The 72,089-nt window shown below is 32.2% G+C and overlaps 1 protein-coding gene across 1 annotated transcript; it reads left to right on the forward strand.

The window, feature by feature from the left end:
- Positions 1–30,419: 30,419 nt before the first annotated feature.
- Positions 30,420–35,427, forward strand: LOC139862688 (uncharacterized). The gene is made up of 2 exons (XM_071851312.1): positions 30,420–30,626; positions 34,198–35,427. The coding sequence occupies exons 1-2, from the start codon at positions 30,521–30,523 to the stop codon at positions 35,076–35,078; spliced, it is 987 nt and encodes a 328-aa protein (XP_071707413.1). The 5' UTR covers positions 30,420–30,520; the 3' UTR covers positions 35,079–35,427.
- The last annotated feature ends 36,662 nt before the right edge of the window (positions 35,428–72,089 follow it).

The following is a 72,089-nucleotide window of genomic DNA, read 5'->3' on the forward strand; positions in this document are numbered from 1 at the left end:
ATGTGTATATATTATTTGGAACAACCATAGACACTCTATATGGAGTAATGTAGGAGTTAGCTATACAGGGTTGAGGTTGATTCCAAAAATATATATACTTTCAGTTGTGATCTAGCCTGAGACGTGTATACACTGGGTCGTGGATTGATTCAAGATAATATATATCAATTTTTTTCTGTACATCTAACGTTGGACAACTAGTTGTAGGTTACTAACGAGGACAGCTGACTTAATAAACTTAAAACATCAAAATGTATTAAAAGTGTTGTAAATATATTTTGAATATACTTTGATATATATGTACATATTTGTTATAGGTTCGTGAATCGACCAGTGGCCAAGTCTTACTTCCCGACGAAGTAAAAATCTGTGAAAGTGAGTTATAGTCCCACTTTTAAAATCTAATATTTTTGGGATGAGAATACATGCAGGTTTTATAAATGATTTACAAAATAGACACAAGTACGTGAAACTACATTCTATGGTTGAATTATCGAAATCGAATATGCCCCTTTTTATTAAGTCTGGTAATCTAAGAATTAGGGAATAGACACCCTAATTGACGCGAATTTTAAAGATAGATCTATTGGGCCTAACAAACCTCATCCAAAGTACCGGATGCTTTAGTACTTCGAAATTTATATCATATCCGAAGGGTGTCCCGGAATGATGGGGATATTCTTATATATGCATCTTGTTAATGTTGGTTACCAGGTGTTTAATCTATATGAATGATTTTTATCTCTATGTATGGGATGTATATTGAAATATGAAATCTTGTGGTCTATTTTTACGATTTGATATATATATAGGTTAAACCTATAACTCACCAACATTTTTGTTGACGTTTAAAGCATGTTTATTCTCAGGTGAATATTAAGAGCTTCCGCTGTTGCATACTAAAATAAGGACAAGATTTGGAGTCCATATTTGTATGATATTATGTAAAAACTGCATTCAAGAAACATATGTCGATGTAATATATTTCTATTGTAAACCATTATGTAATGGTCGTGTGTAAACAGTATATTTTAGATTATCATTATTTGATAATCTACGTAATGCTTTTGAAACCTTTATTGATAAAATAAAGGTTATGGTTGTTTTAAAAATGAATGCAGTCTTTGAAAAACGTCTCATATAGAGGTCAAAACCTCGCAACGAAATCAATTAATATGGAATGTTTATAATCAATATGAACGGGACATTTCAGGTGCCCTCCAATGACGGGTTAATCACGGGCCGATAATAGTGCTCTAAAAGGTTGTATAGTAGGTTTTTATGACAAGGAAAACAGTAATTGTGATGAAAAATTAGAAGATGGTAGTGAGAGAATGAATGTAGTTCATTTATTCTGACCAGATTAAGTAGATCAATATGTTTGTAAAAATAAAGAGAAGTTTCTTAGTCGGAATCCATAGTTCCACAGGTCATTAAACTAAATGACTTTAATATTTACATTCACTTAATACCTAAACCATATCATTAAACTGTTTCGATTAAACAAACTCGTGATTCCACGGGCCATTTCACCAGTATCTTCCTAAACAAGATTTTTTTATTTATTTGAACAGAACACAAAAATCTCATTTGTAAAATAGACGTCAATAATAATGTTGGGCAAGATACGCAACAATCAAATTATAAGGGAAATTAGTCAACAGGCGCCACGCAACAGGCACTACACAAAAGGCATCACACATGGTGCGTGTTAGTCCGTGCCGCAACACGTACCACACAATAGGCACCTCGCAACAGGCACCACACACGGTGTGCGTTAGTCCGCGTGTAGTGCGTATTGCACCAGATAAGATCATGTTTTTAGGATAAGATTTTTTAACATTTTTCAGATTTTTTAGAATAACATTTTATCTCTTTAAATAAAGTGCTCTCTAATCAGTTAGTTTCACAATTCAAACAAGCAAGTTACTATATAAAACATGTCATTCAATAAAAGGCAAATCATAAGGGCTGAATGTTGTCATTTTGTTGATAATAGCAACCAAGATGTTGTTCATGTGTTCCAAAATTTTTTATTCTTCTACATAGTCGTGTGGCAAATCACTTACCACGTAAACATAGGGGAAGTTGTTTAAACAATTTCTAACTACGTTTTGAAATGGACTGTCTTGCATCTCGTCTTGTTTGTGTTGGTCAGATTCGTAAAAATGTCAAGAATATATATGACATTATCCACAGCTACATAATATATCGTGAACATTCAACGGACGATTTTACTAATTATGTGCTTGCAATAAAGACCATAATGATGTTTTGGATTATCAATGGTATACGGAGTATAATTTAACGTTGGATACATCATTGCTAGAAGATGCAAGAGACAGTGTACTCCAAGAAGGATCCATTACCTTAGAGGATGTTGCTTACAAACATATGACTTTATATTAACTTTACCAATAATGGGCCATCTTATAAAGTGAGTTTCATACGCACATTTTAAGCATCTAGAGAAGTTTTTAGTATGTGTATTATTTGTATTTTAGAAGTATGTTGCAACAAATGATTAAAATGTATTTGATGTCGTTATGAAAATTTGTTTAACGTCAATTGCAAATATATTGCTAATTTATATCCTCAAAAATACATAATAAAGAGAGTTAAAATGTTTAGATAACATAATTAGAATAAATACAAATACTATTACTAGTATAATTTACATCTCTAAATACAACTACTCAGCCGGCTTAGTTGGCTTCTCCACTGATAACTCCCCTACACAGAGATGAGCCACACACATTTTTGTGCAACGGCAGCAGAATCTCTAACATGATTGTAATTAATTGTCAGTTCTTCCCCTTAAAAAAGTGATTAAGTGTAAGTTGTAGAAAAGGCTGAACTTTCCAGTAATATGAAGTTGTTTGACCTACAATATAAGTGTTCAACGGTAACCCAATAAAAGATGTGTGTTTCTTTTTTTATATCACGCAGTGCAAAAAAGTCCAATGTAAACTTCTCCATTAACCATCAAGTGTATAGGAAGAACAAATATTTGTGAAAATTTCTATAATTCAACATATCACTATCGCAACGTACTTGCTAGTATGCCATCTTTTCAGTGCTGCTAATTTGGCTCACGGCTATGATTTATAAAATGGCTCAAATTTTCTTTTGCACAATTCGGCTAAGTAGCCACATACGTGTCAGAAGCGAAACCCTCTTCATGACGATCAGCATTTTATTCTAACGGAAATATATCAAAATATTAATAGAAATATATTAAAATAAGTTTACAAAAAGTCACGTAAATCTGGTCCATCTCAGCAACTAGTATGTCAATAAGTCGATCATTCACGTGACCTGCCACGTCAGAGCAATCAACATGTCTCCATAGTCGCAATGTGCGTCAGACATAGGTGGTGGTGGCAACGATAGGTGTGGTGGTGATGATGATTGGTTCGGTGGTGGTGATGATAGTTGCGATGGTGATGATCGGTGTGGTGGTGATGATCAACGTGGTGGTGATGGGGGTGGTGGTGATGGGGGTGGCGGTTTTCGTGACTGACTAACAACCGTCAAATCATCGTCATAAAATTTAGATGAAGCCACCCACCAGTCATTCGCTACCTCAGTAGGCTCCAATGTCCTAGGAGTAGGGGTGGTCAGTATTTGGTTTGAAACCGTGGAACCCGAAAACTAAACCGAAACCAAACCGGAAAAAAACCAAACCGAATTTGAAAAACGGTTTTCGGATCGAGTCAAACCGAAACCGAATTTGAATTCGGTTTTCGGTTCGGTTTTCGGTTTTGAAAATTCTGATTTCGGTTTAACCGAAAACCAAATTCAAAACCGAATTCAAAATTTTTAAATATTTAATTTGTATATTTATGTTTTAATGTCATTATAATTTGGGATCCAATCAATAAAATATGTTCTCAAACATATGACGATTTGGTAGCTCACATTATAATTATGTTACTCAAATTATTATGTTCTTCTTCTTAATAACAGAAGCAGTAAACGTCATAATGCAGCTGTAAATATTAATAAATCATCGAATTCTTTATAATTTAATAGTACGTCATTGTTTTAGAATATAAATAACCAAGACATCAGCAACGCCACAAAATAAACTAACATCGCTCTCAGTTTTTTCATAATATTCGGTTTTAACCGAAAATCGAACCGAATCCGAATTCGAATTCGGTTTTCGGTTCGGTTCGGTTTTAATTTTGAATTCGGTTTTCGGTTCGGTTTTCGGTTTTTCCCAAAAAAATTCAAAACCGAATACACCGAACCGAATAAACCGAACAAACCGAAAGCCGAACCGATGAACACCCCTACCTAGGAGGTCTGTCAGCCCTCTCAACAAGCTCTCGATTCATCAAATCAACAAAAGTTAAAACCTAAAAACAGACGAAAATAACTAACAAAGTACTCACCAAGTCGAGGAGCTTCACACACCACTCAAATATCAGGGCCTTCTTCAGCCTAGGGGTGTTCAATATTTGGTTTTAAACCATTTAAACCGAATACCGAATCGAAATCAATTCGAAGAAATTGAACCAACTTTTTATATGGTTTTCGAATCGAGCGAAACCGAAACCGAATTTGAATTTGATTTTTTCAGTTCGGTTTGTGGTTTGAAAATTTTGAATTTGGTCTAACCAAAACCCGAATTCATTTTATGCAATGATAAAAAATTTATTAAGTTATTAATATTATTGTATAAATGAATGGATTTGAGTAAATATCTTAATTTTTCAAGTTAAATTATTTTTTAAACCCTAATCATTTTAAGTCAACTTTCCTTTTCCGGTCGATACATGTGTTTATGTAGAATCAATAAAATTTATATACAACTTTTTTACAACATTTTTATTGAATAAATATACACTATTATGATACAGATAATTTTAGTTTCTCTCTTAATTATTGATTTTTATTTATTTTCTTAATATAATTTGTAATCGTATTATGATATTGTATCATAATATTCAATAAGCTTATTACGGAGTATATTTTATAAATTTGTATATATGTTCAATTATGTTATTAGTTTGAGATGATACTTTACAAAGTTAATACTTTAATATTTGTTCATCTCATGCAAAAAAAGTAAAAAAAAAAATCGGTTTGGAAGTTGAATTTGGTTTTAACCGAAACAAAACCGAATTCAAATTGGATTTTCTGTTCGGTTTTGATATTTGAATTCGGTTCCGGTTTTGATTTCTATAGTTTCAAAAGCCTATCCTAAGTAAACTGCCCTCGGAATCCCTAGCTAGACCTTCTTGGCATGAGCTCGTAATTGCCTTGTGAAAATCCAAATACGCAATTTTCAAGATGGTAATTAATTAATATAAAATGTGATGATTAAAATTAAATAAACTTACTATTAATATAAAACAAGTCATTTATATCTTAACCCCCAAATGAAGCCGGTCAATGTGTATGTAATCCTCGGTACGAGCACCCATATGCTCTTACTATGTTGTCTTTTGTTGCGCTTAAAAGAGTCATGTATGTAGTGACCCGAACTTTTCCATGTTTATATATATATTAAATGAAATTGTTATTTACATGATTAAGTGTTTCCAACATGTTAAGCAATCAAACTTGTTAAGACTTGATTAATTGAAATAGGTTTCATATAGACAATTGACCACCCAAGTTGACCGGTGATTCACGAACGTTAAAACTTGTAAAAACTATACGATGACATATATATGGTTATATATATAGTTAACATGATTTTATTATAAGTATGTATCTCATTAGGTATTTTAACAATGAGTTATATACATAAAAAATGAGACTATTAATTTAAGAAACTCGAAAACGATATATATAACGATTATCGTTATAACAACGTCTTACTAGGTACATATGAATCATATTAAGATATTGATACACTTGGTTAATTATGTTAAATGATAAGTAAATATATTATTAAGTGTATTAACAATGAAATACATATGTAAAAATAAGACTACTAACTTAATGATTTCGAAACGAGACATATATGTAACGATTATCGTTGTAACGACATTTAACTGTATATATATCATACTAAGATATATTATATATCATAATATATCATGATAATATAACAATTAACATCTCATTTGTTATAATAAATAATGGGTTAACAACATTCAACAAGATCGTTAACCTAAAGGTTTCAAAACAACATTTACATTTAACGACTAACGATGACTTAACGACTCAGTTAAAATGTATATACATGTAGTGTTTTAATATGTATTTATACACTTTTGAAAGACTTCAATACACTTATCAAAATACTTCTACTTAACAAAAATGCTTACAATTACATCCTCGTTCAGTTTCATCAACAATTCTACTCGTATGCACCCGTATTCGTACTCGTACAATACACAGCTTTTAGATGTATGTACTATTGGTATATACACTCCAATGATCAGCTCTTAGCAGCCCATGTGAGTCACCCAACACATGTGGGAACCATCATTTGGCAACTAGCATGACATATCTCATAAAATTACAAAAATATGAGTAATCATTCATGACTTATTTACATGAAAATAAAATTACATATCCTTTATATCTAATCCATACATCAACGACCAAAAACACCTACAAACACTTTCATTCTTCAATTTTCTTCATCTAATTGATCTCTCTCAAGTTCTATCTTCAAGTTCTAAGTGTTCTTCATAAATTCTACAAGTTCTAGTTACATAAAATCAAGAATACTTTCAAGTTTGCTAGCTCACTTCCAATCTTGTAAGGTGATCATCCAACCTCAATAAATCTTTGTTTCTTACAGTAGGTTATCATTCTAATACAAGGTAATAATCATATTCAAACTTTGGTTCAATTTCTATAACTATAACAATCTTATTTCAAGTGATGATCTTACTTGAACTTGTTTTCGTGTCATGATTCTGCTTCAAGAACTTCGAGCCATCCAAGGATCCGTTGAAGCTAGATCCATTTTTCTCTTTTCCAGTAGGTTTATCCAAGGAACTTAAGGTAGTAATGATGTTCATAACATCATTCGATTCATACATATAAAGCTATCTTATTTGAAGGTTTAAACTTGTAATCACTAGAACATAGTTTAGTTAATTCTAAACTTGTTCGCAAACAAAAGTTAATCCTTCTAACTTGACTTTTAAAATCAACTAAACACATGTTCTATATCTATATGATATGCTAACTTAATGATTTAAAACCTGGAAACACGAAAAACACCGTAAAACCGGATTTACGCCGTCGTAGTAACACCGCGGGCTGTTTTGGGTTAGTTAATTAAAAACTATGATAAACTTTGATTTAAAAGTTGTTATTCTGAGAAAATGATTTTTATTATGAACATGAAACTATATCCAAAAATTATGGTTAAACTCAAAGTGGAAGTATGTTTTCTAAAATGGTCATCTAGACGTCGTTCTTTCGACTGAAATGACTACCTTTACAAAAACGACTTGTAACTTATTTTTCCGACTATAAACCTATACTTTTTCTGTTTAGATTCATAAAATAGAGTTCAATATGAAACCATAGCAATTTGATTCACTCAAAACGGATTTAAAATGAAGAAGTTATGGGTAAAACAAGATTGGATAATTTTTCTCATTTTAGCTACGTGAAAATTGGTAACAAATCTATTCCAACCATAACTTAATCAACTTGTATTGTATATTATGTAATCTTGAGATACCATAGACACGTATACAATGTTTCGACCTATCATGTCGACACATCTATATATATTTCGGAACAACCATAGACACTCTATATGTGAATGTTGGAGTTAGCTATACAGGGTTGAGGTTGATTCCAAAATATATATAGTTTGAGTTGTGATCAATACTGAGATAAGTATACACTGGGTCGTGGATTGATTCAAGATAATATTTATCGATTTATTTCTGTACATCTAACTGTGGACAACTAGTTGTAGGTTACTAACGAGGACAGCTGACTTAATAAACTTAAAACATCAAAATATATTAAAACTGTTGTAAATATATTTTGAACATACTTTGATATATATGTATATATTGTTATAGGTTTGTGAATCAACCAGTGGCCAAGTCTTACTTCCCGACGAAGTAAAAATTTGTGAAAGTGAGTTATAGTCCCACTTTTAAAATCTAATATTTTTGGGATGAGAATACATGCAGGTTTTATAAATGATTTACAAAATAGACACAAGTACGTGAAACTACATTCTATGGTTGAATTATCGAAATCGAATATGCCCCTTTTTATTAAGTCTGGTAATCTAAGAATTAGGGAACAGACACCCTAATTGACGCGAATCCTAAAGATAGATCTATTGGGCCTAACAAACCCCATCCAAAGTACCGGATGCTTTAGTACTTCGAAATTTATATCATATCCGAAGGGTGTCCCGGAATGGTGGGGATATTCTTATATATGCATCTTGTTAATGTCGGTTACCAGGTGTTCACCATATGAATGATTTTTATCTCTATGTATGGGATGTGTATTGAAATATGAAATCTTGTGGTCTATTATTATGATTTGATATATATAGGTTAAACCTATAACTCACCAACATTTTTGTTGACGTTTTAAGCATGTTTATTCTCATGTGATTATTAAGAGCTTCCGCTGTCGCATACTTAAATAAGGACGAGATTTGGAGTTCATGCTTGTATGATATTGTGTAAAAACTGCATTCAAGAAACTTATTTTGTTGTAACATATTTGTATTGTAAACCATTATGTAATGGTCGTGTGTAAACAGGATATTTTAGATTATCATTATTTGATAATCTACGTAAAGCTTTTTAAACCTTTATTGATGAAATAAAGGTTATGGTTTGTTTTAAAATGAATGCAGTCTTTGAAAAACGTCTCATATAGAGGTCAAAACCTCGCAACGAAATCAATTAATATGGAACGTTTTTAATCAATAAGAACGGGACATTTCAGTTGGTATCCGAGCGTTGGTCTTAGAGAACCAGAATTTTGCATTAGTGTGTCTTATCGAGTTTGTTAGGATTCATTAGTGAGTCTGGACTTCGACCGTGTTTACTTGAAAAATGATTGCTTAACAAATTTTGTTGAAAACTATATATTTTTAACATGTGAATATTATGTGATATATTAATCTCTTAACGCATTTGATATTATGTGATAGATGTCTACCTCTAGAACAAGTCCCATTGACTCACCTAATAATAATGAAGAGTCAAATGTAATTTGGAATGATTCGTGGACTGATTCACAAGTTCCCGAAGAGGAACCGGAAGAAGAGTCGGAACCGGAAGAAGAATCGGAACCGGAAGAAGAAGAATCGGAACCGGATGAAGAAATAGAACCGGTGGGGGAAATAATAAAACGGTTAAGTAAAAGAAAATCCTCAACCAACCGACCAAGGTTAATTATGGTCAATGGTGTTTCCGCCAAGGAAGCAAAATATTGGGAGGATTACCAATTCTCCGATGAATCGGATTCCGACGAGAATTCCGATGATGTTATAGAAATTACCCCAACTGAATTTAAAAAGGCAAAAAAAATAATAAGGGAAAGGGCATAAAAATAGAGAAATCTAATTCCAACCCCGATGAACTTTATATGTATCGTCAACCCCCGAAGTCCTTGAGTTGTAACAATGACCCGGGAACCTCTAAACCACCAGGTTTTTCTAAACCAATGTGGATCACGACGGCTCGTATTAGGGGAACATCATATATCCCAAGAAACTTGGCAAAACGAACCAAAACCGAAGAAGAAGAAACAAGCGAGTCGGAATAAGATAGTTGTATTCGTGTGGTGTAATATATGTAATATAGTGTGCTTATGCTTTATGATATATGTAAAAATTGCTTGTATTAATAAGTATTTTTTTTATGAATCTAACTCTTGTCTATTTTACAGTATAAAAACACAAAATGGATAGACAACCCAATATTTTAAGAGACCTACCCGGAGACATGATTGATGAAATCTTGTCTAGAGTCGGTCAGAATTCTTCGGCACAACTATTTAAGGCGAGATCAGTTTGTAAGACATTCGAAGAACGTTCCAAGAATGCCTTGGTTTATAAAAGGCTTTCGTTCGAAAGATGGGGGATATCACATTGGGAAATCCATAAGTTACGATGTGTTTACTTTGACGCATATATTGCGGGGAACCCAAATGCTATTTTACGCAATGGGTTAACAAATTATTTTGACTCAATATATCCGAATATTGGACTTCGTGATTTAGAAAAAGCGGCTAACATGCAACATAAAGAAGCATGTTATGCTTACGGATTAGTAATGTTCGCTTCTCACCAAAGTGAGAACAAGAACATCGGGCTACAATTATTAAACAAAACGTTCCCACAAGTTACGGAGTCGGTAATTGGGGTAAGAAATGAGGTTTTTAGATTGTTAAGGGACTGTTGGACATTACGTAACCCTCGTCCCTTTGACGACGTTACAACACGCTGTCTTATCAACGGCCATAACTGTTATGTTCCACAAGACCAAGGATGGGAAGTAATCCTAGTAAAACCAGAATGCATGACTTGTTTCTGGACGTATGAATTACGTGTCTTTATTGCCTTTGCTGAACGACTTGTGTACTAGCTAGAATTATCTTCACAACCATCTTGTATCAAATTTATTGTGTGCTATATTTCATGCTATATGTAAAATAATCGGTATTGTAAGTTTGTAAAATATTGTGTAAAAGTTTGAACGCGAAATATTATTATAATCAGTTTTTCATATAGAATTGTAGTAGTTGAATTGTATATTAGCTACTAAGTATGAACTTAACGGGTAGGTACTACCCGAATTTAAACTTATAAAACGCTAATATGAAGAAAAAGCTTTTATAAATGAGTTCATATTATGCTACGAAATACTATTAACTACTCTTAATATTCTGTATGATTAACTTGTTCCATTTGACTATTTTGAAGGAAATGGCACCGACTACTCGACACACCGTGAATATGAATGAAGAGGAATTCCATACTTTTCTAGCTTCAAACATAGCCGCAGTACAGGCTGCGCTACATACCAACAATAACCTTAGATCTAGCAGTACAGGAAATCGTGTAGGATGCACCTATAAAGAATTCACTGCCTGCAAACCTTTGAAATTTGATGGAACCGAAGGACCGATCGGATTGAAACGGTGGACCGAGAAGGTCGAATCGGTGTTTGCCATAAGTAAGTGTACTGAAGAGGACAAAGTGAAGTACGCTACGCATACCTTCACAGGTTCTGCGTTAACATGGTGGAATACCTATCTAGAGCAAGTGGGACAAGACGATGCGTACGCACTACCGTGGTCAGCATTCAAGCACTTGATGAACGAGAAGTACCGTCCCAGAACCGAGGTCAATAAGCTCAAGACAGAACTTAGAGGGTTACGAACCCAAGGATTTGATATTACCACGTACGAAAGACGATTCACAGAATTGTGCCTATTGTGTCCGGGAGCATTCGAAGATGAGGAAGAGAAGATAGACGCATTTGTGAAAGGATTACCGGAAAGAATCCAAGAAGATATAAGTTCACACGAGCCCGCCTCCATACAACAGGCATGTAGAATGGCTCACAAACTAGTGAACCAGATTGAGGAAAGAATTAAAGAACAGACGGCTGAAGAGGCCAATGTGAAGCAAGTCAAAAGAAAGTGGGAGGAAAACGGTGATAAGAATCACCAATACAACAACAACAACAATTACAATAATAATCGCAACAATTATCCCAACAATCGCAACATTAATCGCAACTACAACAAACGGCCCAACAACAACAACAACAGCAACTACAACAATCATCCCAACAACAATAACAACCGCAACAACAACAACAATCAGAAGCAGCTATGCCAAAGGTGTGAAAAGTATCACTCGGGCTTCTGCACCAAATTTTGCAACAAGTGTAAAAGAAATGGTCATAGCGCGGCAAAGTGTGAGGTCTACGGACCAGGGGTTAACAGAACGAAAGGAACAAATGGTGTCAGAACGAGTAATGGCGGAGCAATTAGTGTCGGAGCAAGTTATGCCAATGTAGTTTGTTATAAATGTGGAAAATCGGGCCACATTATTAGAAATTGCCCGAACCAGGAGAACACGAATGGACAAGGCCACGGAAGAGTTTCCAATATTAATGCGGCAGAGGCACAGGAAGACCCGGAGCTTGTTACGGGTACGTTTCTTATTGACAATAAATCTGCTTACGTTTTATTTGATTCGGGTGCGGATAGAAGCTATATGAGTAGAGATTTTTGTGCTAAATTAAGTTGTCCATTGATGCCTTTGGACAGTAAATTTTTACTCAAATTAGCAAATGGTAAATTAATTTCAGCAGATAATATATGTCGGAATCGAGAAATTAAACTGGTTAGCGAAACATTTAAGATTGATTTGATACCAGTAGAGTTAGGGAGTTTTGATGTGATAATCGGTATGGACTGGTTGAAAGAAGTGAAAGCAGAGATCGTTTGTTACAAAAATGCAATTCGCATTATACGAGAAAAAGGAAAACCCTTAATGGTGTACGGAGAAAAGGGCAACACGAAGCTACATCTTATTAGTAATTTGAAGGCACAAAAACTAATAAGAAAAGGTTGCTATGCTGTTCTAGCACACGTCGAGAAAGTACAAACTGAAGAAAAGAGCATCAATGATGTTCCCATTGCAAAAGAATTTCCCGATGTATTTCCGAAAGAATTACCGGGATTACCCCCACATCGATCCGTTGAATTTCAAATAGATCTTGTACCAGGAGCTGCACCAATAGCTCGTGCTCCTTACAGACTCGGACCTAGCGAGATGAAAGAACTGCAAAGCCAATTACAAGAACTTTTAGAGCGTGGTTTCATTCGACCAAGCACATCACCGTGGGGAGCTCCTGTTTTGTTTGTCAAGAAGAAAGATGGTACATTCAGGTTGTGTATCGACTACCGAGAGTTGAACAAACTTACCATCAAGAACCGCTACCCACTACCGAGAATCGACGACTTATTTGATCAACTACAAGGCTCGTCTGTTTATTCAAAGATTGACTTACGTTCCGGGTATCATCAAATGCGGGTGAAAGAAGATGATATTCCAAAGACTGCTTTCAGAACACGTTACGGTCATTACAAGTTTATGGTCATGCCGTTTGGTTTAACTAATGCACCAGCTGTGTTCATGGACCTTATGAACCGAGTGTGTGGACCATACCTTGACAAGTTTGTCATTGTTTTCATTGATGACATACTTATTTACTCAAAGAATGACCAAGAACACGGTGAACATTTGAGAAAGGTGTTAGAAGTATTGAGGAAGGAAGAATTGTACGCTAAGTTTTCAAAGTGTGCATTTTGGTTGGAAGAAGTTCAATTCCTCGGTCACATAGTGAACAAAGAAGGTATTAAGGTGGATCCGGCAAAGATAGAAACTGTTGAAAAGTGGGAAACCCCGAAAACTCCGAAACACATACGCCAGTTTTCAGGACTAGCTGGTTACTACAGAAGGTTCATCCAAGACTTTTCCAGAATAGCAAAACCCTTGACTGCATTAACGCATAAAGGGAAGAAATTTGAATGGAATGATGAACAAGAGAAAGCGTTTCAGTTATTGAAGAAAAAGCTAACTACGGTACCTATATTGTCATTGCCTGAAGAGAATGATGATTTTGTGATTTATTGTGACGCATCAAAGCAAGGTCTCGGTTGTGTATTAATTCAACAAACTAAGGTGATTGCTTATGCGTCTAGACAATTGAAGATTCACGAACAAAATTATACGACACATGATTTGGAATTAGGCGCGGTTGTTTTTGCATTAAAGACTTGGAGGCACTACTTATATGGGGTCAAAAGTATTATATATACCGACCATAAAAGTCTTCAACACATATTTAATCAGAAACAACTGAATATAAGGCAGCGTAGGTGGATTGAATTATTGAATGATTACGACTTTGAGATTCGTTACCACCCGGGGAAGGCAAATGTGGTAGCCGATTCCTTGAGCAGGAAGGACAGAGAACCCATTCGAGTAAAATCTATGAATATAATGATTCATAATAACCTTACTACTCAAATAAAGGAGGCGCAACAAGGAGTTTTAAAAGAGGGAAATTTAAAGGATGAAATACCCAAAGGATCGGAGAAGCATCTTAATATTCAAGAAGACGGAACCCGGTATAGGGCTGAAAGGATTTGGGTACCAAAATTTGGAGATATGAGAGAAATGGTACTTAGAGAAGCTCATAAAACCAGATACTCAATACATCCTGGAACGGGGAAGATGTACAAGGATCTCAAGAAACATTTTTGGTGGCCGGGTATGAAAGCCGATGTTGCTAAATATGTAGGAGAATGTTTGACGTGTTCTAAGGTCAAAGCTGAGCATCAGAAACCATCAGGTCTACTTCAAAAACACGAAATCCCGGAATGGAAATGGGAAAACATTACCATGGATTTCATCACTAAATTGCCAAGGACTGCTAGTGGTTTTGATACTATTTGGGTAATAGTTGATCGTCTCACCAAATCAGCACACTTCCTGCCAATAAGAGAAGATGACAAGATGGAGAAGTTAGCACGACTGTATTTGAAGGAAGTCGTCTCCAGACATGGAATACCAATCTCTATTATCTCTGATAGGGATGGCAGATTTATTTCAAGATTCTGGCAGACATTACAGCAAGCATTAGGAACTCTTCTAGACATGAGTACTGCCTATCATTAACAAACTGATGGGCAGAGTGAAAGGACGATACAAACGCTTGAAGACATGCTACGAGCATGTGTTATTGATTTCGGAAACAGTTGGGATCGACATCTACCGTTAGCAGAATTTTCCTACAACAACAGCTACCATTCAAGCATTGAGATGGCGTCGTTTGAAGCACTTTATGGAAGAAAGTGCAGGTCTCCGATTTTTTGGAGTGAAGTGGGGGATAGACAGATTACGGGTCCGGAGATAATACAAGAAACTACCGAGAAAATCATCCAAATTCAACAACAATTGAAAACCGCCCAAAGTCGACAAAAGAGCTACGCTGACATTAAAAGAAAAGATATAGAATTTGAAATTGGAGAGATGGTCATGCTTAAAGTTGCACCTTGGAAAGGCGTTGTTCGATTTGGTAAACGAGGTAAATTAAATCCAAGGTATATTGGACCATTCAAGATTATTGATCGTGTCGGACCAGTAGCTTACCGACTTGAGTTACCTCAACAACTCGCGGCTGTACATAACACTTTCCACGTCTCGAATTTGAAAAAATATTTTGCTAAAGAAGATCTCACTATTCCGTTAGATGAAATCCAAATCAACGAAAAACTTCAATTCATCGAAGAACCCGTCGAAATAATGGATCGTGAGGTTAAAAGACTTAAGCAAAATAAGATACCAATTGTTAAGGTTCGATGGAATGCTCGTAGAGGACCCGAGTTCACCTGGGAGCGTGAAGATCAGATGAAGAAGAAATACCCGCATCTATTTCCAGAAGATTCGTCAACACCTTCAACAGCTTAAAATTTCGGGACGAAATTTATTTAACGGGTAGGTACTGTAGTGACCCGAACTTTTCCATGTTTATATATATATTAAATGAAATTGTTATTTACATGATTAAGTGTTTCCAACATGTTAAGTAATCAAACTTGTTAAGACTTGATTAATTGAAATAGGTTTCATATAGACAATTGACCACCCAAGTTGACCGGTGATTCACGAACGTTAAAACTTGTAAAAACTATACGATGACATATATATGGTTATATATATAGTTAACATGATTTTATTATAAGTATGTATCTCATTAGGTATTTTAACAATGAGTTATATACATAAAAAATGAGACTATTAATTTAAGAAACTCGAAAACGATATATATAACGATTATCGTTATAACAACGTCTTACTAGGTACATATGAATCATATTAAGATATTTATACACTTGGTTAATTATGTTAAATGATAATTAATTATATTATTAAGTGTATTAATAATGAAATACATATGTAAAAATAAGACTACTAACTTAATGATTTTGAAACGAGACATATATGTAACGATTATCGTTGTAACGACATTTAACTGTATATATATCATACTAAGATATATTATATATCATAATATCATGATAATATAACAATTTAACATCTCATTTGTTATAATAAATAATGGGTTAACAACATTCAACCAGATCGTTAACCTAAAGGTTTCAAAACAACATTTACATGTAACGACTAACGATGACTTAACGACTCAGTTAAAATGTATATACATGTTGTGTTTTAATATGTATTTATACACTTTTGAAAGACTTCAATACACTTATCAAAATACTTCTACTTAACAAAAATGCTTACAATTACATCCTCGTTCAGTTTCATCAACAATTCTACTCGTATGCACCCGTATTCGTACTCGTACAATACACAGCTTTTAGATGTATGTACTATTGGTATATACACTCCAATGATCAGCTCTTAGCAGCCCATGTGAGTCACCTAACACATGTTGGAACCATCATTTGGCAACTAGCATGAAATATCTCATAAAATTACAAAAATATGAGTAATCATTCATGACTTATGTACATGAAAACAAAATTACATATCCTTTATATCTAATCCATACACAAACGACCAAAAACACCTACAAACACTTTAATTCTTCAATTTTCTTCATCTAATTGATCTCTCTCAAGTTCTATCTTCAAGTTCTAAGTGTTCTTCATAAATTCTACAAGTTCTAGTTACATAAAATCAAGAATACTTTCAAGTTTGCTAGCTCACTTCCAATCTTGTAAGGTGATCATCCAACCTCAATAAATCTTTGTTTCTTACAGTAGGTTATCATTCTAATACAAGGTAATAATAATATTCAAACTTTGGTTCAATTTCTATAACTATAACAATCTTATTTCAAGTGATGATCTTACTTGAACTTGTTTTCGTGTCATGATTCTGCTTCAAGAACTTCGAGCCATCCAAGGATCCGTTGAAGCTAGATCCATTTTTCTCTTTTCCAGTAGGTTTATCCAAGGAACTTAAGGTAGTAATGATATTCATAACATCATTCGATTCATACATATAAAGCTATCTTATTTGAAGGTTTAAACTTGTAATCACTAGAACATAGTTTAGTTAATTCTAAACTTGTTCGCAAACAAAAGTTAATCCTTCTAACTTGACTTTTAAAATCAACTAAACACATGTTCTATATCTATATGATATGCTAACTTAATGATTTAAAACCTGGAAACACGAAAAACACCGTAAAACCGGATTTACGCCGTCGTAGTAACACCGCGGGATGTTTTGGGTTAGTTAATTAAAAACTATGATAAACTTTGATTTAAAAGTTGTTATTCTGAGAAAATGATTTTTATTATGAACATGAAACTATATCCAAAAATTATGGTTAAACTCAAAGTGGAAGTATGTTTTCTAAAATGGTCATCTAGACGTCGTTCTTTCGACTGAAATGACTACTTTTACAAAAACGACTTGTAACTTATTTTTCCGACTATAAACCTATAATTTTTCTGTTTAGATTCATAAAATAGAGTTCAATATGAAACCATAGCAATTTGATTCACTCAAAACAAATTTAAAATGAAGAAGTTATGGGTAAAACAAGATTGGATAATTTTTCTCATTTTAGCTACGTGAAAATTGGTAACAAATCTATTCCAACCATAACTTAATCAACTTGTATTGTATATTATGTAATCTTGAGATACCATAGACACGTATACAATGTTTCGACCTATCATGTCGACACATCTATATATATTTCAGAACAACCATAGACACTCTATATGTGAATGTTGGAGTTAGCTATACAGGGTTGAGGTTGATTCCAAAATATATATAGTTTGAGTTGTGATCAATACTGAGATACGTATACACTGGGTCGTGGATTGATTCAAGATAATATTTATCGATTTATTTCTGTACATCTAACTGTGGACAACTAGTTGTAGGTTACTAACGAAGACAGCTGACTTAATAAACTTAAAACATCAAAATATATTAAAAGTGTTGTAAATATATTTTGAACATACTTTGATATATATGTATATATTGTTATAGGTTTGTGAATCAACCAGTGGCCAAGTCTTACTTCCCGACGAAGTAAAAATCTGTGAAAGTGAGTTATAGTCCCACTTTTAAAATCTAATATTTTTGGCATGAGAATAAATGCAGGTTTTATAAATGATTTACAAAATAGACACAAGTACGTGAAACTACATTCTATGGTTGAATTATCGAAATCGAATATGCCCCTTTTTATTAAGTTTGGTAATCTAAGAATTAGGGAACAGACACCCTAATTAACGCGAATCCTAAAGATAGATCTATTGGGCCTAACAAACCCCATCCAAAGTACCGGATGCTTTAGTACTTCAAAATTTATATCATATCCGAAGGGTGTCCCGGAATGATGGGGATATTCTTATATATGCATCTTGTTAATGTCGGTTACCAGGTGTTCACCATATGAATGATTTTTATCTCTATGTATGGGATGTGTATTGAAATATGAAATCTTGTGGTCTATTATTATGATTTGATATATATAGGTTAAACCTATAACTCACCAACATTTTTGTTGACGTTTTAAGCATGTTTATTCTCAGGTGATTATTAAGAGCTTCTGCTGTCGCATACTTAAATAAGGACGAGATTTGGAGTCCATGCTTGTATGATATTGTGTAAAAACTGCATTCAAGAAACTTATTTTGTTGTAACATATTTGTATTGTAAACCATTATGTAATGTTCATGTGTAAACAGGATATTTTAGATTATCATTATTTGATAATCTACGTAAAGCTTTTTAAACCTTTATTGATGAAATAAAGGTTGTGGTTTGTTTTAAAATGAATGCAGTCTTTGAAAAACGTCTCATATAGAGGTCAAAACCTCGCAACGAAATCAATTAATATGGAACGTTTTTAATCAATAAGAACGGGAAATTTCAATGTATCTCTTTGAAAGTAAATTCTCAGATACGAGAACCGGAAGGTTACTCACCCAATCCATTTAATCCTCGATGAAATGTATATAGGCATCATCAAGTCGACATTGTGACTGATTACCCATAAACACAATCTATACAATTACAACAATAGCCAGCCTCACGCGATCCTCATCACTGGTCTCTATATTCGTATCCTCAAAACGCGCTACGGTATCGCATATAATCAACTTTTTAGTATCGTTATCTGAAAAACACCTATGTCTAATAGGTAATGTGGTCATCCTAACCTTCTCAGGAACATAACTAATCATGCTGGCATCCGAGTCTAATCTAAAACCCGTCACTAAACAAAACTCTCGGCGCCTGAACCTAACAGAATGCGATCAGGACAACGCAAACCATAGATTGTCCCATTAAACTTGGATATTGATCTTAGATAATGGTATACACTTGATCTTCTGAAGCAATAGGTGTACCAAACTTGGGTCGTTTGTGTGGACACCGAGCATTCAACCATTGACGGAGAACGTCCATCTGATAATCGTTCGTTGTGTCAGGGTCAATGTTCCTTTTATGGAACTAATTTAGCTCATTTTATTCTCGTGGTAAGTGTAGCCGACACATATATATTTTTTTGAAAACAAAGAAAAACGAGCTTCAAATAAATGCACAAGAAAACAACAGTTCAGCGCACACCATGGATTAGGCACAAAGCACCATGAACCATGCCTCTTGTGTGGTCTGTGCTGCCGAATAAGAATACTTGCATGGACGTTAACGGTCAAAAACTGGTTTACATATTTTTCATAATAACCAACAACGACAATAGCACAACAACAATATTTAAACCTTAATCGTTCAAAAATTCAAATCATATACGCAAAACTAAGTGTTCGATGAAGTTTTTAAATTAATAACGAATCAAACGAACGAAATATTGATTTTACCTGATGTTGACACTCTGGAAGATGTGACAATGTCCTATTTCTTGGCCAACAACTTTTATAGGTCAGATTTAACGAATTTTTTCTTCAAAAAACGTGAACCGGGGGTTTTGGTGCGTTCGTGCGTGATATAATGTGTAAACGAGTTTACAAATACCTCTAGATTGAAAGGGATTACGGAATTGACTAATCATCGAGCAAAAAATTCGATACCTAACTCAGAATTTGGCAAATCGCAAGTTTGATGCGTGTTGTGAGTTCAAAATCAGACTTGAAAGCTTTTTTAAAAAGGTCAACACGCACGATACATGTTACTTGTATTTTAGCGTGTATTGCGTGTTAAACAAAATGTCTCAACTAAATGCTCGGCAACACACACCACGCATGAACCAACACACACCCATGGTCAGGGGATATGTTGACAAATAAAAATAACAGAGGTATATAGTTAAACACTTTTAGATATGGGGCATTATAACTAATTTCTATATGTTATAATTCAGTAGGCTTATAACTACCTTTAGTGGTTTGATTGTGTTATAATTCAGTAGGCTTATAACTACCTTTAGTGGTTTGATTCTTGATTAAGAATACTAATAATGAAGTGTAAGAACAAAGATGATAATGGAGAGAAAGAAGAAAACACTTTGTAAGTGTGAGAAATGGTGCAAGTGTTTTAGCTTGCAATACATGGCTATTTATACAAAACCAAAGCAACCCAATATTGACTAAGTATTAGTACAAAATTGACTATCCACATATAAATAATATTGTTATTATTATAACACCCCCTGGATATCAATTTTGTTTTATTGAAGATCAACTATAAGTTACTGCCTCGTTAAAAACCTTGCTAAAGAAAACCCAGTGGGAAAAAACTTTAGCTAAGGGAAAAAGAGTGCAGCATGAAGTTGACTCCCCCTCAAGTAGACATCATTGAGTCGTCACATCTTTTGAACTTGACTCATGCAAATATTGTGAACGTGTGTTCTGGAAATAGCAGTTGACAGTGCTTTGGTATAAAGATCAGCAGAGTTGTTGATTGAACGTATCTCATTTCAATCTGGTTAGCCTTTATGAGATCTTGAGTATATGAGAAGAATCTGAGGTTTTCATCTGAAACTGTATCATCTAAATCTTTTATGTACAAGTTTAGCCCGTGTGATTTGTCTACAGTCTCCTTCATGGTTAGCTCAACGTTGTTTCAATTCCTATTCCATTTCAGTCTTTTTCTAAGCTTTACCTACATACCGTTCTTTCTCATCAAACTTATGACCGCTAAGTCCGTCTATGGCTTTAGCATCTTGTCTGCATTTATATTTTGTTCTGTCACTTTTGATACTCTTCTTTCATTTGTACTATGCAAGCTGCATCATCTTCATATATAGTTGTTGGTGAAGATAGTTGTTGGTCTTTTTATAGCATTCTAGTCCATAAGAATCAATAATGATTTGTGTCATTGATCTCAACCAAACACATTTTCGAGTAGTTTCATATAATGCAATCACTTCGTCATGATTTGATGATGTTGCAACAAGTGTTTGTTTTAAGAATGCCATGATTTTGTGGTACCTCCATTTAGGAATACATATCGAGTTTGAGATTTATCTTTATGAGAATTTGATGAATGACCTACATATACATAATCAACCAAATCTTGTTTTGAAGCGTTAGAATAAAATAATTTTAAATCAGCAGTTCCTCAAGGGTATCAAAATATCTGCTTTATCCCATTTCAATGTCTTTTTGTAGGGGTTAAGCTGAACCTTGTCAACAAATTAACTGCAAAAGAAATGTCAGGTCTTGTACAATTTGTAAAATACATAATAGCTCCAATTGCACTAAGATATGGAACTTCTGATCCGTTAAGATCTTCATGATCTTCACGGTGATGAAATGGATCAGTGTCAATATTGAGTGATCTAACAACCAATGGTTTTGTCTTTAAAAAAATGTTTTAAAATCTTTTCGGTGTAAGTTGTTTGATGTACAAGTAAACCATTAGGCATATGCTCAATCTGCAAACTAGTGCAATACTTGATTTTTTTTTCAAGATCTTTTATTTTAATTTCTTTCTTTTAGAAGTTGAATGGTTTTATGGATCTCTTTATTTGTCCCTATGATGTTAAGAATATCAACATAAAAAAATATGATCACATATTCGATTGTTGTTTTCTTAATGAAAACACATGTGCAAATAAGATTATTTGTATACCCTTTTTCTTATCAAGTAATCACTTAAGCGGTTGTACCATTGTATCAACCCATATAAAATCTTTGTGATTTAATGGAATACATTTCCTTGTGTTTTGCATTAGATGCTTCTGATACCTTAAATCCTTCATGGATATTCATGTATATCACTATCAAGTGATTCATTTAAATAAGTAGTAATAACATCCATGAGATGCATTTCTAAATTTTTTAGAAACTGTTAGGCTGATTAAGTATCTAAAAGTAATTGCATCCATAACAAGAGAATAAGTTTTCCTCATAATTCATTCATGGTCTTTGAGAGAAATCTTGAGTTACAAGTCTAGCTTTATCTTGTAACTTCATTTTTTCTCATTTCTTTTTCGGATAAAAATTCATTTTTTTTATCTCATACGTTTCACATCTTTAAAAGTGATAACAATTGATCCGAAAATTTTTCTTTTATTGAGCGATTCTAATTCAGCTCGTATTGCTCCTTTCCATTGAGCTCAATCATGTCTATTTGATATTCAATGAGATTCTGGTTCCAGATCATCATCTTTATTCATGATGTCATTATATGAAAATATCTCATCAAGATTTTTCATTTCATTTCGGTTCCATAATATTGCATAATTTATCGCAATTTATATATTTATATTTATCAATATCCTCTGCAGAAGAAATATTGATTTGTGGTTCTTTTTGAACACTTTCTTTTACTTCGTTATCAGCTGATTTTCCTTTTCGGGGATTTTTTATCTTTGGAACCAATTGGTCTTCCACGTTTCAGACGTGGCAAAGACTCATGAGTGATATTATTGCCAGCTTTTGGAATTTCAATTCGAGCTGGAGCATTTCCTACTATTATATATGATTTAGTCACTCTTTTTGTATCTATAAATGCATAAAGTAATTAATTTGCAAGTTCTTGCATATGCATTATTTTTTGAAATTTCGTTTCGCATTCTTTTGTGCGAGTTCTATATACCTTAATTGATGTTCACATCATGAAGCATCTTTTTCTTTATTTTTCATTTCTCCCCCTAATATAGGGAATACTTTTTTTTTTTTAAATGACAATCAGCAAAACGTGCTGTAAAAACATCACCCGTCATGAGTTCAATATATCTTATGATTGAAAATGTTTCATATCCAACATATATTTCAATCCTTCTTTGAGGAACCATTTGTTGTGGTGGTGCAATTAAAAATAAACTCCACAACCAAATGTTCTAAGATGGAAAATATTTGGCTCTCGACCAAAATTAAGTTGGTAACAGAGAATATTTATGACTTGCACTTGGTTTAATGTGAATTAATGTCGCATCATGTAAATTTACATGTCCCCATATAAATATTGAGAGTTTTGTACTCATTACCAATTGTCTAGTTATTAGCTGCAAGCGTTTATCTATTGATTCAGCTAAACCAATTTTGTGTATGCACATGAGCAACTGGATGTTCAACAACAATCCCCGTAGACATATAATAATCATTAAATGCTTGAGATGTTAACTCACCGGCATTATCAAGTCTCATCATTTTAATGGTGTAATCAGAATAATGTGTTCTCAATTTAATAATTTGTGCAAGAAACTTTGCAAATGCCATATTATGGCTTGATAACACACAAACATGAGACCATCCGCTAGATGCGTCTATTAGAACCATGAAATATCAAAATGGTCCACATGATGGATGAATTGGTCCATATATATAACTTTGAATTCTTTCAAGAAATATTAGTGATTCTTTCTCAATATTCTTTTCATTAATCACCATATGTGCTTTTCATTAATCACCATATGTGCTTTTTCATTAATCACAATATGTGCTTTTTCATTAATCACCATATGCGCTTTTAATCATATGCGCTGCGCTTTTCATCATATGCGCTTTTAATCATATGCGCTGTGCTTTTCATCATATGCACTTTTCATCATATGCGCTTTTAATCATATGCGTTGCGCTTTTCATCATATGCGCTTTTAATCATATGCGATGCGCTTTTCATCATATGCACTTTTTATCATATGCGCTTTTAATCATATGCGCTTTTCGGTGCTACATAGGTATTTCTCATTTCCGGTTATCATTGACTGATAATCATATCCATTATGATATATATCAGAGAAACTTAACAAATTTCTTTTGATTTGAGAAAAAACAAGACTTTATTTATCAGAAAATTCGTACCATTTGGTAACATGAATTTTGCCTTTCTGGTTCATTTTATCAAGTTTGCAATACCTGATATAGTATTTATAATTCCTTCATTTGATTTAAATCAATGAAATATTTCTTAGATTTGATCATAGTGTGTATGTTACCACTATCTGCAATACATATATCTTTACCATTTAATTGATGTTGTATTTCAGCAGGATTCATACTAAAACTTTAAATAAGATAAGCAAATAATGAGTTATATTACAGCAAGATAATCAAATTATATTACCTGCAAACAAGTTACAATCTAAAGTACATAAAAGATAACACTTAATAAACATATGCGTTATGGTCTAAAACCATTTATTTATGAGGGATACATAACAAGCTAGGCATCTTATAAAATTCAAACCATTCAAGTCTCAAGGTAGCTCAGGGTTTATTTAATCAAGATTTTTAAACAGATTCACTCTCGTTTTCTTTTCTTTTGGGACTTATTTGTAGAGATAAACAAGATGTTCATGTATTTAAGAAATACTGGACTGATGATCCACGTTACCAGATCACTAATAAGAATCTTCGGGATTCTTATAAGAGCGTCTACTAACATCTTCAATTTTATTCTTTCATGGATCACCGTTGTAATACCCCGTCCGAATCCATCTGGACGAATACATTACATTTGATTACATCGCGAGGTACTTGACCTCTATATGATACATTTTACAAACATTGCATTCGTTTTTAAAAGATAAACTTCCATTACATAGAAAGTTGACGACATGTATACCAATTCATAATATATCTAACTATAATTGACTTAATAATAATCTTGATGAACTCAACGACTCGAATGCAACGTCTTTTGAAATATGTCATGAATGACTCCAAGTAATATCTCTAAGATGAGCAAATACACAGCGGAAGATTTCTTTCATACCTGAGAATAAACATGCTTTAAAGTGTCAACCAAAAGGTTGGTGAGTTCATAAGTTTATCGTAAACAATAAAATTCATCATTTTGATAGACCACAAGATTTAAATCCTGCATGGTACAAATGGGCCCGAATCCTATACCCACCTGTAATGTACATGCGATATCTTTTAAATACAGTACACCTTTCTCGTGTACGAAATCATCTTTCATAAATCTTAGTAACCGTACACATATCTCGTGCACAAAAATAACATACACATAACCTGTGTATAAAATCATTCTCTCGATACATAACATTCATATCAATTGGTGGCAATTATCATGTCCACATAATTCAATGGTGGCAATTATCATATCCACATAATTCAATGGTGGCAATTATCATGTCCACATAATTCAATGGTGGCAATTATCATGTCCACATAATTCAACAATAATCCGCAGAACTTCTGTCTGCATATTAATTCATTCGAGGAATGTTTTGCTTGTGTCTATCTCGTCAAATATTTATAAAAGCATTTCATGTATTCGCAGTTCAAAATATATTTCAAAAGCATTTAATAAAGCAGTTGTAAAAACAGTGCATGTATTCTCAGTCCCAAAAATGTAAAGAGTAAAAGGGAGAAAATGAAACTCACCATACTGTATTTTGTAGTAAAAATACATAGAACGACATTGGACAATTATAGGGTTGGCCTCGGATTCACGAACCTATATCATTCATTTATATATTAAAACGTATACTGGAAGTCACATAATTTCTTTTATTATTACATGTTATTTATTTATGTAATTATGGTTATATAAGATTTATACTAAATTTTTATTTAAAGTCTTATATTTATATTATACCTTAAATTATGTGTTATATATATATATATATATTTATTTTGTATATATATCTAAAATGATTATTGTAGTTATATTGGTATCTATATATATTTAGTATTATATTAAAAATACTTAATTTGTTATATATATATAATGATAATATGTTTTTCATATAGTTTTATGGAATATCAATATAATTGTAGTATATATAATAAATGTGTTTTTATGTACAAAATATTTATTTGTCAAAAATGATAGTTTTGATATTAATGTTTTACTAGTGATAATAATAATGTTAATAATTGGTAACTTTTATGAATACACCTATAATAATAAGGATAATAGTAATTATAACTAATAACTATAATACTTGTAATGATAACAATAATTAATATTATCAATAACAAATAATAATAATAACAATAATAATAATAATTAATAATAATAATAATAATAATAATAATAATAATAATAATAATAATAATAATAATAATAATAATAATAATAATAATAGAATTAATAATAAAAACTACCTTAGAGACTCCTCTTAAAAAAAAAGCTCGAAGTGGGACTTGAACTCATGACCTCTCATAAACCCGAAACACACTTAACCATCTGAACCGTTTCAGTTTCCTGGAAATAATCTCAAGTAATTTGAATATAACCCGTAATTTAAATTGTTCTTCTTCTTCCTCCTTAAATTGACCAGGGTTCGAATAACAATTGCAATAACTAATTTAAGGCTTAACTTAAGTTGTGAAATCGAACCAGAACAACCAGTTGTGATTTATTTGAAATTAACAGAAAGAAAAAATAATAAAACTGGCCGAAGAACACTGTAAACCAACTCAAACATTGATCAAGATATCTAGACGTTTTTAAATCTCGGCTCCTGAATAAAAAGGTTGAGATTCTCTCCTAGAAACTTTCTGTATTCTTAATTGAAACTAAAACATCAAATTGAACTCGAATTTCACGATGAACAAGAAGTTTGAATTTTTGAAAATTAACTTTAACTCACGAATTCGTTCTTGTTTTGAAAAATTGAAAGTTGAGACTTGGCAGAAAGATCGAGTAAAGGATTCCTAACATATCTATATTTAAGGATTTTAAAATGGCATCCGAATTCGATGTATTTGAAAAAATGACCAAGGACAGGGTACACGAGCTGTGTTCATCAAATTAAACTTTGATTTTTGTTGTTTTTCTCTCAATTGTATTAAAGCTTGATTGCTCGACAACTAAATATTCGGTCAGAAAGATAAATACAAGAGTGAAATCGACACTCAACTGATTTTGGATTGTTTCTGTGAATTGGATATCGACGTTACACAGATTAGAGATCAAAACAAATTTTAACTACAGCTTGAAAGAGACATCTAACAATTTTGTACGTGTTTTTCTTGATTTATATATATATATATATATATATATATATATATATATATATATATATATATATATATATATATAATTAATATTAATAATTATTAAATATAAATTTTATAAATGATAATAATACTTTTAATATTTTTAATAAAAATATTAATAAAATAATACTATTAATATTAATAATGGTGATAAAAATAAATGAAATCATGAAAATGATAATTTTTAAATGAAAATAATAATTAATGATAATAATAATAATTATAATAATATCAATAATGATTTTTAATATTAATAATAATTATAAAAACAATAATAGTAATTTATACGTATCGAATTTATATCCATATATTATATATTGAGAATAATAATATTAATGCTAATATTATTATTAACATTAATAATAATAATGAAAGTAATGATAATAATAACTTATTTTATAATTTGTAGTTATATTTTTATAAATTTCTACATATAATACTAATAGTTACAAAAGTGATACTAGTACTAATATTAATGAGAAAAATGATAACTATATTTTTAACATGTATTATATCTATATATTATTACTTATGTAACATTTAATAATCATAGAATATCTTATATAATAATTTTATTGATTGTTTATTATTTATACATTTCATATATAATATAATTTTATAATATTCATATATATTTATATATAGCTTCATTTATGTACTAGCGTTAATTTAACTTCTTAATGTACTAATTGATATATCTAAATATCAATCGAGTCAATAAGCGAGCATTCTACTATACATAAACACGTTTTAATTACACATTGCAAGTTAACATCCAATATACATTATTTAATCAAGACATTTTAAATAATCAAGTTTTATTATATCGAAAAGCGTTTTGAAACTAAATCAATTGATTATTATGTAATTTAGTCTTCCACTAACTTTTGTCTAATTCTCATTATTTGACACTTTTGTTCTTAATTGTAAATCACATTACCATTTATTCTGAATACCGTTAAAAGAATAGATCTCTCAAATCATAGTGGACCTCTTCAACAGAGACTCGTAATTATAATTCAATGTATTTGATAATTCAATCATATAATATTATCTTTTAATTCTGTCAATAACTATATTGAATAAATATCGAAATAATCACATTTATGTAAAGTATTATACATCTAACACCTTAACGTTTTCAATTAGTAAGTATATATTATATATATACATATCTATATACACATAAATGTTCGTAAATCGTCGAGCATAGTCAAAGGGTAATTGATTACATGAATATAGATTTCAAATCTTTCGAGACTCAACATTACAGATTTTTGCTTATCGTGTCGGAAACATATAAAGATTAAAGTTTAAATTTGATCGGAAATTTCCGGGTCATCACAACCGTTATTTCTTGATAATTAATATCGTATCTATCTTTGAGTATTTTCCATAATACACTTGGATCTTCGATCATATAATATGTAGATTCTAAGGACTCGTCAATATGTTTGCTAAGAAAAATACTTGCTATTGCTTTCTCTTGTTCGGAACAATTGTTATTTTCATTCAGGGTTTCTAAAATACCGATTAATTCGAGATGTTTTTTACATTCATAACCCATGTTAAGTAGTTGTTCCCACTTGATTCTAAAGGAGCAAATTTAAGCCTTTTCAAATTCGACAATTTCTATTATCAAAAAGATGAACAACATAAATCATAATCATAATTAATTTCTAACAACATGAAATTAGAATCATTTTAAATTCATAAGTAGCAAATAACAGAATAATGGTATGATTACAAATAATAAAACCACAAGGGCAGGATAGAATATAGGTTCATCCGGTGGTATATTAGCAACAATGATGATAGTTAGTATGACCAATACAATAGAAAAAATCATCCTTGTGTGAATCATCTTTACAAAAACTTTTTGAGAGTGGTAATCTGAGAAAATGAAGATTGATTTGTGAAAATGTGAAAACGGAGATGTTTATTTTATATTTGAAAAATATAGTCGTTGTAACGTCGTCAGTTGACGTTAACAACCGTTATGTATATATGACCGTTGTAACGTCGTTAGTTGACGTTAACGACTGTTATGTACTCGTTGTATTAATAATAATTTTAATAAAAGAATTTTATTAGTATAAATATGATTACTATAAATACATTTAGTATAAATACGTTTAGTATAAATACGAAGATTAAGAGAATAAACATATTATGCATAAATAATAAATTTAAGAATAAACATTAGTATGCATGAAATAAATAATGATTAATTGCATAAGTAATCATAAATGTTAGATAACATAAATATAAATGTTAGTGAAGTTAATAAGAGTTAGATTACAGAAATATAATTTTACTTATGATGATAATAATATTTACCTTACTAATAAATAATAGAAGATATCGTTAAAGAATTTCTTACCTTGATTAGTGACTTGTGTTTGCTTAGATAAACCTTGATTATACGAAGCACTTCGTGCTGATAACGTGTTATAATTCAGTAGGCTTATAACTACCTTTAGTGGTTTGATTCTTGATTAAGAATACTAATAATGAAGTGTAAGAACAAAGATGATAATGGAGAGAAAGAAGAAACACTTTGTAAGTGTGAGAAATGGTACAAGTGTTTTACCTTGCAATACATGGCTATTTATACAAAACCAAAGCTACCCAATATTGACTAAGTATTAGTACAAAATTGACTATCCACATATAAATAATATTGTTATTATTATAGGGGGATGATTCTCACACATATTTTTTTGATCCTCACACACCTATTTTAACCTTTTACTCTTCTAATAATACTCAATTGGTGTGTGATGATCAAAAAAGTGTGTGTGAGAATCATCCCCATTATTATAACACTATATTCTTTATTTAATAATGAAAATTGGGCTAATAAGTGAAAGTTATGAATAGTATAAGGGTTTACCTTGAGTCTTAAACATACAATCTATGTGTTTATTTTGTAGCCCATCTTTTTTGCCTGTTTGACTATTTACTCTACTCTGTTCCAACTTCTATACCGTACTTCTGATTTTTCTACCTGTTTTCAATCATAAAGCAAACACTTTTTTTTCTTTTTCTTTTATTACAATTACAATTACAACAACAATTTAAAGATATGGGTAAGTGGAATTATCGAAGAACATGGAGACCCAAGAATTATTATCGCGATCAAAGAATTCCAACTCCCCCAACATATTACGATACCGAATTTAAATTTCGAGGTAATTTTAATTTCTTAATCACCAATTTTTTATCTTTATTTTGGATGTATTTTTTGGATAAATTTCAGTGGATTTATTAGATCTATGAGTAACGAAGAATTGGAGTCTAGGGTTTTGTTTAGAGGGTTAGTTTTCTTGAATTGGGTTTTAACTAAATTTGTTTAATGAGGGGAATGTATTTGATTGTATTCATTTTTGGATGGAAGCTAATAAATTGAGTGGTTTTTTTACAGTTGTGAATGGTATTTGCAAGATAATAAGTGTAATGTAAGATGGTTGATTTAGGATTCTTTTTTTAGGGTTTCTAATTGAGATGGACCTGGGGTTTGAATAATGGCAGATTAATTAATTTGGAAACAAGTGGATTGTTGAAAGGTGTAAGCATTGCTGATTATGTATAAAATTTGGTTTATCTTGTGGTTCGTAAATGTAATGGTACTATAATATGAAATAGACTGAATTTATTTGAATTTGGCTAGATTGAATGTAGTTACTTCAATGGTATATCTCTTTTAAAAATAATGACTGATTATGAGTAGAAAATTGAAGACGTAGGATGCAGTTGTAGATAATATAATAGTTGTCAATCATTTTGGGCAATACCGAAAGCTAAGTAGGGTGTCTAATGAAGATTCGAGAGGTGTGACTTTGATACTTTGCTAAGGTAATATAGGAACACAGATCATGTTTACTCTCATTATAGGTGCCCATTTAAATTTTGTTGCTGTTGGCTTTGATTTTTTGGCACAAAAGAATATGACCAAAGTTCAAATATTTTGTTCTGTAACTTTAGGACAGATCTCTGAATAGTTTCTTTCTGAAATTGCAAAGTGAAGGTATAATAATAAGGATTGAGATAAGAAATCTTAATGCTGCTGATGCTTTGTTGAAAGTGTAGGAAAATTTGTTACAAAGAAGCAAACTGGAAGTAGATCAAGCAGTTGAAATTTCAGAATAATTAGAAATTTACAACTAAAGGTCACTCCAAATATAAGTGGTTAAAAAATGTTGAGCTGGTCTCGAGTTTAAATAAGGTGGTTTATCACGACAGTTATATTGTCAAATACTTTTGAAACAACTCTAAACTTCTCACATGGTGAGACAAATTCTGCACTTGATTATTTATTGGAATATAATTTTCTACTCCCTATCCATTTATACGTGGCAGTTTTAATCTAGCTATAGGTATATGGGTCAGTTTGAGTTGGGCTTTATCTCTAACGTGTCAAATGGGTGAACTTTTTTGATAGAAAATTTAGCTGAATCCGAAACAGATCAAAAGTCACTCGAATATATATCAATGCGTAGACCTTTCCAAATTTTTTATGACATATAGGCTCGTTTCAGTTATAGGTGGCACTTTCATCGTATTTAACTTATAGGGTTAAAGCCACAAATTGGCTATATACTTTCTCAAATGTTCCGATGTCGCCCATATACCCATTTGTGTCCCACTGTCGTCTACAAACTTTCAAAAAATGTACCGATATCTCCCACAATACTTTTTTTACCTGTAACGAAAACAATTGATGACGTGGATTCTAAGTAGTCATGACACGTCGGTGATACATCGGAACAAAAACGGAAAGTGTATGGGCGACATCGGAATACAAATGAAAGTATATGGGCGACATCGGAACACAAATGAAAGTATATGGGCGACATCGGGGCATATAAAATGAAAAAAAAAGTTAAATAATTAACTTTATCGGTTCAGGCGGTAACCGGTAACTAAATGTTGACATTGGAACATTTTTTAAAAGTTTGTAGACGACGGTGGAACGCAAATGGGTAGAGGTGTAAACGAGCCGAGCCGAGCCCGAGCTTGATAGTGTTCGAGCTCGGCTCGTTTAATTTTTATAAAGCTCGAGCTCGAGCTCGGTTCGTATCGAGGCTTACACTTCAAGCTCGAGCTCGGCTCGTAAAAAATGATAAAAGCTCGAGCTCGGCTCGATAAAAGCTTGTTTGTGAAAAAAGAAACACAATTAACCCGTATGTTAAGCAAAGCTCGGCTAGTGACTTTTTTGAAAAGCTTGAGCTCGCCTTTATCAGGTGCCAATCTAAAATATTTATTCTGTTATTTATTTGGATTTTTCCTTCAGCACAAAAAAGAAAAAGACCTAATATAGAGAAGGAATATGGAAGAAGTTGTATTTCACAGCGATGTGGGACTAAGTTTCTTTGAAAAAAATTTCAAACTTCTTCAAAAGACATCTAGGGAATGGGGAACTGAGTAAACGTAGATGGAAATGAATGGACACAATTATAGTTATACGGACTTGCATGCGTGAGTATCTGTACATCTTCTTTTAGGCCACTCCCTATCGTGACTAAACTATTCATCCTCTTAACATGCTACATCAGTGCCACATCAGCACCCAAATCCTATAACTAACCCATAGAATCCTATAACTAAACACTGTCTATCATGGCTAAAACATCTTCCTCTTACCTGCCACATCATTAATTATTTTTTTTATATTTATTTTAATCAACACAAAAAAAGTTGTAAAATATGCATAAAAGGTTTGTACATTTGGTGAAAGGGGTATTTTTTACCAAAAGCTACTAGCATGTGGGGTGAGTGGGTCCCATTTTTTCCAATAACCATTCGTTAAATCCATGGTGAGACTCCTATAACTAATACCTATAATGAATCCGTGCCTATGGCATTATGCGGGTAACTAACGGGTAACGACGGGTGGCTACGGGTAATGCTCCCATAGGGAGTGGTCTTAATTATAAAGTAATGATACAAATATGAATATATACATCTCTTTTAATTTATATGTAAGATGTAAGATATGTAAGAATACAAAAATGAAAAAAATATTATATTTCTATAAAACTCGTTTAGGCTCGCGAGCTTAAACGAGCTCGATATCTGAAGCTCGAGCTCGAGCTCGTTTAATAAACGAGCTTTAGTTAATGTTCGAGCTCGAGCTCGTTTAGGCTCGGCTCGAATCGAGTTTTTAACGAGCCGAGCTCGAGTAGCTCACGAGTAGCTTGGCTCATTTATAGCCCTACAAATGGGTATATGGGCGACATCGGGACATTTGAGAAAGTATATAGCCAATTTGTGGCTTTAACCCTAACTTATATGGTTCAGTTGGGTTGTATGTCTTTATTGGGATAAATTTAGTTAAAAACTGGAAACGAGTTAAAAGTCTCTCAAAGTCTGGTAAACAAGTGAGTTGATCTATACTTCAATCTAAATATTCCTGTACTTTTAAACTTTTCATCATGTTATCTGACACTATAGTATTTATCGTGTTTTAATAAATTAAAAGAGCAAAATGCATATGGGTTAACCCTACCTTCTCCTGTTTGACCCATATCCATTTTGACCATTTACCCAACCTTATATTTCTGATGCACCTACTTAAACTTAATTATACTCTACCCTGTTCATATGAGTTAACCCTACCTTCTCCTGTTTGACCCATATCCATTTTGACCATTTACCCAACCTTAGTATTTATCGGGTTGCTTATTTGAACAAATTTGGACTGAAATTATAATTTTTTTTCTTGTTAGAAAAGCTGAAATTATAATCTTAATCTCTTAACAGGAGCATGGAAAAATCCCGACTTACCATGGGAAGAAAGATTCTGCATATCAGTCGGAATTCAATGGCAAAAAGTCGTCAACGCTAAAAAATACATGAACTGCTACGACAATGTAGTAAAATGGAACGATTCAGCTGCTGAGTCAGCCTTTCGTGAGGCAAAAAAACGATTTTGGGACAAAATTAATGACATCTCGACCGATGTCCCCGAGCCCGATCCAAACATGTACAATGAACAGATCGATTGGAATCCAAAAATCGATCTTGAATTAGTAAAGGAATTGGACTTGGCATATTTCAATCCCGACGAGGCGGAGAAGTTAGAAAGTTATAATAAGAGAAATGACGGTTTTGCCCCTGGGTGCATTATAGGATTAAACGATAACAAAAATAATGATTCGAATAATAAAACATACGGTTGGGGTTGTTCTAATAAATCTGAAAATAAATTTGAAAATAATAATATTTCTGACCCGTGGGAGCGAGGAGCTACTCAAGACGATAATAAAGATGTAAAAGACAAATGGGGCCCCCGCGAAAGTAGTTTGTGGAATAAAGATGTAGCATGGGAAAATGGCGTAAGAGATTCAGTAAATAACGATATTTCATGGAATGTGAATAATTCGTGGCATTGGAACCAGTATAATAATCGAGGTTCGAATATGCAAAGGGGAGATTACAGGGGTAACTCTTTTGGCAGAGGTCAATGGTGTGGTCAACGTGACGTTCGAAACAGTCAAGATGGTCAAAGAAATAATGGACGTGGTTGGGGGTCGAATAATAATAGTTGTAGAAAAAGAGAAGGCGAACAGCGTACAGGAAACTATAAAAGTGCTAGACTTCAATATGATGATTACAGGGAAAGTTATCAGTACAGGAGGTAAACTGTTAATAAACTTGAAGCAGTTTTCAATGATGCTTATGTTAACCAAATGAAGCTTTTGCATATGTTATATGAACACGATGCTCGTTTTTGTCGACATGGTTTTAGCAAAACGGGGGTCATTGTTACATGGATGTGTATTTTTTTTTGGTATAACGTCGGTGTATGTTATGCAGCTGAATGGGTGTGTTCCAACCTTTTGAATTACTTTTGTATACGATATGTTATACTAGCACCCTTTCGCGACATTAAACTAATGTCCACAAATTTTGGTACTTTGTTACTGATAATGTTTGGAATAGTAATGCATCTAGCATAACTAGGCCATTTACATATTTGCTGATAAGTATGATGCCATAATAGTTTTTGATAAACTTTTGTTTTTGCCTTTTCGCCAGATCTATATGGATGTATAGATAGTTATTAATATAAATATAAAATATACATATATAGAGATAAAGATGAAAAAAGGCTTGGACTGGTTGCAATGGCTTTCGAAATTGGCATCCAAACATATATCTTTGGCTGTAGAATGTTTGTATCGTTCCTGTCATATGGGTAGCTGTATGTATTCTGCTTTAATTTCTTTGGTTTATTTAGATGCATGGCTGCCTTAGCCATTGGCTATACATGTACATGATAGTTTTATTATAAATATTAATAATATCTTCCCTGCTTTAAAAAAAAAAAAAAAAAAAGATAAAGATAAAAAGTTAAAACAAATGACTGAATGAGCAATGTTTACTGTCGGGTTCATTTTGCAGTAAAGTAAAAGAGAAAAATGCAGAAATCTTCTGATACAAGTAACGTCACTTTTACGAGAAACTTATTTAGCATTATCTGTTGGTTTTTATACTTGTTTGATACACAGCTATAATAATAATAATATACATATACATTATATATCATATTTCACAATTAATGTAAAAAACTAAAATTAAGACCTAAATAGAAAATTAGTAGCTTACACTAAGAATGTAAAAGGAGAATATACAATTAAAATTGAGGATGTTAAGTGAATGTACAGTAAAACCATGTTAAATATTATATCAAGTGAAGTTTATCGAATGAAACTAGTCGTGAATATCATCTACAAGTTCAGAGAAGACGACCTAGACGGTTTTGACATAAAAGGAGGAGAAAATGTGCTTCCGTATGTCCTTCCGTTTTGGGATCTAGCGTCACTGGCTTCGGTAATTGGTATCAGGTTATACTCTTTTTTGCAGATTTAGACGAAACAGTTGTGCTTGGTCGTCGAGTTGGGTTTGGTGGGTGATCGGGCCGTCAATTGTTTTAGTATTGGGGGTCAAGTTATAAGCAAATATAGAAGTTCGTTGTGAAAATGATGAGGCCTTATTATGCACTCGCGATTGGTTGTTCGATTTGGAAGGTAGTTTATTAGTATATTCTATATCTTTTGTCCATTAATGTTTTATATGTTCATTAGTATTAATATTTTGGGTTGTAAGCGTTAATCTTCTATGATTAATTTGAATCTTTTTTTACCATGTGTAGATGAAGATGAAATGTGATGGTGCTCCAAATGAACATATATTTAGGCACAATATCCTTTCAATATGTAAAGCTTTTAGTTACAATTGTTCAATTTACAAGTGATATTCGTTTAAATAATAAAAGGTGGAGACAAAAGACAGATTCGACGAATTGAAGACGCAAATGACCAAAAAGCTAAAAAGTACAAAGTACAATCCAAGTGGTTCAAATTATTGATGAGAAACGTCTAAAAATTACAAGAGTACAAGCCGTGAAACGCAAAGTACAAGATATTAAATCGTACGAAAAGGTGTTCGAAAATCCGAAACCGAGACATGAACCAACTTTCAGCGCGCGACGCAACGGACCAAAAATTACAAGTCAACTATGCACAAGAATATAATATAATATATAATTAATTATATATATTATTATATATTATATTTATAAGCAGCCCACGTTTAACTCAAAGAGATGAGCTGGAATCCAAAGCTCCGCGACTGCGGAGCTATGAAGCAGAAAAAATGCCGCACTCGCGGAGATGTACAGTTCAACGTGGGCCTATAAAAGGCAACGAATTCTGCTCGATCAAACACACCTTTTTCTTTTCCTTTCTCTCAACATATACGATATATATATATATATATATATATATATATATATATATATATATATATATATATATATATATATATATATATATATATATATATATATATTTTATAATTATAATTTTAATTTAAGTTTAATAATAATAAGGTTATGTTAGCGAATGTTTTAAGTTTTAAAGTCGGAACTCTGTCCGTGTAACGCTACGCGATTAAATACCACTATAAGCTATGTTCTTCCTTTTTAAATTAATGTCTCGTAACTAAGTTATTATTATGCTTATTTGAGCCGAAGTAATCGTGATGTTGGACTACAAATTAAGATTGGGTTATTGGATTTTGTACCATAATTAATGTTTGAACAAAAGACCGACACTTGTAGAAATTGGACTATTGACTATTAATAGATAGGGGGGTATTGTCTAATTGAGTGACAACTCATTGGAGTCTGTCGAACCTATCTTCAAATTAATTAACCTAATAATTAATAATGATCATGGTTGTCCTATTTAGTAACATTCATATGGAATCTATTATAATCATTTAATTAATTAACCGGGTTGGGTAATTGATTATTCAAACTGATCAAGTGGGTAAATTAATATTCATATCTAATCAAAACAGGGGTGGATTACATACAGTGATAACTGGTGTAATTGTTGACAGAAGTGATAACTGCGTCACAGTTTAAATCTTTAATTAGTTGGAATATTTGACTTCGGGTATAAGGGTAATTTGACGAGGACACTCGCACTTTATATTTATGACCGATGGACTGTTATGGACAAAAACCAGATGGACATATCGAATAATCCAGGACAAATGACAATTAACCCATCGTAATAAATTAAAATCAATACGTCGAACATCATGATTACGGAAGTTTAAATAAGCATAATTCCTTTATTTTATATCTCATCGCATTTTATTTATTGCACTTTTAATTATCGTACTTTTGATTATCGCATTTTTATTTATCGTCATTTACTTTAAGCTTTAAATTAAGTTGTATTTATATTTAATATTTTACATTAGGTTTTAATTGTGACTTAAGACATAAAATCGACAAACAGGTCACTAAACGGTGAAACCCTCTTTTTATAATAATAATAATACTACTACTATATTACTAATATATATATATATATATATATATATATATATATATATATATATATATATATATATATACACAAATATAATTGTTTAAAAATATAGTGTACGCAATAAGCCGTCTCCCTGTGGAACGAACCGGACTTACTAAAAACTACACTAATCTACGATTAGGTACACTGCCTATAAGTGTTGTAGCAAGGTTTAAGTATATATCCCATCTATATAAATAAATTAAACTTGTGTAATTTGTATCGTATTCCGTAATAAAAATAATACTATTTCGTACACCACCGCTGCACACATCAAGTTTTTGGCGCCGCTGCCGGGGACGCTAAAACGCTATATTTTTAATTTTTATTAATAATATAATTATATAAAAAATATATATATATATATTTCTAAGATTTGTCTATAAAAAGTATTTTTATTTTTTTTTAAATATAAGTTTATTTTTATTATATATATATATATATTCTATCATATATTTTGTAAAAATAATAATAATAATAATAATAAACTGAATCTACCGAACCAGTTTGAGCCTGCACAACATCTGAATATGCAAACTCCGCACTCGCGGAGATTTTTGGGCAAAAAGCATCCGCACTCGCGGAGCTGTCTGACAGGCTGAACATTGGACTTCATTAATTACGGAATTAGGGTTATATTTTTAATTAATATTATTATTATACCGTAATTAGGTTTACAATTAATATATTTGTTTTTAGTTTTAGTTTTATTTGTAATTTTAAGTTTAAATATTATTATTAAGATTAATATTTTTATAAAATATAATATAAAAATAATATTTTTATAAAATTTGTATTTTTATCATTTTTAGTTATAATTTGTATTTTTATCGTTTAATCGTAATTTGTATATTTATCGTTCGTAATTAGTTTTAAGCTTAGTTTTTGCCGTAGTTATTTTATATTTCTAGATTTCTAGGCTTTGCCGTAAAATCCCTTAAGTGCTTTTTCTTTAGATTAAGATTTAGACGCTTTAAAATTTTACGACGTTGCTTATCGCTCTAGTTATAAATAGATTTTAGTGCCTATTTAAGTTATTGCCGTTTTGGCTATAGAATTTCTTTTAAGCTTTAATACTTTTAGGCGCAACTTTTAGTCTTAAGTTTTTAGACTTTTAAGTTCCGACGCTCTACTTTCTTATTATTGTTTTTCGACCTTTTATTTTTCGACGTTTTTCGACACACTCTTTTTCTTCTTCTTATTTCTCGACGCTCTAGTTTTTAGGACATAGATTTTTTTTTTTTTATCTTCTTCAAATTTCGACGAAAAATTATTTTAAGCGGTTAAATTGATAGACATCCAAAATTTTCTGGTTCGTAGTAATAGTTGGATTTGTTAGTGGCGAGTTGTGAGCTTCCGATTTAAAGGGTCCTGGCTACCTGCTACATCTATTGGCTATTCGAAACGTGGGCAAAATCAGAAAAGTCTATTAATTTGATAACTTAAATAATTTTTAACTTTATAACTAATAGGATATTCAGTGAATGCACCGAGCAAAACGTTCACCACCTTTCATACGTTCACCACCTGTAACTCGATCAAGACATCTAACCAATATTGTCGCCGTTGATTTTTCTTTAGAATCGTCATCTAGTCGACCAAGTACCCCAATTCAAATTTCCGATAATCCATTTTTTGAACCCGACTTCACAATTGAGAACCCGGAGGATATTCAAGGACAATTCCAAGATCCTGAACCACTAATCATTCCTCCTGAACTACAAACCGTTAAATCAGAATCTTCTAGTGATTCGTATTCAACAAATTCAATTATGAAAGTAACGGAACATCTAAGTATGGAAGACCGAATGAGAGCCACACGCACGGGCCAAGGTCACGCCATTATTAAGCCAGATGTTAATGCGCCAGATTATGAAGTCAAAGGACAAATCCTACACATGGTCACTAATCAATGCCAATATAGTGGTACGCCAAAAGAAGATTCAAAAGAACATCTTCGAACCTTTAATAGGATCTGTACTCTATTTAAAATCAGAGAAGTTAAGGATGAACAGATCTATCTCATGTTATTTCCCTGGACTTTAAAGGGAGAAGCCAAAGATTGGTAAGAATCGTTACCCGAATGAGCGATTGATACATGAGATGTTTTAGTTGAGAAATTTCTTAAAAGATTCTTTCCGGCATCTAAAGCCGTGAGACTTCAAGGAGAAATTGTTACGTTCGCGCAAAAGCCAAATGAAACATTATATGAGGCGTGGACAAGATTCGGAAAGTTGTTGAGAGGATGTCCTCAGCACAGTATAGACAATTATCAAATAGTACAAATATTCTACCAAGGTATCAACGTTGCTACACAAAAAGACATCGACACAGCAGCTGGTGGTTCCATTATGAAGAAAACCGCAACTGAAGCTCACAAAATCATTGATAACACAGCCTCCCACTCGCATGAGTGGCATCAGTAAAAAGATATTTTTCGTTCATCTAAAGTGGCTAGAGCCGATTCTAGCCATGACTTTGATTCCGTTTCCGCAAAAATAGATGTTTACGAAAGACGAATGGAAAAGATGACTAAAGATATTCACGCAATACGAATTAGTTGTGAGCAATGCGATGAACCACACTTAACGAAAGATTGTCACATTGAACAAACGATGGAACAACGAGAGAATGTTTCCTGCATGAACCAAAGGCTGGGAATTAATTATCAAAATAATTATCAACCGCCAAGGCCAAACTTCAATCAAAATCAAAACATTCTTTACAATCCAAATGGGCCAAAAAATAACTCGTATAACCAACAAGGTCCGAATAACCAACCAACTCAAAACAACACTTTTAATCAACAAAGACCTAGCATGTATAAACCACCACAACAAACCGAAGAGAAAAAGCCAAATCTAGAAGAAATGATGGCAAAGCTAATGGAATCTCAAACACAATTTATTACATCTCAAACCCTAACAAATGAGAGGTTTGATCAGTCATTAAGAACTCAACAAACTTCCATTTTGAATCTAGAAAAACACGTAAGTACTCTTGCTAGCTTGATGAGTAAGAGGGAACAAGGAAATCTACTGAGTGATACTGAAGTAAATCCTCAGAATGAGAATGTTAATATGGTATCAACGAATTCTGAAAAACCAGCACCAGAAGATGGGAAGGTTTTAGATGTGAGTAACAATGAAGAAGTTACAACACCACCACCACCCGAGTATGTAAAGCCAGTGGTGGAACCATACAGACCACCCATCCCGTTTCCAAGAAAAGGAGTTGAGTATGAGCAAGTAATAGGTAATAAAGTTTGTGATACCTTTGGAAAGAATAAGAAGAATAAGAAAGTGCAAGAAACAAAAACCGTAGAAGTAAACCCAGTGAAGACAGTGCCACCGAAACCTCCACCCAGGTTGGGTGATTCGGGTGAATTTATTGTTCCTTGTCTACTTAGTGATTGTGTCATGTATGCTGCACTAGCAGATTTAGGTGCGAGTGTGAGTGTTATGCCTCTTTCATTATATAAGAGATTAGGAGTAGGTGAGTTAAGTCCAACAGAGATGAGTGTTCGACTCTTTGATCAAACAATTAGGCACCCAGTTGGAATTGCTGACAACCTACCCGTTCAAGTAGGTAATTTAACCTTTCTAGTCGAATTTATTGTCAGTGACATAGAAGAGGACTCAAACATTCCTCTAATTTTAGGTCGACCATTCTTAGCGTCTACCGGGGCGTTATTTGATGTAAGATATGGTAGAATGACACTTAGTAATGATGAAAAATCGATCACCTTTGTAAGTCGAAAGACTAAATCTCCACCAACCAAAACCGTTGAACCACCAAAAAAGATTGGTAAGAACCATATTGTTTTACCAACTTCAACGGTAGTGCTTAACAATAATAAAACGCCTAAGTGTGGGGAAGATGAAGTAGCACCTAATGATGACCTGATAACAAAGAACCCCGTTGTTGACATGAAATTAAATGACTCCGTTATTAACAGTTCAATGAAGAAACTTATTAAACGGATTCGCGATGCTAGAACCAAGGGGAACTCTAAGTTATGTAACCGGTTAGTATCCAATCTATTGCCTAAAGAAAAGGCGAAACTAGTTGAATTTGTGGATATTACACAGGAATCCGACCAATGGCTTAAAGCAAAAGTCACAGATATGCAAGTTGATTATGGTCCAAAAGAAATTGACAATGAAGTTAATCACAATTTCGACACCACAGCTAACTAAGTGTGGGGAGATTCAAATGTTCTAAAAAGAAAATACACTCTAGAGTTATTTGTTCTGTTCTCGTGTAGTTCCGAGAATGGAATCCGATTGGACTTTTCCACTAGCAGACACTAAAGAACTAGTTTTCTCCCCCCATTCTGAATTTTTTGTTTTGTAGGTTTTGTATGAAATTAATACGCTTTTTAAATTTAAGTTTTGTGTGAATTTAAAAACAAAAATTTGCTTTATTTCATTAAGTAAAAAAAACGATTTCTAAAATTCGTCGTAAGTTAAAGACTAGGTCATAGAATCGAAATTGCTTTACCCAAAGACGGGGCGAAAAATTTTGTTATCATTATTTTTAATATAACTGATCTAAAGTATGCCAAAAAATTAAAAAACCCAAAAATCTTTGCTTTTAAAACAATTGGTTTAAAAACGACAAATTTTAAATTTTTTCAAGGGACGGACTAGATAAACATACCGAAACTACCTAAAGTAAAAGGAAACAAAATTTTTTTTAAAAAAATTATTCATTTAAATTGTTTTAATAAATAAAGGTTTTATATAATAAAAAAATATATAATAAAAATATGTATATATATGTTTGTATTTTATTTTATGTACAAAATAGGATAAAACAGCGCATTTTCAAAGACTGACATTAAAGTTCAGTAAAAGCTACGAATTTTGACGACAAGACGCAAAATATCAAATGATATCAAATTTAATCACTTTTCTACACTAATCACCCTCATGAATTTATAATTATAGTCTGATTTTTTGCAAATGAGGGCATTGCAAGATCTCAAGTGTGGGGAAGGGTTATAAATTCTCTCGAGTTTACACTTAGTTTAATTGCCAAATTTTGTTAAATGAACTCAAAATCATGTTTATACATATTTATGAACAATAAAACTAGGTGATAATACCGAAATTATTGTTACCTCGGAGAGAACATAAATTGAGAAATAACCCAAAATGCTTGAATTCATTTAAAATGGAATAAAGGAGAATAAAAAGTCAAATAAAAGAATAAATAAAAGCTAAGTGTGGGAAGAATTTACCAAGTTCTTCAAAACATATATCACATATTTGTACAAGATTATTGCAGGTACTTTTGCTTTGGACTAAACTAATCAGTTTTACCCAATTTACTGTAATATATTTGAAAGAAAGATGGATCTACATGATGAATCAATTACATCATTAAAAGGAAGTAAAGTCTTCCAAAAAAGACACGCGCTTCTTGATTTAGGTCAGGAAGTTGTCGTCCAGACCAGCTGTAGGTTGATGAAAAATCTAGAAAAGTCATCTCTAAAATCAGCAGGAAATCCACGGACCTCAGCATCAAACAGGGTCGCCATGTGGTCAGACTTATCCTAACCATGAGAGGATCTGTGTCGTAAAATGGGAAGGACGCCGTACAAATTAGCTTGATAAGACAAATGAATCAGACTCCCAGAAAGGATAATCTCCTTAAAGATTAAAAATCAGCATTTAAGCCTGATATTACTCAATCCTTGAGATTGACTTTAAAGATTGAGAATTACAAACTCATGGAATTCAATGATATCTAAACTCGAGCTTGAACGAGAAAATATTTTGATCAAATTAAAACATTTGTTTTCTAAAAACCCTATTTTTATTGAGTTCATTACCATTGAATGTAAAATCCTATGAATTCATCGAAATTCATTAGGTCACCTGAACCAAATCAGGTGTCAACCGTAAGAACGGTGGTTGCATAGCATGGTCGAAGACAGGACCTTGTGCCAGACTGAAAAATTATAGGGTGATCTTTACTATTGCTCCTACAAAGGATAGTAATTGCATCCGACACGTTGTGGACCATGAACATCTGCATGTCATTAGACATTGCCTTAACAGTTGCTTGTTCAACGCTTTCCTTTACAACCGGACGGTAGTTGTAACGACCCGCACTTTTTCGATCGTTCTATACTTATAAGATTAATATTTACATAAATTAAACCTTACCAACATGATAAGCAATCCAAATTGTTGAGACTTATGTTTTTGAAATGAGTTTTACACAACGTTTGACCGTCTAGTTTGACCGATGATATCACGAACTATACAATATATGATAATTATACGTTTGTGTATATATATGTATATATACATATTTAACATGATTAAAGAATGTTTTAATATCTCATTTTGTATTAATAACAATAAGTTATAAGTATATTTTGAAACTACTAACTTAAGTTTTCAAAACGATAACCATACGTAACGTTATTTGACATAAATACTTAAGACTTATAATGTTTATACATATATCGTATAAGTAATGTATTTAATCACTTTTAAGAACTTAAATACATAAAACCATATAAGTATATTTACAAAAGATAGCTATATTTGAATCCTCGTTCCGTTTCCTCAAAGATTTCTATACGTATACCTAGGGTATATGTACCCGTATCATACGCAGCTTCTAGATGTATTTACTATTGGTATATACCAATAAAAATCTGCTCCTTAGCAGCCTTAAATGATTAAGAAATATGTGGAACCAACCATTTGTCAAGTAGCATGAATTATTTAGCAAGAAAACAAAGTTAGGTATCTTTTTTTTTCCTTTATAACCTAAAAACGTTTTTATGCATGCACACCATTTCTTCACCCCATTTTCTCATACTTACACTTCTATTTCTCTCTCAAAATACTCTTAACTTCATACTTGATCATCTCCAAGCATTTTCCCCATCATTTAGCTTCAAAAACAACACTTAAACCTCATAAGAAAACCTTACAAAAACACTTCAAGAAATCCTTCCAAGAACACAAACTTACTTCCAATCTTTCATCCAATTCCATCACCCTTTTGGTTCTAGCATTTTACTCCTCTTTTACAGCAACCTTGTCCAAGGAACTTGAGGTAGTAACTATGTTCATAACCTTATTCGATTCATATATATATAGCTATCTTATTTTGTGGTATAAAAATTTAACAACAAGAACATAGTTTGAAAGTTTTCAAACTTGTTTACAAACTAAATAGATCCTTCTAACTTAACTTTTAAAATACTTCAAGACCTGTAATATAACTTAAATATATGCTAACTTAACAAGGTATAACTTGGTTTTTCAAAGAACACCTTAAAAACTGTTTTTACGACGTCAGAGTGCAACCGGGGGCTGTTTTGGGTTGGATAATTAAAAACCATCTTAAACTTTGAATTGGAGGTTTATTTTCTGGAAAAATGATTTTTACTATGAATATGATAACACATAAAAATTTCATGATTTAACTCAAAGTATAAGTATTTTTAGAAAAATAATCATTTAAGGTTGTTTACATGATGGAAAATGATTAACTTCATAAGTTTCACTAAAGTTTGACCTATGACCTGTGATTTCGAATACAAACTAAGGTATTTACAGTTCATAGTCTTAAAGAGGGACTCGATCCAAGGAAGTGGCAAGTTGAATCAACGAAAACGGAGTTGTAACGAAGAAACTATGACCAAAACGAGATCGGATATCTAAGACTAGTTTGGCTACGAAAATAATTGGAGAAAATTAAATAAATCACATCTTTTTAAAATAACATGATATTTTATATATATGTACTCATAATTTAATTTTATATGGTTCAGGATCACCCGTAAACAACACGAGAAGATTAATCATAAGATCCCATGTTTGTACGCAACACGTCATTTGACAACACCGGTACTTTATGTACGCAACACGTCATTTGACAACACCGGTACCGTGGGTCAAGATTAATCTCGACCAATACATATACGTTGGGGGTTTTATTTATTTCGTTGGGGGTTTATTAAACATCTAAATATGAACCATTAAAATTGAATTACTAACAACGAACTGCTAACTACGGACTAAGGAATTATAAAAAGTATTAAAAGTATAACAAGTATATATATGTGACGTTGTTTAAAAAGAAAAGGTATTGATATATTATATATGGATAGGTTCGTGATATCAACCGGGAGACCAAGTCAAAATATATATATCTTCAAGACGAAAGTGAGTATATAGTCCCACTTTTAAACTCTAAATATTTCGGGATGAGAATACATGTATTTTATGTTTTACGTTATGGACACAAGTAACTGAAAAATATATTCTACGTTGAGTTGTACCACTGGCATACTTCCCTGTAGCTTGGTAACTAATATTTACAGCGGTATTGTAAACGCGAATCCTGTTGATAGATCTATCGGGCTTGACAACCCCAGCCGGACTGGACGACCAGTATTCAACGGTTGCACAGTACTTCGTTTCGTGACTATACTTGGTACAGTGTAGTAAGATTTCATATTAAAGGGAATATGCGACGTGATTAATTGTTAAGTATGGTTACCAAGTGCTCAACCACTTAGAATATTTTTATTAAACTGTTTATATACGAAATCTTGTGGTCTATATATATATTGCTGCCGGCACTAAACCTATATCTCACCAACTTTATGTTGACGTTTTAAACATGTTTATTCTCAGGTGATAATTAGAAGTTTCCGCTGCATTATGTTGAATTTGAGCAGGATCTTGCGTACGCATATTTGTGTCAAAAATAAGACTGCATATCCAAGAACTTGTGTTGTAAAATATGCTAGAAATCGTGTTGTTATCATCATTTGTAAAGTTTGTAAGTCGAAGATTATCGCTAAACGATAATCATCTTTATTTTGTCCAAAGCTTGTATCAAAAATAAGAATCATGGTTTGTAATGTATAATATATGCAGTTTTTCTTTTAAAAATGTCGCATATAGAGGTCAATACGTCGCAATGAAATCATACGTTATCTAACACGTTCTTACGGTTAAGGACGGGTTATGACATGTGGTATCAGAGCGGTGGTCTTAGCGAACCAGGTTTGCATTAGTGTGTCTAACTGATAAGTCGTTAGGATACATTAGTAAGTCTGGACTTTGACCGGGTCTGATTTAAAAACCATTGCTTATCATTGTTGGTTAAAATTTATATGTAAATATTATGTAGTACTAATGGGTTAGTTGTTGTGTGATAGATGTCGGGCTCAAAACTTGTTATCACATTCAGCGACTCCGAACCAGAATCTTCAGATGGTGTTCCAGTCATTAACCTATCCGATGATGAAAATAATATCTTTGGGGAAGACTCACAAATTCCGGATGAACCGACTATAGAGAACCCGGAAAGTGAACCCGAGGAGGAAAGTGAACCCGAGGAGGAAAGTGAACCCGAGGAGGAAAGTGAACCCGAGGAGGAAAGTGAACCCGAGGAAGAAATACAGGAAATTACAAAAGAAGAGTTCGAACTAGGAAAGAAACGAAAGGCTAATGAATTAGAAAATTCAAATCCTGAGTTTAATAAGGATGATGTGGCACCAACTCCACTAGACACTACCACCCCTATTCCCGCTATTCCTATTCGTTCTATCCCGACATCCAGTTCTTCAGTCCCACAGCCAAAATATAGGCAGACAGCCAGGATAAGCGTTAAGCGATTCTTTGAACCTAAACGTCCTAGAAAATAGACCAAACGATACGCTGCCGTATTAAACCATGGGATCATATAATGTTTTGTATAATATTATTAGTGTGGTTTGCTTAATGTTCGATGTAAGATAAGCATATGTAAAATAGTGAAGTGTGAAATGCAATAATTTTCCATGGTTAAGTATTATTTAGATGGTAGTAATTGATTCTGTACTAAGCTATTAAGTATGGACATTAACGGGTAGGTAATACCCTAGATATAATTATAAAATGCTAATAAGAAGAAAAGGCTTTTATAATAATACCTGGTTCATATTATTAATAAGCTATAATGTACTGTAAATATACACTACATCTATAATATTCCATGTGAATAAATATTTTCTTTTCATTCTTATAGAAGAATATGGCGCGATTAAACCGAATGACGGAACAAGAAATCCAGGAACTCATCAATCAGCGAGTGAACGACAAAATGTTATGGGTCGAGGCTGCAAGAGGTGCTGCAGTTAACCCAAATCCTCGTGTGGGGTGCACTTACAAAACTTTTCAAGCTTGCAAGCCCTCATCATTCAGTGGAACAGAAGGACCGATCGGTTTAACCCGGTGGATAGAAAAGATGGAGACTGTGTTTAAAATCAGTGGTTGTGTTGAAAAGGACATGACCAAGTATGCATCGTGCACTTTACAAGATAGTGCACTCACGTGGTGGAAAAATTATGTGAAGGCTGTAGGAGGAGATGTAGCTTATGATACTCCGTGGGAAGAATTCAAAACAATGTTAATCAACGAATATTGTCCAAGGAACGAGGTTAGGAAGTTGGAAGATGAGTTACGAAGTCTGAAGGTTATTGGTACTGAAATCACCAACTACAATCAGCGATTCATGGAATTAGTTTTGCTATGTCCTGAATTGGTTCCAACCGAAGAACGGAAGATTGAAATGTACAAAGATGGTTTGCCCAAAAAGGTCAAGGCAAATGTTACAGCATCGAAACCTAAGACAATTCATGAAGCTATAACCATGGCAAACGAGCTAATGGATCAGGTCATCATGGATAAGAAAGCATCCAATACTGATGTGAAGGTATCAGGTAACAAAAGAAAGTGGAATGGAAATTATGATCGAGGTAACCAACAACAATCTTTTAAGAAACAAGAAACTACGCAAGGTGCAGGTAGTGGTTCAAGCTTTGGTTACAAAGGACAAAATCCTTTATGCAACCGATGCCACAAACATCACTCTGGCTACTGTAATGTGGTATGCAACAAATGTAATCGAAAGGGTCATCTTGCTGAAGATTGTAGGGCTCTCGTTACAAATACAAATGGTACCAAGACTCCTGCCACCAATGCAAATAGAACTGCTTTGGCTACCATTACTTGTTATGGGTGTGGAAAACAAGGTCACTATAAGAGCCAGTGCCCGAATCCAGAGAAGAATATCGGACCTGCACGTGGGAGAGCATTTTTTATTAATGCTAGAGAGGCGTGTGAAGACCCGGAGCTTGTTACGGGTACGTTTACCATTAATAACTTATCCGCATCTATTATATTTGATACTGGTGCCGATAGAAGTTACGTGAGTAGAGGCTTTTACGCTAAATTGAATTGTTCATCATTATCTCTAGATGCTAAGTACATGATTGAGTTAGCTAATGGTAAACTAATTAAAGCCGATAAAATTTGTCGTGATTGTAAAATAAATTTAGCCGGAGAAACGTTTAAAATTGACTTGATACCCGTAGAATTAGGAAGTTTTGATGTAATAGTCGGCATGGACTGGATGTCCAAAATAGGAGCTGAAGTTGTGTGCGCCAAGAAGGCAATTCGTATTCCTCGTAAGGATAAAACGCCAGTAATGATTTATGGAGAGAAGGGTAACTCAAAGCTAAAACTCATTAGTTATTTGAAAGCTCAAAAGTGCTTGAAGAAAGGGTGCTATGCTATCTTAGCACATGTTAATAAATTCGAAAAGAAAGAAAAAGGGAAGTGCATCAATGACGTGCATGTGGCAAGAGATTTTCCTAAAGTATTTCCGGAAGAGTTGCCGGGATTACCTCCATTTAGATCTGTAGAATTTTAAATAGATTTAGTACCAGGAGCTGCACCAGTGGCTCGTGCTCCATATAGACTTGCACCGTCCGAGTTAAAAGAACTTCAGAGTCAGTTAAAACAATTACTGGATCGTGGATTCATACAACCAAGTACTTCACCGTGGGGAGCTCCAATTTTATTCGTCAAGAAGAAAGACGGATCTTTCCGAATGTGTATAGATTATCGTGAATTAAATAAGTTAACTATCAAGAATCGGTATCCACTACCGAGAATTGACGACTTATTTGATCAACTCCAAGGATCATGTGTGTACTCGAAAATTGACCTAAGATCGGGCTATCATCAATTACGTGTCAAAGAAGAAGATATACCGAAAACTGCTTTTCGGACACGCTACGGTCATTATGAATTTTTGGTCATGCCGTTTGGATTGACGAATGCGCCAGCTGTATTCATGGACCTCATGAATCGAGTTTGTAGTCCATATCTAGATAAGTTTGTTATCGTTTTCATTGATGATATTCTTATCTATTCCAAGAGTGAGCAAGAGCATGAGCAGCATTTAAGGTTGATATTAGAGTTGTTAAGAAAAGAACAGCTATATGCTAAATTTTCTAAATGTGCTTTCTGGTTGAAAGAAGTGCAATTTCTTGGCCACGTTGTTAGTAGCAAAGGAATTCAGGTTGATCCAGCAAAAATTGAAGCCATTGAAAAATGGGAGACTCCTAAGACACCAATGCAGATACGCCAATTTTTGGGTTTAGCCGGTTATTATAGAAGGTTTATTCAAGATTTTTCCCGAATAGCTAAGCCGTTGACAGCGTTAACGCAAAAAGGGAAGAAATATGAATGGACTTCTGAGCTGGAGAGTGCATTTCAGTTACTGAAAAAGAAGTTGACTACGGTGCCTATTTTATCGTTACCAGAAGGGAGCGATGGTTTTGAAATATATTGTGACGCTTCGCGACAAGGTTTTGGTTGCGTTCATGCAACGGAAGAAAGTTATTGCATACTCATCCCGACAATTGAAGATTCACGAGCGGAATTATACGACGCATGATCTAGAACTGGGAGCAGTCGTGTTTGCATTGAAGATATGGAGACACTACTTGTATGGGGTTAAATGCACTGTGTTTACTGATCATAAAAGCCTTCAACATATTTTCGATCAAAAACAGCTGAACATGAGGCAACGTAGGTGGGTTGAGTTAATAAATGACTATGATTGTGAAATTTGTTATCATCCCGGGAAAGCGAACGTGGTGGCCGACGCTCTAAGCAGAAAGGAACGAGAACCAATTCGAGTACGAGCGATGAACATAAAAATTCGCATGAATCTCAACTCACAAATCAAAGAAGTTCAACGAGAAGCACTTACTAAAGAAAATATAGGAAATGAAATAATGAAGAAGTATGAGAAGCAACTCGTTATGCGGGAAGATGGAATTCGATATTTTGCAAATCGTATTTGGGTACCGAAGTTGGGTGGATTAAGGAAGTTGATATTGAACGAGGCACATAAGACAAGATATTCGATACATCCTGGAGTTGGAAAGATGTACCAAGATCTTAAGACGCATTATTGGTGGCCTAATTTGAAGACAGACGTTGCAACATATGTTGGGGAATGTTTAACTTGTTCCAAAGTCAAAGCAGAACACCAGAAGCCGTCAGGGTTACTTCAACAACCAGAAATTCCAGAATGGAAATGGGACGGTATTACCATGGATTTCATCACGAAGTTACCAAAGACTGCCTGGGGATATGACACCATTTGGGTAATTGTTGATCGTCTTACCAAATCTGCACATTTCTTGCCTATAAAGGAAACAGATAGAATGGAGAAATTATTACGATTATATATAAAGGAAATAGTTTCAAGGCATGGAATACCTATTTCCATTATATCCGATCGTGATAGTAGATTTACATCAAAGTTCTGGCAATCACTACAGGAGGCCCTAGGAACTCGTTTGGATATGAGTACCGCATATCATCCGCAAACTGACGGGCAGAGTGAAAGAACAATTCAGACTCTTGAAGACATGCTTAGGGCATGTGTGATCGATTTTGGAAACGGATGGGATAAGTATTTACCGTTAGCAGAATTCTCGTATAATAATAGTTATCATGCGAGCATTAAAGCTGCACCATTCGAAGCACTGTATGGAAGGAAGTGTAGATCTCCTATCTGTTGGAATGAAGTAGGAGATTGACAATTAACTGGTCCCGAGATCATACATGAAACTACTGAAAAGATAGTACAAATCAAGGAGAGATTGAAAACAGCCCGTAGTCGCCAAAAGAGTTACGCCGATGTCCGAAGGAAACCATTAGAGTTTCAGATCGGTGACATGGTTATGTTAAAGGTGTCACCATGGAAAGGTGTAATACGTTTTGGAAAAATGGGTAAACTGAACCCAAGATATGTAGGCCCGTTCAAGATCATCGAACGCATTGGACCGGTAGCTTATCGACTCGAGTTACCGCAACAACTCGCCGGAGTACATAATACATTTCACGTCTCAAACCTTAAGAAGTGTCTAGCAAAGGAAGATCTCACCATTCCTCTTGAAGAAATCCATGTCGATGAGAAACTACAATTCATCGAAGAACCAATCGAAATCATGGACCGTGAAGTTAAACAGCTCAAGCAGAGCAACATACCGATCGTTAAGGTTCGTTGGAATGCTCGAAGGGGTCCCGAGTTTACGTGGGAATGAGAGGATCAGATGAAACAAAAGTATCCACACTTGTTTCTCAATGACGCAAAATAGGTACAATTTTAAAATTTCGGGACGAAATTTATTTAACGGGGAGGTAATGTAACGACCCGCACTTTTTCGATCGTTCTATACTTATAAGATTAATATTTACATAAATTAAACCTTACCAACATGATAAGCAATCCAAATTGTTGAGACTTATGTTTTTGAAATGAGTTTTACACAACGTTTGACCGTCTAGTTTGACCGATGATATCACGAACTATACAATATATGATAATTATACGTTTGTGTATATATATGTATATATACATATTTAACATGATTAAAGAATGTTTTAATATCTCATTTTGTATTAATAACAATAAGTTATAAGTATATTTTGAAACTACTAACTTAAGTTTTCAAAACGATAACCATACGTAACGTTATTTGACATAAATACTTAAGACTTATAATGTTTATACATATATCGTATAAGTAATGTATTTAATCACTTTTAAGAACTTAAATACATAAAACCATATAAGTATATTTACAAAAGATAGCTATATTTGAATCCTCGTTCCGTTTCCTCAAAGATTTCTATACGTATACCTAGGGTATATGTACCCGTATCATACGCAGCTTCTAGATGTATTTACTATTGGTATATACCAATAAAAATCTGCTCCTTAGCAACCTTAAATGATTAAGAAATATGTGGAACCAACCATTTGTCAAGTAGCATGAATTATTTAGCAAGAAAACAAAGTTAGGTATCTTTTTTTTTCCTTTATAACCTAAAAACGTTTTTATGCATGCACACCATTTCTTCACCCCATTTTCTCATACTTACACTTCTATTTCTCTCTCAAAATACTCTTAACTTCATACTTGATCATCTCCAAGCATTTTCCCCATCATTTAGCTTCAAAAACAACACTTAAACCTCATAAGAAAACCTTACAAAAACACTTCAAGAAATCCTTCCAAGAACACAAACTTACTTCCAATCTTTCATCCAATTCCATCACCCTTTTGGTTCTAGCATTTTACTCCTCTTTTACAGCAACCTTGTCCAAGGAACTTGAGGTAGTAACTATGTTCATAACCTTATTCGATTCATATATATATAGCTATCTTATTTTGTGGTATAAAAATTTAACAACAAGAACATAGTTTGAAAGTTTTCAAACTTGTTTGCAAACTAAATAGATCCTTCTAACTTAACTTTTAAAATACTTCAAGACCTGTAATATAACTTAAATATATGCTAACTTAACAAGGTATAACTTGGTTTTTCAAAGAACACCTTAAAAACTGTTTTTACGACGTCAGAGTGCAACCGGGGGCTGTTTTGGGTTGGATAATTAAAAACCATCTTAAACTTTGAATTGGAGGTTTATTTTCTGGAAAAATGATTTTTACTATGAATATGATAACACATAAAAATTTCATGATTTAACTCAAAGTATAAGTATTTTTAGAAAAATAATCATTTAAGGTTGTTTACATGATGGAAAATGATTAACTTCATAAGTTTCACTAAAGTTTGACCTATGACCTGTGATTTCGAATACAAACTAAGGTATTTACAGTTCATAGTCTTAAAGAGGGACTCGATCCAAGGAAGTGGCAAGTTGAATCAACGAAAACGGAGTTGTAACGAAGAAACTATGACCAAAACGAGATCGGATATCTAAGACTAGTTTGGCTACGAAAATAATTGGAGAAAATTAAATAAATCACATCTTTTTAAAATAACATGATATTTTATATATATGTACTCATAATTTAATTTTATATGGTTCAGGATCACCCGTAAACAACACGAGAAGATTAATCATAAGATCCCATGTTTGTACGCAACACGTCATTTGACAACACCGGTACTTTATGTACGCAACACGTCATTTGACAACACCGGTACCGTGGGTCAAGATTAATCTCGACCAATACATATACGTTGGGGGTTTTATTTATTTCGTTGGGGGTTTATTAAACATCTAAATATGAACCATTAAAATTGAATTACTAACAACGAACTGCTAACTACGGACTAAGGAATTATAAAAAGTATTAAAAGTATAACAAGTATATATATGTGACGTTGTTTAAAAAGAAAAGGTATTGATATATTATATATGGATAGGTTCGTGATATCAACCGGGAGACCAAGTCAAAATATATATATCTTCAAGACGAAAGTGAGTATATAGTCCCACTTTTAAACTCTAAATATTTCGGGATGAGAATACATGTATTTTATGTTTTACGTTATGGACACAAGTAACTGAAAAATATATTCTACGTTGAGTTGTACCACTGGCATACTTCCCTGTAGCTTGGTAACTAATATTTACAGCGGTATTGTAAACGCGAATCCTGTTGATAGATCTATCGGGCTTGACAACCCCAGCCGGACTGGACGACCAGTATTCAACGGTTGCACAGTACTTCGTTTCGTGACTATACTTGGTACAGTGTAGTAAGATTTCATATTAAAGGGAATATGCGACGTGATTAATTGTTAAGTATGGTTACCAAGTGCTCAACCACTTAGAATATTTTTATTAAACTGTTTATATACGAAATCTTGTGGTCTATATATATATTGCTGCCGGCACTAAACCTATATCTCACCAACTTTATGTTGACGTTTTAAACATGTTTATTCTCAGGTGATAATTAGAAGTTTCCGCTGCATTATGTTGAATTTGAGCAGGATCTTGCGTACGCATATTTGTGTCAAAAATAAGACTGCATATCCAAGAACTTGTGTTGTAAAATATGCTAGAAATCGTGTTGTTATCATCATTTGTAAAGTTTGTAAGTCGAAGATTATCGCTAAACGATAATCATCTTTATTTTGTCCAAAGCTTGTATCAAAAATAAGAATCATGGTTTGTAATGTATAATATATGCAGTTTTTCTTTTAAAAATGTCGCATATAGAGATCAATACCTCGCAATGAAATCATACGTTATCTAACACGTTCTTACGGTTAAGGACGGGTTATGACAGTAGTTTACCGAAAGGTAATATACGGAGCAAGTATACTGGACGTGTTGCTTTCCTAATACAAGGTTAGCAAGTGGGTGACACAAAACCGCAAGTTTTGAGCTAAAATTTTCAAATGTGAAACCCACAAAACCCACAAAAATATTTTTGCAAACACCAGTGAAGGGTTATTCCGGAAAACTTGTCTAGGGTAAAATCTAGCTTGAATTTCAAAAGATCAAATGTTTTCATAAAGATCCAATTTTCTTAAAGGATCTAAATTTTTAATAGTCATGTGGGACTGTAAACCACATCGTTACTATCATTGTTTATACCGCCGTATCAAAATCACTGATGTATAAAGTGTGAGAATAAAAAAAGTGATTCGAGTGAAGTGTGATTTAATTTCAAGTTCTGTATTGCTTGAGGACAAGCAACGTTCAAGTGTGAGGATATTTGATAGTACTCCAAATGAACATATATTTAGGCACAATATCCTTCCAATATGTAAAGCTTTTAGTTGCAGTTGTTCAATTTACAAGTGATATTCGTTTAAATAATAAAAGGTGAAGACAAAAGACAGATTCGACGAATTGAAGACGCAAATGACCAAAAAGCTAAAAAGTACAAAGTACAATCCAAGTGGTTCAAATTATTGATGAGAAACGTCTAAAAATTACAAGAGTACAAGCCGTGAAACGCAAAGTGCAAGATATTAAATCGTACGAAAAGGCGTTCGAAAATCCGGAACCGAGACATGAACCAACTTTCAGCGCGCGACGCAACGGACCAAAAATTACAAGTCAGCTATGCACAAGAATATAATATAATATATAATTAATTATATATATTATTATATATTATATTTATAAGCAGCCCACGTTTAATTCAAAGAGATGAGCTGGAATCCAAAGCTCTGCGACTGCGGAGCTATGAAGCAGAAAAATGCCGCACTCGCGGAGATGTACAGTTTAACGTGGGCCTATAAAAGGCAACGAATTCTGCTCGATCAAACACACCTTTTTCTTTTCCTTTCTCTCAACATATACGATATATATATATATATATATATATATATATATATATATATATATATATATACATATATATATATATATATGTATATACATATATATATATATATATACATATATATATATTTTATAATTATAATTATAATTTAATTTTAATAATAATAAGGTTATGTTAGCGAATATTTTAAGTTTTAAAGTCGGAACTCTGTCCGTGTAACGCTACGCGATTAAATACCACTGTAAGCTATGTTCTTCCTTTTTAAATTAATATCTCGTAACTAAGTTATTATTATGCTTATTTGAGCCGAAGTAATCGTGATGTTGGACTAAAAATTAAGATTGGGTTATTGGATTTTGTACCATAATTAATGTTTGAACAAAAGACCGACACTTGTAGAAATTGGACTATTGACTATTAATAGATGGGGGTATTGTCTAATTGAGTGACAACTCATTGGAGTCTGTCAAACCTATCTTCAAATTAATTAACCTAATAATTAATAATGATCATGGTTGTCCTATTTAGTGACGTTCATATGGAATCTATTATAATCATTTAATTAATTATTCAGGTTGGGTAATTGATTATTCAAACTGATCAAGTGGGTAAATTAATATTCATATCTAATCAAAACAGGGGTGGATTACATACAGTGATAACTGGTATAATTGTTGACAGAAGTGATAACTGCGTCACAGTTTAAATCTTTAATTAGTTGGAATATTTGACTTCGGGTATAAGGGTAATTTGACGAGGACACTAGCACTTTATATTTATGACCGATGGACTGTTATGGACAAAAACCAGATGGACATATCGAATAATCCAGGACAAAGGACAATTAACCCATGGTAATAAATTAAAATCAATACGTCGAACATCATGATTACGGAAGTTTAAATAAGCATAATTCCTTTATTTTATATCTCATCGCATTTTATTTATTGCACTTTTAATTATCGTACTTTTGATTATCGCATTATTATTTATCGTCATTTACTTTACACTTTAAATTAAGTTGTATTTATATTTAATATTTTACATTAGGTTTTAATTGTGACTTAAGACATAAAATCGACCAACAGGTCACTAAACGGTAAAACCCCCCTTTTATAATAATAATACTACTACTATATTACTAATATATATATATATATATATATATATATATATATATATATATATATATATATATATATATATATTTATACAAATATAATTATTTAAAAATATAGTGTACGCAATAATCCGTCTCCCTGTGGAACGAACCGGACTTACTAAAAACTACACTACTCTACGATTAGGTACACTGCCTATAAGTGTTGTAGCAAGGTTTAAGTATATCCCATCTATATAAATAAATTAAACTTGTGTAATTTGTATCGTATTCCGTAATAAAAATAATACTATTTCATACACCACCGCTGCACACATCAAAATGGAAGAAGAATAATTAATAGAGGATATAGAAGTGTTGATTCCAACTTTTGAAAATACCTTTGTTTAAATTCAGCAGGTTTGTAACTTGTTTTAGTTACATCTTTTTAACGCTTGTTGTTTTACAATGTTACATGTTTTTGTTACATCTTTTGAAAATACCTTTATTTAATATCAACATGTTTGTTACTAGTTTCTTCTACTCTTCAAGCACCATTATTTGTTGGACTTAGTTGTTGACTTTGCTACTTGACATCAAATATTCGAAGTTGAAGTCTTTGAAATTTCTTTGTAGTTTTGTTGAATGATGAATATACAATAAAGTACTTTGTAGCTTGAAAGCCTTGAATTTTTTGTTGTTTCTCTAAGTATGACAATGATCTTAATTTTTATATGTGGATTTATAATATATACCTTGGAAAGCGAAAATGATATTCAACTTATTATAAAAATTACTAGATTTGATTGTTTAGGTATTCTCTTTATATAAGTTTTCTTGTATCTTTTAACTACTTTTATTGACAACACATTAATTACATACACATGTTAATATCATAATGTGACGATCGCTCCAAATCCATATGGACGAACACGTCATTCATCGATTTCATTGCGAGGTATTTGACCTTTATATGATACGTTTTGTAAACATTACATTCTTTTAAAAAGGCACACCATAAATGAATATTTAAATCAAAGGTTTTCGACATCTGATGATTTCTACATATAGACAATCACCATAAATAATAGTTTATAATAATACTTCCGTTGACAATGCAGTCAAAATAAGATACATGGTGATGATTTGGTGAATGCAACGTTTCCTTGAAAAATATGTCATGTAAGACTCCATGCACATAGCTTGTCTAACACGTAAGCAAACAGCGGAAGACTTCTAGGAAACCTGAGAATAAACATGCTAACAAGTGTCAACACAGAGGTTGGTGAGTTCATAGTTTTATTGTTTCATATAATCTGTATATAAAGGTGGATCACAAGATTTTAGTTGTTTCATCCAGAAACGTTTATCAAAATATTCTACAAGATTGAGCACCCTGGTAACTAAACTTTAACGTTATAATAAGTACCCCTGTTTTAACATACATGCAACCAACATGTACTATACACGCAATCCAATGTGTGCTAAACTCAAATAGCATACGTCTGTTTTATAGTTCAGGATAGGGTTTCTATACCTGGAACAGACGGGGATGTCAAGCCCTATGGATCTATATACCTCTATTCGCGCCCATCGGTTCTTATAACTGACAGTTACTAGTTACCAAAGCTAAGGGATTTTTGGTTCAAACTCAGTGTAGAATTTAGTATGTACTTGTGACCATTGCGTTTAAAATAAATTGCATGTATTCTCAGCCCAAAAATGTATTGAGTAAAAGGGATTATATGAAACTCACCTTAGCAGCATATAAAGTCGTTCACCAAAATGTGATCGAAACTCGGATTACCAAATAATCATAGATCTCAACCTAGAGAACATATGTTGGTCAATAAATGTCTATCAAGCTAGGTCAGGTCATGGTGTATCACAATCCTAATGCTCGATATCGACATACAAAAGTTATCCAAAGTCGTTTCAAAAAGTCAATTTTGACAGTTGTTTAACAAAATGAGACGTACCTTATATAAGGATTCATTTACTCGGTTGGTAATGTTCAAAAATCCAATTTATCAATCTCGTAAACAAGTTGTTTAAATCTCAATTGCAGATTCAAAAGCAATTTCAATTAACGTTAATCATAATTCAGTTGATCATAACTTTTAATTCGTTCACCGAAATTACACGGTTTCTAAATGAAAAGTTATTGATTTTTCACCAGCTTTCCAACGACATGCATATCATATACCTTTTATCAGTAATATATGTATTTAATTCGTGATTCATTTTAACGATGAAATTTAGCATACAAGCATACATAGACATATATATACTCGAGCACTAGACATGGATACACAATTAATATATAAAAGATAAGATATGAATGCTCACGTATCAATATTGTGATTCAATATTGCAAGAAAGTACGTAGATGCAACAGAGATGATAAACACTAGGTTTGATTTGCAAACAATACCCATGACATTATCCATAACCTCCATAGCTATAACCCATAGTTTCCTTAGCTTTATCTCGTTTGAAAACCAGTTTTGAAAGTGACAGGCTCATGACCTCGTCGTAGTATTTTATGTAATAATACTAATAATAACACTAATAATAATACTAATAATAATAACACTACTAATAATAATAATATGAATCTTAATAATAATAATAATAATAATAATAATAATAATAATAATAATAATAATAATAATAATGATAATAATAATAATATAAATAATAAAAATATTGAGAGCAGAGGGAGTAATATATATCGGATGTATATGTGTGTGCACAAATGAAACGAAAACATTCGAATTTAAAGACATGGCCTCATTTCCTCAGCCATGCGATCACATGGTTCAGTAAGGCAAATTCCATGCGATCGCATGGATGCCTTTTCCAGCTCACAATCCTTTGTTTTTATTCTCGTCGACATGATTTTATAATATAAATATAATATATAATTTATATAATTAATTATATATTATATTAAATTCATGTGCATAGTTGACTTGTAATTTTTGTTCCGATACGTCATCACTCGACTTATGTCCCGGTTCCGGTTTTTCAAATGTCCTTTCGTACACTTAGAAAACTTGCATTTTACGTTTCGTGACACGTACTTTTGTCAAAATATAGCCTTAAATTATCCATAAACTATACCACTCGAGATATAACTTATACATTTGAGTGTTTTGGTCATTTACTTCTATAAATCATCGTCTCGCTATTTGTTAATATATATATAATATATACATTTTCATTTTGAAATAGTATTTTACTGTAGCAAAGTTACTGTAGCAAAGTTTTTTTACTGTAACAAATAGTGATTTTCGAAAACACTGTAGCTTTTCGGGTACTGTAGCAATTCGAAAATACTGTAGCAAATTAGTATTTTACTGGTTCATCTTAAACGTTTTAGTTAACTTATCTAAATATTAATCGAATCAATAATCGAATGTTACTATCGTTTACTAAATAACTTGAAATCATATATATATATATATATATATATATATATATATATATATATATATATATACCCGTTAAAGAAATTTCGTCCCGAAATTTGAGTGAGGTCGTCATGGTAACAATAAAAATGTTTTCATGACGAATATGAGTTGATAAATAGAATTTTATCACCGTTGAATAATATGGATAAAACAATCCGATTACTCGAAGCGTATGAGAGAAGTTATCGTAATAGAATGAAATGGAGAATAGAAATTCTTCTTATCTCTTGACGTAGTAACGATTGATTTCCGGATTTTAAGGAATAGAAAATCTTCATAATCTAAATAAGATTTGATTCTTCAGAATTTTCGGAAATTAGGATTTTCTTTGATTAAATGTGTAATCTGCCTCGATTGCTATGTCTGATATTTCGCTATAAATTGACCTACCGTTTCATTATTTTCACCACTCCTATATCTTCTTCCTCATTTCATACTTTCAAAATATTGTGAAATGCTTCATCCAGTTCTGATTCTTGATATACTCCTAACTTTCATATCAAGAAAGAGGAAGTTATTTTCTTCTACCATTACCTTGGGGTTATAGTGTTTTTCATTCTCTCGTGTCTTTATATTGCTATACGCATTGATATACACGGTTTGTAAATTTCGGGGTTGTTATCGGGCTTATATTCTCCTTTATATTTCAGAGCTCCATGCTTTCGATTTCTCTTCCCGATTTTAAGTCAAGCGAATAATGGTCCAGAATTCGTAGGTATGGATTTCGGAATGAACATAGTTAATGTTCTAAGAAAGAAATTGAAATGACACGATCTTAATTTGTCAAATTACCAGAATATCCGAAAAAGACCGAATCATCAAGAAATATATTTTCTTGATATATTTAGAGATTATATAGAATGAAAGAGTTATGTAACATGGTTTATGATGAGGGTGTGATCTGTGAACCTTTGTCATGTTCCATTAGAAACTCAACATGACTTACTGTAATATAATCACGTTGATCAAGTGTCATTATATTATACTAACTCATGCTTCAGTTCCCAACATTACTTCAAAACATCCATTTTTTCGAATTTTTCAGATTTTAGAAACTAAAATAGTTTCTTTTATGATGTAACACAGATAGCGCGAAGAGGTAATGATTTCAGATAAGAATGGTTTCGAAAAATATCTTCAGAAATATGGAGGATATTTATAATGGGAGATACGATGATATCTTAGAATATTTAAGATAAGATGATGATGAAGAATATTGTCCGCAAAGGTTTTAGAGTAAGGAGCAAGGTATTCGCTAATGATTTTAGCAGACACTGAATCATTTGGATTCTTTGAAGGTAGATTTAGTCTTTGTGATTTGTCCACAGCCTCCTTCATGGTCTGCTCAATCCATTTTTCAATTCCAAACCTTCTCTTTTTCTCAGCTTTACCACCATACTATTCTTTATCATCAAACTTTTGACTGTTAAAGTCGTTTACCATTTTTGTTGCTTTATCAGCATTGTTCCAATTTCAGAGAACTAGTTTATAGTTTGGGATGTTTTTTAGAAACTTCACCTTCAAAGTATGTAAGTCTAGAAGATAGATGTTATCTATATATAACTGTTGTCGTAGAAAATGATGCGAGATTCAAAATACTGATTGCTAATTCCCGGTAGTTGGTATGGCAATTACCGTTATGAGATGTGGATGAGTACATGATAGGGTTTCAATGAGTATAAGGATTTTTTAGAAAGTCAATGATCAATGAAGTTGTTGGTAAATTTACTGCTAATGTAGTGGAACATAAAAGGTTCCTCGGTAACAAAAATGTATATGTCAAGGAAATAATAAGACTAATCTGAAAAGTCAAAATTGACTGGTTGGAAGTGGGGTAAAACTGGATACTTTGAAAAAGAAATTGAAAGATGTAGAGATCTAAGAATGATGTCACCAGTTCAGAGTTATGACTTGAATTCTGATCCGTCAATATCAGAATATGTAATTGAATTTGTATGAAAATTGTATATCGCTGTGAGTATACTTAATAATTTTTGAATCAAAGTTGAAGAATGTACAGTATAACATATTAATTGTGAACTTATATATTTCCCGGGAATTACCTACCCGTTAAAGATTTCACAAGTAATATTTTGTACAAAAGAATTTTCATTACAGTCTTTATGAAAATATATGTATGTATATTTCTTCAGATGTAATACGGATTTAATGAGTTAATATCATATTAAGTTCATTTGATTTTTGGCTTGACTTAGAAATGATTAATCTCTAAAACATTAAAGATTACATAATCTTTGCGGAGTTTTTCACTAATGAAATCAACACTTCATTATTTATTCTTATTGATATTCCTCAGTGAAGGATGTTGGTGCTCGTGGAATTTTTGTGAACCTTACAAGGCACAGATGATGTTTTCTGAAAAGTTTTGAGTATATCGAAATTGAAAATGTAAAATCAATTATGTAATTGATTAATACACTTGGTTTATTATGAAATGGAATTCATTAAGTTGAAACAGAGATTGTAGTTAACAATGGTTAAGTTGTTAAGGAAGGATGTACATCATTGCATATTAGTAATATGAACTAACCGAGTAGTACCTACCAGTTAAGATTCACATGTAATAGCTTAGTACGAAAAGATTTATTTTGATTTCAAAATTCATATATATTAAATATACATAAAATTTATTCAGGGGAAATGAGTTAATACTTCATCGGTTATTGTTGCTGGTATTTCTTGGTAACTACGGTGCATATGACGTTGATGCTCGTGGGATAGATTGTGAAGTTGAGGTTTACGATGCGGATGTTGTTGGTGGTGGTAATGGTACTGTTGGTGTTGTTGTTGGTGGTACTGTTGATGCCGGTGATGCTGCTGGTGCTTGTAACCTTTGCACCATATTCTCTAAAGCCACTACCCGAGCGCGAAGCTCGTTGACTTCTTCTACTACACCGGGATGATTGGCGGTTCGGACGAGCGGATGAATAAGATCCAAAATTTGAGATAGTACATTATCGTGACGAGATACTCTGAAAATGAGAGAGAAAATGGTGTCTCGAATAGGTTCGCCGGTAAGTGCTTCAGGTTCTTCGCCAAGAGGGCAATGTGGTGGATGGAAGGGATCGCCTTCTTCTTGTCTCCAATGATTAAGTAAGCTATGAACCCATCCCCAATTCATCCAGAATAGGTGATGGCTGATTGGTTGATCCATTCCAGTTACACTGTCTTCGGAATTCAGGTGAATATCCATATCGGAATAGCTGTCGGAGTTTAAGGAATTTGAACTAGATACGGGATCCATCTTGCATAATTAGGGAGATAATTTTTGATATGAATTAGATTATAAAATTTAGTTTGGTATTCTTCAATACATAATTTACATATGTATATATAATACCAAATTCCATAAATCACGGAGAAATTTTCGGAAGATGTCAGGAAAAGTTTACAGTAACAGATACGCTAAGATATGAATTTTTGTCTATACACTATTTATGCAATAAATGAAGGAAAACGTGTCTAGACTTAAGAATGATAAGCATGTAATTTCCGACAAGAAATGATAAGCAAAACTTTTAACATGCAGACACGGTCGAAGTCCAGACTTACTGATGCATCCTAACAACTATCAGTTAGACACACTCATGCAAGACCTGGTTCACTAGGACCAATGCTCTGATACCAACTATGACGATCGCTCCAAATCCATATGGACGAACACGTCATTCATCGATTTCATTGCGAGGTATTTGACCTTTATATGATACGTTTTGTAAACATTGCATTCTTTTAAAAATGCACACCATAAATGAATATTTAAATCAAAGGTTTTCGACATCTGATGATTTCTACATATAGACAATCACCATAAATAATAGTTTACAATAATACTTTCGTTGACAATGCAGTCAAAATAAGATACATGGTGATGATTTGGTGAATGCAACGTTTCCTTGAAAAATATGTCATGTAAGACTCCATGCACATAGCTTGTCTAACACATAAGCAAACAGCGGAAGACTTCTAGGAAACTTGAGAATAAACATGCTAACAAGTGTCAACACAAAGGTTGGTGAGTTCATAGTTTTATTGTTTCATATAATCTGTATATAAAGGTGGATCACAAGATTTTAGTTGTTTCATCCAGAAACGTTTATCAAAATATTCTATAAGATTGAGCACCCTGGTAACTAAACTTTAACATTATAATAAGTACCCCTATTTTAACATACATGCAACCAACATGTACTATACACGCAATCCAACGTGTACTAAACTCAAATAGCATACGTCTGTTTTATAGTTCAGGATAGGGTTTCTATACCTGGAACAGACGGGGATGTCAAACCCTATGGATCCATATACCTCTATTCGCGCCCATCGGTTCTTATAACCGACAATTACTAGTTACCAAAGCTAAGGGATTTTCGGTTCAAACTCAGTGTAGAATTTAGTATGTACTTGTGACCATTGCGTTTAAAATAAATTGCATGTATTCTCAGCCCAAAAATGTATTGAGTAAAAGGGATCATATGAAACTCACCTTAGCATCATATAAAGTCGTTCACCAAAATGTGATCGAAACTCAGATTACCAAATAATCGTAGATCTCAACCTAGAGAACATATATTGGTCAATAAATGTCTATCAAGCTAGGTCAGGTCATAGTGTATCACAATCCTAATGCTCGATATCGACATACAAAAGTTATCCAAAGTCATTTCAAAAAGTCAATTTTGACAGTTGTTTAACAAAATGAGACGTACCTTATATAAGGACTCATTTACTCGGTTGGTAATGTTCAAATATTCAATTTATCAATCTCATAAACAAGTTGTTTAAATCTCAATTGCAGATTTAAAAGCAATTTCAATTAACGTTAATCATAATTCAGTTGATCATAACTTTTAATTCGTTCACTGAAATTACACGGTTTCTAAATGAAAAGTTATTGATTTTTTGCCAGCTTTCCAACGACATGCATATCATATACCTTTTATTAGTAATATATGTATTTAATTCGTGATTCATTTTAACGATGAAATTTAGCATACAAGCATACATAAACATATATATACTCGAGCACTAGACATGGATACACAATTAATATATAAAATATAAGATATGAATGCTCACGTATCAACATTGTGATTCAATATTGCAGGAAAGTACGTAGACGCAACAGAGATGATAAACACTAGGTTTGATTTGCAAACAATACCCACGACATTATCCATAACCTCCATAGCTATAACCCATAGTTTCCTTAGCTTTATCTCGTTTGAAAACCAGTTTTGAAAGTGACACGCTCATGACCTCGTCATAGTATTTTATGTAATAATACTAATAATAATAACACTACTAATAATAATAATATGAATCTTAATAATAATAATAATAATAATAATAATAATAATAATAATAATAATAATAATAATATAAATAATAAAAATATTGAGAGCAGAGGGAGTAATATATATCGGATGTATATGTGTGTGCACAAATGAAACGAAAACGTTCGAATTTAAAGACATGGCCTCATTTCCTCAGCCATGCGATCGCATGGTTCAGTAAGGCAAATTCCATGCGATCGCATGGATGCCTTTTCCAGCTCACAATCCTTTATTTTTATTCTCGTCGACATGATTTTATAATATAAATATAATATATAATTTATATAATTACTTATATATTATATTAAATTCATGTGCATAGTTGACCTGTAATTTTTGTTCCGATAAGTCGTACGTCGTCACTCGAATTATGTCCCGGTTCCGGTTTTTCAAATGTCCTTTCGTACACTTAGAAAACTTGCATTTTACGTTTCGTGACACGTACCTTTGTCAAAATATAGCCTTAAATTATCCATAAACTATACCACTCGAGATATAACTTATACATTTGAGTGTTTTGGTCATTTACTTCTATAAATCATCGTCTCACTATTTGTTAATATATATATATATATATATATATATATATATATATATATATATATATATAATATATACATTTTCATTTTAAAATAGTATTTTACTGTAGCAAATAGTAATTTTCGAAAACACTGTAGCTTTTCGGGTACTGTAGCAATTCGAAAATACTGTAGCAAATTAGTATTTTACTGGTTCATCTTAAATGTTTTAGTTAACTTATCTAAATATTAATCGAATCAATAATCGAATGTTACTATCGTTTACTAAATAACTTGAAATCATATATATATATATATATATATATATATATATATATATATATGCACATTAAGTTATATATATATATATATTGTTCGCGAATCTTCGAGAACAGTCAAAGAATAATTGATTACATGAATATAGTTCCAAAACTTTCGTGACTCAACATTACAGACTTTGCTTATCGTGTCGGAAACGTTATAGATTAAGTTTAAATTTGGTCAGAAATTTTCGGGTCATCACACATAATTGTTATACCCAAATAATATATGATATAGTATAATCAAATAGAATCGTGTGTACAAAAATGACCATATAACAAATCACCAAAATTGTACTACAAGATACAAACACATCAACGAATCAAACTACACAAAATGTTACAAAAAGATATCAACTTTCAACCCAAACTAAGCTCATTAGACCATCTGTTTCATATATGTCTCTAACAGTTGATTTGTAGACCTTCTTATAATATTTGCATCCAAGATTTGCATATATGTACTCTATATTTGTAATCTAGTCAAATATATTATCCAATAGGTCAATTAGTGGGTTAACCAATTCAAACAGATCTTTTATTAAAGAACTAAAAAAAATCCTCCATCCGACCAAACCCGAATAAAAAGGGTCTCGACCAGACCCGATCCGACCCAACCCAACACAACCCAACCCGCTTTTGACCCGACCTGACCCGTTCAAAATTTCTGACCCGTTTCGACCCGACCCAAACCCCTCCCAAACCAACTTAATTGCCAGGTATAGTTCCCTTGTGGCATTTGGTGTTGTGTTGCCTCGATTTAATCCTTGTTGTTGGTTGGTTTATAGTATGGTGGAATTCTGATTTCAACAAGGGTTATATTTTTTGAAATTTATAATTTTATTGCTGTATATTATGAAATGAGAATTAGTTCTTAACTAGTACCGGAACGGGCCGCGCATTGCGGTGGGGTTTTTCGGCTTGAATATTCATATTTAACGTAATGTTATGTGTTTAGACCATCTTTATCCCTACGGGGCATGTTGGCGTGTTGCTGGGTGGGGGGTGGGGTGCTTGATGAGGTGTTGTCAGACTGCTGTGTAATGGGGTGGAGTGTTAAGTGGCGTGTTGGGTGAAGTGTTAAAATGTGACGACCTGGAAATTTCCGACCAAATTTAAACTTTATCTTTATATGATTTCTGACACGATAAGCAAAGTTTATTAAGTTGAATTTCAAAAAAAAAAATGTAAACTGCGTTCACACATTCATTTAACCTCGACCAAATTTCAATGATTCACGAACCATTAAATGAACGTATGTGATTATGTATGTATATGTGTATATATTATAACTTGAAAATGTCAACAAAGTATTTAAACGTATAATACTTTACACGAACGTAATTATTTCAAAATAGATATCGACGGAATTAAAAGATAATATCAAATGATTGAATTATCAGATACATTGAATTATGATTACGAGTCTCTGTTGAGAGGCCCACGTTGATTTGAGATTTCCATTTTATCAATATTCGGAAAATGGGAAAGTGATTTACGAGTAAGAACAAATTGTCAATTATTGAGAGTTAGACAAAGGTTAGTGGAAGATTAAATTTCATAATACTGAATTGATCTATTTTCCAAGGTACGAAAACGCTTTTCGATATAATAGAACTTGTTTATTTAAAGTGTATTTGATTAAATAAACGTGGTTGGAATATTGGTTGTTATATATATGAATAACTTATAACGTGTACTTAAAACGTGTCCATTAAAAATATATGTTTTCAAATTAGTTAAGTACGCGATAGTAACACTCGCTTAGTGATGAGATTGATATTTAAAAACATTAATACATAAATAAATTGTATCTATTTAAATTTTAAAAATGAAAACGTTACGTGTTATAATTTTGTTCTAATCGAAATAAAAATGAACTTTGAAATATAAATAGTTTTGAAAAACTAAATGTATATTATTAAGTAAATATTTTAATTACAAATTTATATTTCTAAATGAGAATATATATATCTAGCACCATAGAAAAATATAATATTTAGTCATAAAACGTCCTGATTTAAAATAATATACTTGGGTAAACAACGAGCCACTGATTTATAGAAGCAAATGACCACAACGCTCAATTTTATAAGTTACATTTTTTTATAAGGTAATTTATTGATGAATAAGTCCAATTATTAATAAGGGTACACGTCGCGTAACGCAAAAGGCTAGTTTTCTCAGAGTACGAAACGTCGTTCGAAAAACCGAAAGCGGGACATGAGTTGAGTGACAACGTCCGTGTCATTTGGGTAAAAATTACATTTTTACCATACACGTAAATATAATATAATATATAATTAATTATATAGATTAAATAATAATTTATAATTAATATATTAAATAAATTAAAAAGGTGTAGGCAGAGTCACAAAATGGATACCAGCTGGGATAATTGGTCATGCGGTCGCATGACTTTATCAAAGAGCCCCCATACTATCGTATGGGGGGAAAGTATGGGTGACTTCTTTAAATGCTCGAACTTCTCATTTCATAATTCATTTCATCAATCTATCTCTTATATTACTCCGTATCACTTACTTATTTATTTTATTTATTTATTAATTTTATTATTAAAGATTATTATGATATTAATATTAGTAGTATTATTATTATTATTAGTATTAGCATTATACATAAAATACTACGACAAGAGGTACGCGCGAGTTATTTCAAAACACGTTTTGTGAGAGGAATAGGGCTAAGGAAATTATGAGTTATAGCTATGGAGGTGATGGGTAATGTTCATGGGTATGCTCATGAGGTCAGTCTAGTGTTTATCATCTCCGTTGCGTCTACGTACCTTTCCTGCAATATTGAATCTCAATATTGATACGTAAGCACTCATTATTTAAATTTTTTTTATATTAATAGTGTATCCCTGACTAGTGCTCGAGAATATAGGATTATGCATGCTTGTACTTTTGATATTGCCTTTAGTTAGGTTATGTTGAATCCTGAATTAGTTATATATGCGGTTGAGATAAGGTATAAGATATGCATGTCATTGGAAAGCTAACGAAAAATTAAGAACTTTTCATTTAGATATCGAATGGTTTCGATGAACGGATTTGAAGTTATAGTCAACTGAAATTTGGTATTATTATTAAAAATGATTATTATTATCGTCGTTATTATCGTCGTTATAGTTTTTATCTAATTATTATTATTATTATTATTATTATTATTATTATTATTATTATTATTATTATTATTATTATTATTACTATGATTATTATTATTATTATTATTATTATTATTATTATTATTATTATTATTATTATTATTATTATTATTATTGTTGTTATTATTATTATTATTATTATCATTATCATTATCAATAAAAAGTATTATCATTAAAAATTGTTATTATTACTGTCATTATTATCGTTAAAATTATAACTAGTATTATCATTATCATAATATCTATTATCATTAGTATTATTATAATTAAAAATTAATATTAGTAACACCTAATTATCATGATTACTATTATTATCATTAACACGAACGCGATATAAAAGACGATTAAAAGCTATTAAACAAACCGATTAGGAAATAATGAGTATGAGTATCATGATGAAATTTAAATTATTGTAAGATATTGATTTAGATAAAATTATCGTTTTTCATTATTTTTATCACTATTATTAAAAGTATTATTAATATTAAAACTATCATTTTTACAAAATTGTTATGTAATAGGAATATCATTGTTAATATAAAATTTCATTATTTTTATTAATATGAATTACCATTTTATCATAATATCATTTTAGCAAATATAAATATTGTTATTATTATTAATAGAGTAATAATTATTATTATTACAAAATAATATAACTTTTACTTACTATTATTATTATCAATATTATTTTATCAAATAAATATGTAATACAAAGATGTTTTACTACGTGTAACATAATTACATTAATACTACCTATCATATTATTTTTATGATGTTAAATGAACTTTATAAATTTTATTACTTAAGATATATAAAAGTATATTTTATATAAAATTTTATTTATTTATTAATAAATAAATTATATTATTTACTCTAATAGATCTTTTAAAAATATTTAAAAAATATAAAACGACGATATTTAAACTATATAATAATCATGTATAAAATTTTAGAAATCATTTTGAGTCAAAATGACTTTTGTTGACTTTTGCATATTATTCTCGAGCATTAGGATTGTGGTACACTATGACTTGACCTAATTTGTTAAGACAAATATTGACCCACATATAAATATATATACTTAATTTAGGTTCGTGAATCCGAGACCAACCTTGCACTTGTTCAGTGCCGACATATGTATTATTGGTGCGAAATACAGTTTTTGTGAGTTTCATTTGCTCCCTTTTTAAATGCTTTTGAAATATATATTTTTGGGACTGAGAATACATGCACTGTTTTTATAAATGTTTTACGAAATAGACACAAGTAATCGAAACTACATTCTATGGTTGGATTATCGAATCGAATATGCCCCTTTTTAGCTTGGTAACCTAAGAATTAGGGAACAGTACCC

The sequence above is a fragment of the Rutidosis leptorrhynchoides genome, chromosome 8 (assembly GCF_046630445.1).
Source record: "Rutidosis leptorrhynchoides isolate AG116_Rl617_1_P2 chromosome 8, CSIRO_AGI_Rlap_v1, whole genome shotgun sequence".
Lineage (NCBI taxonomy): Eukaryota > Viridiplantae > Streptophyta > Magnoliopsida > Asterales > Asteraceae > Rutidosis > Rutidosis leptorrhynchoides.

Coding starts and splice junctions, on each gene's coding strand:
- LOC139862688 (XM_071851312.1), top strand. CDS start 30,521: ATGGGTAAGTGGAATTATCGAAGAACATGGAGACCCAAGAATTATTAT. Junction 30,627..34,197: donor TACCGAATTTAAATTTCGAG/GTAATTTTAATT, acceptor ATCTCTTAACAG/GAGCATGGAAAAATCCCGAC.